The sequence below is a fragment of the Cupressus sempervirens genome, chromosome 4, assembly GCF_028749045.1.
Source record: "Cupressus sempervirens isolate cs-2001-9-10 chromosome 4, ASM2874904v1, whole genome shotgun sequence".
NCBI classification, from domain to species: Eukaryota; Viridiplantae; Streptophyta; class Pinopsida; order Cupressales; family Cupressaceae; genus Cupressus; species Cupressus sempervirens.
Genome location: NC_143121.1, coordinates 27,982,856 through 28,054,944, shown reverse-complemented (window position 1 = coordinate 28,054,944; position 72,089 = coordinate 27,982,856). Strand labels below are relative to the sequence as shown.

The following is a 72,089-nucleotide window of genomic DNA, read 5'->3' as shown; positions in this document are numbered from 1 at the left end:
ACCATTATTTGGGGATGTTGAGGTCCCTTGGTGGAAGCAAGTTTGGAATAAAGTTACTTGGTCCAAGTGCAATTTTTTTATGTGGCTAGTAGCTCACAACCACTATCTTACATGGGATAATATTTATAAATGTTGATTTCAAGGCCCCTCTTATTGTTCTCTATATGGTAATGGGGAGGATTTTGTCTCCCATCTATTCTTCCATTCCTCTTTTTCTACTCAATTATGGAACCTTTGGTGGAGTTCTTGAGGTTGCTCTTGTAGGCATGCTTCCTCTTTCCCTAAGTTCTAGGCTTGCTTAGACAGTGCTCCCTCTAAGTCTTCTCCTCTCCATGTTGCTTGGTTTGCTGGTCCATTGTTCATTCTCTAGCATATCTGGCTAGAGAGGAATTATCACATCTTCCAAGATGTTTAGTTTGGTGTTATGCATCTTTTGTGGAAGATCTCACATTCTCTTCAAGAAACTATTCAAGTGAAGTGTGCACTAGATGGGGGTATGGATCTAACTAATCTTGCTATATGCAATCACCTCAATTTTCATCTTCAAGATGGGATTAAAATTCAATGGTATCAAAGAGTGCACAAATAGCCTTGGCATCAAAAGAAAGGATGGGTGAATCGGGAGGGGCATTAAACTCCTCCTCCTCATGGAGTTGTTGAAATTCACACTGATGGTTCTTCTTAGGGGAATCCAAGCCCTGTTGGTATTGGGGGAGTGGCTCATTGTAGTTCTGGAAAAGTCAAATTCTTTTTCTCATATCATAAGGGTGACTACACTAACAATCTCATGGAGGCTCAAGCTATTTTATATGTTGTGGAATAGTGATGTTTGCAGGGATGGCGTAAGATTATTATTGAGTCTAACTCCCAAGTGGTAGTGAACTTGTTTTCCTTGCACGAGCTTGAGGATGTTAGTTGGCAACTGGCCAATATTGTTAATCAGACTCTTCACCTTTGTACCTCTCTTGAGTTCATTAGGTTTACTTACATTCCTTATGAATGGAACAAATTTGTTGATTGTCTAGCCAAACAGGCTTCTGGTCATCCCCTAGGATGGAATATTATGGATAGGGAGCAGCTTCCTTTTGAGCTAGCAAAAGAATTTGATTAACTTGTTACTCAGGATAGAGCTCCTTGTTGAGCTTTCCTTGTTGTAATCATTTCTATCTTAATAAATTTTTACCCCTCTTTTTCCAAAAAAAGGCCACCTCCAACATTTATATAGTGAAGAAATGAATTTAGTTTTATTACAAGCTTAGCTATCTCCAACATCAATTTTCACCATACTCTTTCAATAAAGCAAAACTATAAAAAAAAGTGATTGAAATGATAAAATATAATAAAATGAAATAGCATGAAATAATAGATTTAATCCAAGAGAGCAAGAAGAGTTTTACCATACAAATGATACAAGATCAATGGAGCAATACCAATGAGGAAGCAACACAAGAAACAAGGAGTTGATACGGGGAAAGCAAAGAAAACCCTTTGTGATTATTATGAATAAGGAAAATGCCTAAGAATGTGTGTGTGTGTGTGTGTGTGTGTGTGTGTGTGTGTGTGTGTGTGTGTGTGAGAGAGAGAGAGAGAGAGGAAATGGAAAAAAATAGCTCATTTACAATAACATCAAAAACTTGATGTGAATAATGGAGACTAGATGAAAATGAGAGAGAGAAGCACCTCTTAAGGAGGAATATCTATTTTTCTTATTAAAGGAAATACAAAAATGAGTTGTCCTCACAAGTGGACAATAGGACAAGAACAACATGTCCTTTACATGTGGACTAGATGACAAATAAATAATACATAAGGGATACCTTGGTTTATCCTAATAAATAAATAAATACAACCAAGGAAAGATTATTAATTCTAACACCCCCCTTTAATCTTTACTTGGGAAGATTACATCAAAGGATATCAAACCCAAGTTCTTACGATGAAATTCAAATTTCTCTCTAGAAAGAGGTTTTGTCAAAATATCAGCAACTTGATCTTCACCCTTGCAATAGATGAGGGACACTTTCTTTTCTTCAATGTGTTCTCTAATGAAGTGGTGGTGGAGAGAAATATTCTTTGACTTTGCATGGTAGATAGGATTCTTTGCCAAGGCTATTGCACTTTGATTGTCACAATACAAAGGTGTAGGTTCTTGTTGAGGTAGACCCAAATCTTCAAGAATTCTTCTAAGCCATAGAGCTTCTTTAGATGCATAAGTACAAATTGTATATTCAGCTTCGATAGAACATCAAGAAACAGAGGTGTCTTTCTTACTTTTCCAAGATGTAGCACCTAAACCAACAAAGAAACAATAACCACAAGTAGATTTTCCATCGTTGAGATCTCCACCTAAATCAGAATCGGTAAATCCTTGTAAAGTAAAAGTAGAACTGGCATCATAAAATAAACCTAGATTAAGAGTTCCTTTGATATATCTTAATATTCTTTTAGCTACTTTAAAGTGTGTTTGTTGAGGTTTGGACATAAATTTTGAAACTAAACCAACACTATATGCAATATCGAGTCTAGTAAGGGTGAGATAATTTATACTTCCTACAAGTTGTCTATAAGAGGTAGCATCAACAAAAGGAGTGTTGGATACAATTGGTTGATTGAGTTTTGTCTTTGATGTTACAAAACTGTCATATCAGTCATCAGACAGAGTCTACCGAGCTCAAAAGGTAAGCATAGTAGTTTACAGAGTCTACCGAGCATTGTTGTATATTACACTGTAAAGATAGCTTCTACCGAGCTAACTTGGTTAACAAAGGAAGTTCAGTACTTACCAAGCTCACTCGGTGATCGAAGGAAACTGTGACAGAGTGTTTAATGAGCTGGGAAGGTAAGCGAAGAAAAGTTAGTGTTTACCAAGCTGGGAAGGTAACTGAAGAAAAGTTAGTGTTTACCGAGCTGGGAAGGTAAGTGAAGGAAAGTCAGTGTTTACCGAGTTCACTCGGTGTCCAAAAGGAATTTGGAAAAGATAGTTTCTACCGAGCTCACTCGGTCATCTATACTTACCGAGTTCTCCCGGCGATTGAAGGGATGTCACAGAGTTCGCTCTATTAACCGAGCTCAGTCAGTTAACACAGGAATTAGTTTCTGAATAGTATTAACCAAGCAGTGTCAGCGAGTAAAGGGATTTGTTGGTTTGTAATTTTTTCTAGCCAACTATTGTATTTTTTTTATTATTGGTCAGTGATTAGAGCCGACTAAGATAATCGGTAAGGTATATATGAAAGATCAAGTTGTGAATTCGTAAGATGTAAGAGTTTGGATGCATAAGAGTGCGAATGTATGGATATGGAATGAGTGAATATTGAACATATGAGTGAATGTTGAAGAAGTGTGATGAAGGATCAGATGCATTGAAGGAGCTGCAAAGTTGTATGTGATTAGTAAGGATCCAGTCAAGCATAACAGAGATCTGTAATCAGCAAAGATAAGTTGCACATTATATCATGTCACTTCATTGTTGCTTTCTAACCATTGTAACAGTGAACTCAAAATCTCTTAACAGAGTGGGTTTAACAGCCCTATTGTAAATCCTCTAACAAGGTGACAGTTTAGTTGAATTATTCTAAAGACCTCTAGCAAGGCCACTCCTAACAGGGTGATTAAATCCTCTAACAGGGTCACACCTAACAGTGTGTTTTGTAACCTTTAATAGGGTTGGCTCCTAACAGGGCTCACTTCAGAAGAGTGAAAAACAGGGCTTAACTTAAAAAATATCTTTTCCTCCAAATGAAATCACAACTATAGGATGATGGTTTGAATGATTTTTCATATTTTTTAGTAGAGTCTCATCCTGATTTAATATAGTTTAGAGGATATTATATGTTTGGATGGGGTTGTCTATGGTTTCACAAAAATTTGGAGAAAACCAATCCTTCTTTCCAAGCCATGTGGAGTTGTTGCACAATTTCCTCTCTTTCTATTCAAGATTTCTTGTCATAAAATTTCTTTTATTAGTAGTTCATGTGATGACTAGTTTTTGTGTATGCACAGCCTCAGTGTTGCTATGTAAGCTAGTTACTTTTTGTGTAACCATATTATATATTGTGAAACATATTAAATTGTTGTAAATCCTTGTCAAATGAAATGAAACATTGGTAGTTATTGTGCAACAATAAATCCATGGAAAACATTGTGAATTGTTGCTTGTCCTAATCCTTCTTAATTATCCCATGTTCATAATGAGAAGCTAAAAAGATATCTCACTCATATTTTTGAGTAAAATCCAACATCTATTCTTCATATTCCATGTACCTAAGAGATAAATTCGATCATTTGAACCATGGAGGAAGACTAATTGAGTTTTCTAAAAACTATCTTAAAATCCTCATTTATTGGGGTTTGGAGAGAGATTTGCTAATATATTTTAATTAAATAGTTCAACAACTTTGATCTTCTAGTATTTTTTATCACATTGAATTATATTTAATATAGACTTGATCTTAGGTAAAGTGGTTGTGTGCGTGAGGAGATATTTGATTCCCTATATGACTATAGATTTCACCATTAGATATTTCTATAAATTTGACATAATGTGCACAACACAAACATTTACAAACTCACCTAAATGATTGACCAAATAATTAGTCTAATAAAAGTTATTAATGACTATTTAGAGTAGTTATTCATGACCAAAAAATAGTAAATTCATTGTTTTAGATATTATACTTGCATTATGTTGATTTCTATTCATGTCGAAAGGTTTACAAATGGAATGGAGGGATGGAATAAGATCGAATATCATCACTTAATGTGCAGATTAAAATTAACATGGAGTTGGTCAATAGAGTACATGTTTTCATTGTGATACTAAGGAAGGATAATCTTATTTGTTTGATTGTTTCTTTGGTACTTGTGATTAGAATAATAAATTGATGCTACCATTATAACCATGGATCCAATGGTGTTAAGATATGGACTATGAGATCTAATTAGCCTTTTTGAGATCAAGGTATGTATGGTTGATTGATTGACTTAATCCTATACTTATAACAGTGATTAGGGTTGTTAATGGATATTTTGTGTGAGCGATAGGGGGAGAGGTATACTAACATATGATCAGTAGTCAAGGAGCTTGGGAAGCTGTCAGGTAATTTTTCTTTTCTATTTTCCAAATAAAGGGAACTTGGTCATTTTTCAATGAACTATGGACAAGATTCCTACATTGGGCTAGTATGACTATTTGAGGACAACTAGAAAGATAATTGAAGGTAATGTTACTGTTAATCATGACATAGACGTTCCTAATCCTTATAAATAATTATGGAAATATGGTGATTGGATATCAAGGCTCATCAAGCCTAAATTTAAATAGTATGATTTTTTGGATTAAACTATTTTTTAAAAGTAGCATTCTGAATTGTTAGATGAATCAACTGATTGATTGAATGATTATAAGGCCTTGAAGAGGGTAGTGATGTGAAGGATTAAAATCCTATTGAAGAAGTTGATGAGAACTATATTGATTTTGTAAAGATGTCTCTAATGTTGAAGATGTTTTAGAATGTAAGGATTTGATTGGGTAAATACTTTAATTCTCATGTTTGATTTGAGGATTGAAGGAAAGTTATATGAATAGCCAGAAATAAGAGCTTGAAAGGAAATTTCAGGCACCTAATCTAGTCATGTGAGATTAAGGATAACAATGGAAATTGGACCTCAATGTCTACATTACCTCATATCAAGGAAGTGTGGATTATGAAGAGATGATATATATTCTCCATAAGTTAAATACCTTAGTTATCTACTCAAAAACCTTAGTAATGTCTTACCATGATTCAAGTTGTCCCTCAATATTTTTTTAGACTATTGAGAAATTGAATGATTTGTTTTCCAAAAGCTAAAAAATTCTAATTCAAAGAGATAAAAGATTGAATCACTAAATGCATCATCTGACACAAAATAAAAATGTCCTTTTTATCTTCTCCTTCTACCATTGGCAAATAATGAACCAAATTGATGCAGCAGTGGACAGTGGAAGTCTTCAAACAACAAGGAATGGTGGAAGTTCTTAAATCCCTCAACACCCAAGGTGAAGGGTCCTAGTGCCAAATACCTATCATAGGTATGGAAAAGGGTTTAAAGGAAGGTTATCACAACCCTACAAGACAAGGTAAAATAACCACTAGGCTTACCAAAGTTCTAAGCACCCAAACACCAAAATGCACTAATGGATTCCCTTAACAAAAAGAGGGATCAAACCCCAAAAAGTGGATACAAAGACCACGGGTGGACCAAAATCATTTTTTTGGCCTATTTAGGTCTTACTCACAATGAATTAATGATTCTTTCCATCAAAGACAACTTATAACATCAAGTTGCTTTGAAAACCAAGGATTTGGCTTGTAGCCCTTCCTAGAATGAAAATGGAACATAAGTTTGAATGTTCTCAAAAAACATGATGACTTGACTAGAGATTTTGATACCCTTTTGAGTTTTATGAAACATGTTATAGTGCCCAAGGATGGAAGTGAGAAAAGGTTGTTGTTGTTGCAACATTAGACTGGATTTATAGGCCTAATTAGGGCTCCATTTACACTACAAGTGCACTTTCTACAATGGAAAAACATAATCCAAGTATTGATACATGTGGTGATGTAAAATAACCAATAATCCAAGGTTTCAACCTCTAGTGAGTCCCCAATCAAAAACTAGGAAGGACTGTTCCAAATGTTGTATGGTGTACTCATGAAGATGCACACCTAGGGTATGCTAATAAATCCATCCCTTTGCATTTGGTAGCAAAAAAATTGAAAAATTTTAAATTAAATTATTATACCTTGTACTCCACCAAGGGGCATCAATTTCCCATGGTGGAATGTACCAAAACAACCCAGCACTAGGCAAATGCTAATTTCTAGGCTGAATTCTAGGCAACGAGAAAGAAAATTCAATATCTCCCAAACTATGAAGGATTAAAACATGATACCTACTCAAAAATGAAGAAGATTAAATTCTTCAACTTCCAAAATCATTGACACATGCCCTTATGTCTGTACAACTCCATATAGTGGCTTGGAACATAGTTTTTGCAGAGAAAAATGCTGACTTGTATTGATTTGAATGCCAAATAACATTGTATCTTCCTACCATTAGCATATGAGGCTTTGTAAGGCATTCCTAATAGTTACATGGCCAGTTCAAATTTAATATCCATTGGGAGAGTGGTTTTTAAGTGGTTAAGAACTTTTAGCAAAGTTGCTGACAAATTTCATAGCAATTTTTGCAAAATTTGCAAAAATGCAAAACTAATGACCAAACTTGGTCCAAACTTTAAGAAAGTGATCCAACATGGATCTAAGTATTAAAAAAATAGAAAAACCTATAATCCTATGATTTTAAGGCTTTATTGACCATTTTTTTACCTTAGTTACCCAGGGGCTCATAGTTATGCCTAATCCTAGAACCGGGCCTTACAACTGGATCAATGTGCCAAACTATACTAAGTAGACTATTTAGGATCATTAGGTGCTTTATTTTATGAGTATAGAGTAGGCTCTCTTGCAACACAAATGATGAATTATCCTCTATCAAAGACATCGACAACTACTTACACACACCTGAAGAATGGAAAATTTGTAATAAATTTATTCACATATTCTACACAATCTTCTAAAAGTGTGTTCATGTAGTCACAATTTTGACACAACCCCTATAATATTTTAGTAGTTCAACAAAAATATAATTATAGCACTGATGTGTAAATTATTAATCTACAATAATAGAGAAGTTTGTGAAATCTAATTGTATTTTTTAAATTAATGTTTCAGATAATAGATGAATGTCTACAAGATTTATAATGTATAAGATAAAAAGGGCCAAAGTTAATTCATATTCAAATTTCTTTCACCTTTACAACTATAAAAGTTTCATAGTTCATAATGCTTTTTTTTTTCTTTTTGAATTCAACTACATATGATATTATTTATAGTGAATATTTTTAATTACATAGTACAATCCATTAAACACGAATAAATTTTAAGAGTTAATTGTGTATATAGAGTATATTAGTGAAACATGAACATATTTTCCTTGTTAAATTTTCATTATAAATGACATTGTACAAGATACTACTACTATTTATCTCGTTAAAAACCCTTGTGGGAACTATGAATTGTAAACTTTCAGCCTCCACATTCACAGAAGCACTGTTGGTTTTCAGCCATATATCTTTGTAATTTTCCTTCAAATTAAAGGAGCAAGGTACATTATTATCTACAAACATCAATTTTTTCGCCTCCATGTTGGATTTTGCATGGAATAATTTTGTAAACCAACATATTGGTTCATTAGACTTTAGTTTCATTAGAAAGACTATGCACTTCTCTTTTACCTAAGTTTTGGACCTACATCTTGTGTATTCAAAGATGTTTCACATGCACTAGCTATCGTGGGTGTGTTCAAAGAGTTGCATATAAGATCTTTTGGCATTAACTGAGTGTTATATATTAGAATCAAAGAAACATATGTTAGTTCTAATATGCTTTCAGGAGAGAATAAACATCTATAATGGGCAATAAGAGGGTGACCTATGTGAAAATAGGGTTTATGTGTACTATCAATGAATGAAGGAGGAATGCGAGGTCTAGATATTGCCCAAATGCTTTAGATGATAGAATAAGGAAATAGGAAATGTATTCATTAAATCTTTGACCTAATATGTTATACTTCCATAGGTGGAATGCTAACAATTACCGTAGGAATCAAACGCTTGAGTTTGAATTAGTGTTCAAGAGATTTATTAAAAAATTGGTGTGTGTTAGCTAGCTTTACTAGATAATATGGAAACCTTATAGGAATTTTATAACATGATAAAATATGAATTATGGTGGCAGAACATCTAATTCTCTGCACATAATAACTTATAAAGTAAGCTAGAAGAAACTAAACATTGCCAATGAAAATAACAATAAAAAAGAAAGATTAAATAACCATGATTTTGGATGCTTAGCATTTGTCATCAACCCGAATTGAGGAAATTTTTCTTATGGCACTGGCTCTAAAAATTCATTTCTACCAATTATTTCCTTTTTTCATGGTTTTTGTTTCATGAAATGGAACTATTCAATATTACCACCTCAAGATTATGTTTCTAGCTATCTAGGGCTAAAAAATTAAAGATTATTCAGTAAAACAAGGTGATCGAGCAAATTAAAAGCCTGACATTGCACTTGCTAAGAGTTATCCTTGTACCTCTCTATGAATCATAATAAAATTGTCTAAGTCATTTCATGTGTTTTTACTTGCGGATCTATATCCATACAACATTCTTGGAATTTAATTTCATTTCGACAGAATCAAAAACTAATTTTATGGCTTGGGAGAGTCGATAAAACTCTCTAGGTATTATGTGAATACACAATTTAAAATGTGATCATATCTAACAACTAGTGCTTGCACCTTTAAGGGGTGCAAGGGTTAAGCCGATAGTTTTATATATATATATATATATATATATATATATATATATATATATATATATATATATATATATATATATATATATATATATATATATATATATATATATATATATATCAAATTATCATTTTGTAGTATATTTATGAATCTATATCTCTCTCTATTGTCTCTCTATTATTTGAAACTCATAAACATTCCTTGTCTATCTCCCTATCACATGCAGTACCAACAGTAAATTGTGAGCCTTGGGAGGTCTTAGGTTCGAATATACTTCAGATTAACACATAATAATAATTAATTTTAACAATAATAAAAAATGAATAATCAATAATCTAGACTTTGACAAATGAAACTTCCTACCATTTTAACTATTATAAAATTAGAAAATAAAATTTACATTTCTGCTAGAGCTACTTACGATGCCAATAGTTGCCAAGTCACACATTCACTGCAATGCAAAGAAAATTCCAAAATGATTGTCTCTTTTATTAAAATTACAAAATATAATCAATCTCCATAATAAATAACCTAAGATTAGAAGCCGAACAATTAGAATTTTTGTATCACCAATGTATCTTACCAAGAAGAATCCTAATTGCTGACACTAATGGCCCATGTGTATCCTAAGCTGGTATGCCAAAAGTTCCCTTACCAGCCCAAAAACCCAAAAAAATGCACATCAAGGATAGTCTCAATCACCTTGACATTATAAATCTTTGCAATTAGAACATTTGAGTCCCCCACTTCCTTCTTGATAATGAAATTTCATAAAATTCAAGTTCCCTGCATTAAAAGGTGTCTCAATAGTGTAAATACTTCAAGTAATGAAATCTCAGTTGTGGTTATGTACTATTCAGCTAATATCTTGGTTATAACCCATGTGTTTTAGTTTTCTATTAAAGTGTTTCCTGTTTTAACTATTTGAATTTGCTTAGGAATATTACCTATAGGAAGGTGTCAAAGAAGTGCAATCCAAGACTTTACCATACTTATTCACTTGGAATCTAGATTTCCTCAAAATGGAATCTTAATAGAATACAGTGAAAATGTCCAAAATAACATTTTTTACTTTCTATCGAAGAGGGACTTCAAGCCACATTGAGGGGTACACTTCACATTTCTCATTTTAAAATGTGAATTCCCAAAGCCAATCACCCAACATGAAGTTCATCTCTTAGAAAATGCTCATAAAGTTTGAATCTAGCTATAGTAGTAAATCCTAGGTCAGAGGGCTTGAATTTGGATGTGAATGGATGCAACACTAAACATATTCATAAAATACAATATTGTTTCTTCTACTTACAAATTTCAAGTTCCTAATTACCTAATGATATAGCCAAATGCAGTACAAATATCAAACAGAAGGATTTCACTAACTGTCAAATTGGAAGTCCTTCAAAGAGCAACTACAAACTAAAATCATTACGACGGTGTTACCAAAATTCTCATATGTTCTACGCTAAGCTTTCCCAATATAAGCATTAGATTATTATTTTAATGCAAATGTTAGTATACTTTATGTTACAAAAAAATAGTATGGCATAGATGATTTAAGATTTTGGTTGTTGGAAATTTAAGTCCATATTTACAAGTGGTTAAGAAATCCACAAAGACCATTTACTAAAAATTAATACACAAAAACCTCAATTAATAGATAAAATATTTTTTAAGCCAAAGGATTTATACATATCAGTATTATCAGGTCCATAGGGCCATAAAGGAGTCGATTATCTATTGAACCAGCATGCCATGATGCTTTGGTTCTAAATTTTTTTCTTACTTGGGCTATTTGCATAGTTGATTATTTTTCCCTCTATAATTAGCGGGAAAAGCAATAAAATTTTATATAGAAATAATTTACAAACATATTTTTTGGAAATATGAATCATGTCACTTTGGCTCAAGGAAATGGGAGAAAGATGAGTAATTTGATATATCTATAGGTTTTGATTGGCATATGATGTGTACTTATATTAAGAACTATTAGAGTATTTTTCGTTTATGCTTATTAATTAAATCATATTGATTTAACTATATAAGTTTCTATTACTCTGGTTACTTAAGCTTCATTTAGGTACATTATTAATTAATTATTAATTAATAATATGCAACCTAGTTTTTAAGTTTAGGGTTTCTATATCACCTTTATAAGGTTAAGCCTTGTACTTTTTTCATTATCTCTTATGCATTTTTCATTTGAGAGCAACTTTTCCTCTATCTCCATTTTTTAGCAAAACTCTTGCCTCTTCTCGTCTTTTTCTTCTGTGATAGGTTTTTGCATGCATGGATTCGAAGGCTTTATGGATTTCATTGGCTTATTTTCTCAAATCTTACATGGTATCAGAGCCAGATCTACTGCAGCTTGTTCATGATTTGGAGAAAAAGGAGAACGAGGGTTTGGTAGAATAGATCTAGAATTTTTTGAGTTAGGTTTTGAAAAAATAGGGGTCTTACTATTTTTTGGAGCAGGTTGAGGCCAAACGGACATCACATATGAATCTAGAAGGTGTTAAAACCCCTGTTTCCATAAAAAATTTGTTTGATTTGGACAATGTTGCTTCAGGAGGCAAATTTTTTAAGCCCAGCAGGGCCATACAGCCTCCTGCACACATATCAAGGCATTTAAAAAAAAAAAATTTAATTCTTTAGGGTTGCTCCACCCCGATGCCACCCTACAACTATCAGAGTGTCACCCATGCCAACCACAGCTCAACCGCAACTGGCGCACCACCCACAGCATAGCCTCTGCCCCACCGCCACCACTGTAGGCAGCACCACCGGCATTTACCGCTCGGGCATCACCTCCTCTAGTGGCGCTGCCGCTTGCAACAACCTCGACATGATGTCATTAATCTAACCATTGATGTCATCAATTTGGTAGCCTTTTTTTTTTCGACGACTGGCTGTTGACGGCCATACGATCGTCAATTTTTTTCCTATGCTTGTATTTTTCTAGAGAGCTCCTTTCTTGGACCTACAATTGGTTTTTTGGCCATAACTTTGGCATACGGAGGTCTTTTTCTAATTCAAAAGAAGCACCGGAAAGCTAGTTTAGAGATGGAGACAATGGTGCTAGTTTTGTTTGATTCTAAGTTCATTTGATCTTCTAATTTTGGTGTTGAAGTAGAGGCTTCTGTTTCTCTCTTCTCTGCATCTAAAATCCAAGTTCTTTTCTCAATTTTTTATGCTTTCTATAGTTTTTTTCTTTGGTATTTGAGGGATATTACTATTTTTTGTGGGGGGAATTTTTCTTTTATGTACTTTAATTTAGAATAAGACCCTTCTACTTTTGTCTTCTTCTCTCAATGGCAGACTCCTATGTCGCCTGCCTTACACCACACAACTATCATATTTGGAAAGGACAGATGACCAAATTGCTTATGGAAAAGGGATTATGGTCATGTCTCAATGTAGATCGGCTAGTTCTATAGAGGCCTCATGAGCTTCTTATGTAGCGCAGTAAAATGGATGAGCCAATGGGCCTCATTGCAATGAATATTTTAGAGGGGTTATTGTTTCACCTGAATGGTTTGAATACACCTAGGGCTATGTGGGACAAGTTTTCAACCTAATTTGGCACAATAAATCAGTTTAGGATTCTACAGATAGATGTAGAGTTTACCTCCTTTATTCCTTAATCATTCACCAGCATTGAGGATTTCTTGATGAAATTCAAGTCTCTTTGATCTATGTTACAGGTTGCGGGAAAAACAAAATCTAATAATGAGTGTATCTTTCTGATACTATCCAAGCTTCGAGGACCTTATCAGATTTTCACTTCTACCTTCTACTCCACCATGGATGCTCTAGGTGCACAACATGTTATTCCCTCTTTCGAGACCTTTTGTGACCGGTTGAATCGTGAGAAATCAAAGCTCACTCAAATGGATTCTCTTACAAGTTCAAAATCACAGGCATTGATTGCCAAGCCACCTCAGAGCACACAAAAGTTGAAGCAGTTATTAATTCCTCTTCTCAGCACTCTACTAGTCCACCATCTTCTTCTAAGAAGGAGAAATAGAAAACTGAGAGACCTACATGTTCCTATTGTCAGAAGGGAACACATGATGAGTCACTTTGTTATCAAAAGAAGTTTGATGGTTATGAGAAATTGATAGCAGATTTTCAAGCTCTTCTTCAAAAGATCAATGTTTCCTCTCCATCCTCTTCTAGCTCATAGGGGTCTACTTATCAGTCTTCTTCTATCAATCCTACAGCTGAACAGGATCTTGGAAAGGATCATGCATTACAGGCTTCTTTCACATTCCCTTCGCAAGTCCCTTAGATACTGGATTCAGGTGCTTCTCACCATATGGCATCTTCTCAAGAGATCTTCTCTTATTTTGAAGCTTCTCCTATTCCCCATATTATCATTGAGAATAAAACTGTTATGACAATCTACAGGAAAGGCACTAAATGCATTCAAGATGGCACATTCAATGATGTGTTGTATGTTCCATCTTTGTCTGCAAACCTTCTCTTAGTTTATCAGATTTCTCACTGTGGATTCAATCTAGATTCAATTTTCATCTGGGATAGTATGACAAGAGGTATTGTTGCTATAGGGATAGTTGATCTTTCCACCTATCTCTACTTCTTTTCACACTTTGATCCACCTTTTCCAGAGCATGACTCTCCTCCTTTGAGAGAGCATCATGTGGTACAGTCAAGTTTCTTGAACCTCTATGTGGTTCCAGAGACTATTGTTGTGACTACATTACCACCTCCTCTTGACCTCGTTTCTATTCAACAGAGTTTTTCTTCAGCACTGCCTGATCCTCTAGCTCCATTCATCGAACCACCAGGTGCAGTTGTTGAGGATTCTATAGAGGACATTCATCTCCTCTTTGATGAAAATGTTCGCACACCTATCATACCACTTACATTGGTGATTCCCTTTCAGGATCCTCGTGTTTTCTCCTTTGAGCATTAGCTCGGCCTTCCAATGACACCTCAACTTTCGAGGTTCCCTCTACAATGTCAACTGGTTTTCACTCCTCTGCATTGGAGTCACAGTAGTTTGTCCATTGATCTAGGGGTTCTTTCATTCTAGGGGGGTTCAAGACACACTTTGTACTTATGGATTTGAGAGAGTCTCTTGAAGTCATTACATCTCTTTTTGGAGAGGGGTTTTTCACACTGGGTTTTCTCCTTTACTCCAATTTATAGAGATTTCTTTGTACTGGGTACTTGATCAGGCCTTATTGCTAGGACCCATTTGTTTTTTTTTTTTGCTTTCATAACTTTGCTAGGTAAGCTTACTCCATGCTTTTAGCTTAAGGGGGGGTATTAGAGTATTTTTCGTTTATGCTTATTAATTAAATCATATTGATTTAATTATATAAGTTTCTATTACTCTAGTTACTTAAGCTTCATTGAGGTACATAATTAATTAATTATTAATTAATAATGTGCAACCTAGTTTTTTAGTTTAGGGTTTCTATCTCACCTTTATAAGGTTGAACCTTGTACTTTTTTCATTATCTCTTATGCATTTCTCATTTGAGAGCAACTTTTCCTCTATCTCCATTTTTTAGCAAAACCCTTGCCTCTTCTCATGTTTTTCTTCTGTGATAGGTTTTTGTGTGTAGGGATTCGAAGGCTTTGTGGATTTGATTGGCTTATTTGCTCAAATCCTACAAGAACTTCTTGCAATGCTTAAACCTGAATCATTTATTAATAAAATCCCATAGTACCAACTGTGCACTGCTCTGCAAGATTCACATAGAATGATGCAACACTTTCAAAAGTGACTTTGTTGAAGAATCAACTAACTTTGGACTTTCATATTCATGTCCAATGAAGAAACTGAACTCCTAATGTTGTTTCCTTTACCATCTCATTTTTTTCCTTTCTAGACATCCAACACCGCCAGAGTGTCATAACATTCTGGCGGCAAGTCCCACAATAATAATCCTATTGGCTTAAATACCAGACTAAATAAATATTGTCATGGATAAACTTGTTGCTCCATGGATTGTAATTTTAATTGAAATTCATTATTTTTAGTGGCTAGCCCATATCTATCCCTCTTTCCATAAAAAAATAATACATTAGCACACATAAGTTTCCTTTCCTATAATAGTGAGAAACAATAGCTTTCTATAATGCTCCATATGGTTGATATTTGATACTTACATGCAATAAACATCTCCACTTTGTGTGATTTATTCTTAATAGCTAAAATTAGTGCATAAATAAGCATGTACCTATAACATGGTCAATACTGAAGAAAGAGTAGTAGCTTTTGTTCATAATGTTTGCACTTTCCTTTCCAATTCTAATATATATATCTCATCTTTTACTCTTTGGAACTTACTACTGATTGGTGATCTACCCAAGTTTTGTTAAACAATAACAATAGATAAAATTTTCAAAAATTAAATGCATTTGGTTGGTTGCCCTTGGAGCCAAACACCCACCTACCTGCCTAATAGCATTCAACTTAGTAGCTGAGTTCAAATTCAAAATGAGAGGGAAAACATTTTTTCCAAGAGACAAAAGGAATGAATCTAATTCATTTGATCAAGGAGGAGTGGAACAGGTGTTCAAGAGATTAGAGTAGAGCATAGAGCAAATAAGGAAGTCAATCAATAGATCAAGTCAGAGTTCAAAAGACAAAATTGAAATAGACAAAAGGAAATTTCAATTTTGTCTTTACAGTTGCACATGTTGGATCCTCTTATTATTGTATAAGTTCATTTTTTATTTGTCCTATGAAGCAGTGATTTCTCTAGGCATTTTTGTATGTGGCCACTGGTGTTAAAAGTTTGAAGTTTAAAGTTTTATTGGTTTGAAGTTTTTTAGGGTTTTTCTGGTTGAAGCCAAATGCTCCCAAATTTTGTAATAGTTTTATCTTATTTGAATAGAAAGAAAGCAAGTAGGTAGACATACAAATCTTTGTTGTTCTCTTCTTCTATTCATCATTGCATTTTTTCATTTGAGAAGTTCATAGTTGAAAGCTTCATCCTTCGACTCTCTACATTTTAATGGTAGAAATATTCAGGTTGTAAGTTTGAAATACAGCCCACTCAATTTTCTCCTTAACCGAGTTCTCTCTGTTATTCCTTTTGAGTTCACTAAGTATCCTGTTGTCAAGCTCCACCCTACTATGGTGACCGAGCTCACTTGGAATCCACATTGCCAAGCTCACTCGACATACATTGTGCTGAGTTGCCCTTGTGCTAAGCTACTTGGCTCCTTCATATGCCGAGCTTACTCAACACCTACTACCTGCCACTCAGCATCCTTTTTGTGTCGAGAAAACTATCTCTTGGAATTCTCTTATGCCAAGAAAAATTATTAATGGTTGTGATTTATTTTTTCACATGGTATCAGGACTGTGAGGCCCCACATCCACAGTGAGTTAGGACATTTGTTTTTTCTAGGATATTTGACATGGAAAGAGATGCAGGAAAGATATGGTAGTAGCCACCATCCTTTAATAGAGAAAATTATGATACATGGGCAAAGAAGATGACAACCATAATGATTGTAAATGATTTGTAAGAGTTTGTGGTAAATCGATTCAATGAAATTATAATCCTAGCATTGTATGCTACCCTCACAAAACCATTGAAGACTCAGTTGAAAGAGTCAAGGAAAAAGGATGCAAAGCCATTAAGCAGCAACAATACTAAGAATTCATATCCCACTCTCACCTCCCTATTGCCAAGAAACACTAAGAGTTTAAGGGAGATATACCAAGATGAAAGGTATGGTAATGATTATGATGAAAGTGTAAATTTTTCATTATTTTCTCATAGTAATCTAATTTATTTTGAGGAAGTTGTGAATGAAGAGAAATGGTGTAATGCCATGGATGAGAAAATAGATGTTATTGAAAGAAATGAGATACAGGAGTCAACTACTTTTCCTCCCAAGAAGAAAGTAATGGCAGTGAAATGGGTTTACAAGACCAAGTGCAATGCTGAAGGAAAAACAAATAGGCATAAGGCACGATTAGTGGTCAACGGGTACAAGCAATAGTATGGCAGAGATGATGATGAGACATATGCCCTAGTTGCAAGAATTGAAACCATGTGTGTTTTCATAGCAGTTAGAGTCCAGCACAAATGGATGTGAAGTCTACTTTCTTAAATGGTGCATTAAAGGAAGAAGTTTATGTGGAGCTACCACCTAGTTATGAAATTGCAAGCGAAGAACACAAAGTGTAAAAATTGAAGAGATATCTATATGGGATAAAGCAAGCTCCAAGGGCATGTTATAGAAAGATTGACTCATATTTGATGAGTAATGGCTTTAGCAAAAGTGATGGTGAGCCCATACTATACATCAAGGAAGCAAATGGTAATGTGTCAATTTTTGTCTTGTATGTAGATGACTTAATGTTCACTAGAAATAATAATTTCCTAATTGGTGAGTTCAAAGAGGCCATGAAGAATGAATTTGAAATGATAGACCTAGGTCTCTTGAAGTACTTTCTAGGCATAGAAGTAAAACAAATGCATGATGGCATCTTCATCTCTCAAGAAAAATATGCAAGGCATATCTTCAAAAGATTCAAAATGTAGAATAGTAAGGTAGCCCCAGCACTAACAGTAGTAAGTCTGAAATTGAGCAAGGAAGATTGCAAAAAAAGTATGAATCCAACATTATACAAGAGTATGGTTGGAAATTTGATGTATTTGACTACAGCTCGGCCAGACATAATACATGTAGTAAGTTTAATTTTAAAATTTATGGAAACATCAAAGAATTCCCATTAGCAAGCAAGAGAGAGGATCCTAAGGTATGTGAATGTTACCAAGGAATTTGGGATCTTGTATACTATAAATAATGATTTCAAGTCGGTTGGTTATATGGATAGTGATTGGACTAGAATAGGAAGAGAACTTCTGGATACATGTTCAGCAGTGAATGCAACATCATGTCAAACTATTTGGTTAAGGGGAATATTGATAGATTTGAATGAAAGGAAAGAGGATGGAACCACAATATTTTGTGACTACATCTCCTTAATTTCACTATCTAAGAATCCAGCCTTCCATGGGAGAAGCAAGCATATAGATATCAAATATCACTTCATCAAAGAGTTGGTGGAGAATGGGGACATCAAAATGGAATTTTGCAAGTCTAAGTAGTAGCTAGTAGACATCTTTACTAAGCCTTTAGGAATAGGAACTTTTATGCACCTAAGAGAGAGTCTTGGTGTAGTTTATTTGGATTAGGAGTGATCCTTGTTTGTTTGGCTTAGTACAAAGGGGGAGTGTCAAAAATTTAATGCATCTGGTCAGTTACTTTTGGAGCCAAATACCCACCTACCCACTTGAAAACATTCAACTCAGTAGGTGATTTAAAATTTGAAATGAGAGGGAAAAAAAAATTCCACAAGACAAAAGGAATGAATCTTATTCATTTGATCAACGAGGATTGGAACAATTGTTCAAGAGAGCAGAGTAGAGCATAGAGTAGAGAAGAAAGTCAATCAGTAGATCAAGTTAAAGTTTAGAAGATAGAAGGAAATTGTAGATTCATGTTTGCAGTTGTGCATGTTGAATCCTCTTGTTATTCTATAAGTTCATTTTTTATCTATCATGTGAAGCAGTGATTGCTCCAAGCATTGTTGTATGTAGCCACTGGTGCTGTAAGTTTGAAGTTTAAAGTTTTATCAGTTTGAAGTATTTTTGGTTTTTTCTAGGTGAAGTCAAATGCTCCCAAATTTTGTAATAGTTTTATCTTATTTGAATAGAAAGCAAGCAAGCAAGAAGGCATAAAAATATTTGTTGTTCTCTTCTTCTATTTTTCATTGCATGGTATTTTTCATTTGAGAAGTTCATAGTTGAAAGCTTCATCCTTTGGGTCTCTACATTTTTATGGTGGAAATATCCAGGTTGTAAGTCTGAAATACAACCCACTCAATTTGCTCCTTAACTGAGTTCTCTCTGTTGTTCCTTCTAAGTTCACTTAGTATCCTATTGTTGAGCTCCACCCTACAATGGTGACTGAGCTTACTCAGCATTCACATTTTTGAGCTCGCTCAACATACACTGTGTTGAGTTTCCCTTGTGCCAAGCTACTTGGCTCCTTCATGTGTCAAGCTTACTCAACACCTACTACCTGTCACTTGGCATCCTTTATATGCCAAGAAAATTGTCTCTCGGTGTTCTCTTGTACCGAGAAAATTTATTAAAGGTTGTGATTTATTTTTTCACAAAAAATATTTTTTCAATGAGTAATAACCATTTTTAAAGACTAAACTCAATCTATGCATCTCAAGTTGAGTACAAAAATTATATGTATAAGAAACCACATACTCCATGCTTTAATATTGATGTGCAAAAGAACATAGTTCCTTGGAGATCAAATTCAAACCAGATAGATAAAAAATGTGTCAAAAACCATTTTCTTAAACAAGTGCAATAAAGAAATGACAATCAGATCAATGACTAGTTGATGAGAATAAGAAAAGGAGTGCAAGAATCTTTACTTCACTAAATCAAAGAACTACATTTAGAAAGAGTGTGTTATATCAAATCCTTAATGCTATTTTGATGTGTTTATGTGGATGTCAAATACTTTGAAAAACATAGGATATTTATATTATTACTAAACAATTTTCTTTTATGTCTTATGGTGGTAATATAGGGCTTGATGAGCCATTACATTCATGTTGGTAATGAAAATAAGAAAAGAAAGGATTATGGAAGCATCCAACACCTCTATTTAAAATATAAAATGTATAACTAGTTGACTAGGTTCACACCTATCTCTCACCCTCAACAAAGTCATCCAGATATTATAGATCTTGCAAAATGCTTCTGTAAAATGCACTTTTTTTATTAGGTTGCTTCCCTTGGACAAGGAATTTCACTAGAGGTAAAATTATTAAGCAAGTATATCTCTCTCATTTTCCCATAAACATCTATTCTCGATACTCAACAAGAAATGCCATTAGAGGAGGGCCAACTCCAGCCCGAATAGCCCTAGATTTGTTTCCTAAAGCTAAGTTGACAAATTGAAAAGTATAGTAGCAACATCCTTTTTTCCCCTTGGTGTTCCATCATGTAGTAGATCACCCAAAGGAGGGATGTCTCTGAAAGGTCCAATTATAGTCTTGTTCTTATCTATAATAGATAAGCTAAAAAGAGTCGCAATGATTTCTCTTGGTTCTGTGTTACCATTATTTAAGACTTCTATTACATAACTAATGGCTTCTTCTTGAACAATCAATCCTTTCTTACTACTATGAATAGATAAATTTAGAAGGGCAAACACTACACGCTCTTGAATTTGTGCATTAGTTGTTGATAACAATTTTACCAATTGCAAAATAGCTCCTATTTTCACAATTAAAATTCTATTATATGAATTCCTCTTTGCAAGTAATAGAATTTCTTCTACAACAACTCTTTGCACATTTATCTCTCTCCTATAGATTTTTAAAAAAATATATTGATACCTCTCTTATCTTCAAAACAAATATCAAAGTTGTTACTCTCCATAAACTCAAGCCACTGGAGCTAACTTTTCTTGGTACTTAAACACCATAGTTTCACACCATTACGGAATTATGCTTTGAGGTAAATAATTTAGTGTCAAAACTATGTGAGGAAAGATTTGTTGAGTTGTGAGGCATGTTTTATGGCCTTAATTGATCCATTTCTTAATGTATAATTGATCACATGTTTTTCCTATAAAAACAATTATAGTCATCAATTCTAATAAAATTTGACAACGAAAATGTTTTGGAATAGTAGGGGTAGTTTCTAAAGAAAGACGTTCGAGACCATACTTATCTCCTTCTTGGTTCACAATCTCCTGAATACTTTTCATCCTCTTTAGTACAGTTAGATAATATGTTCAGCAGTTTCACTCATATTGTTGCCTCTTTCTTTCATGAATTTTTTCACTTCCCTTGACTTTGTTACTAAATAAAAAGTTGTAGATACATAAAAATTATCTACTAGCCTTTCTAGAACAACAAAATCTACATTTCTACAATCCTTATGTGAGTGGAATCGTGATATCCATGAAAATCTTAATATCTTGTTGTATCAACTCTTCCCTTAGATCTATTTAATTGGAGGTGCATTAATTCGACCTGTACTTCAACTTCATCAAAAAAAAAAATAGTAAATTATAAGGCAAGATATCTAGAGTATGACTTAGTTCCTTAATTGATTCCCAAAACATTCCTTTGATTTTCTCGCTCTCCAACACCAAATAGAGTTTGCTACCATCATGATGGAGTTGAAGTAAAGATTTATCAGATTACATGGTCTTTTCTAAGCAAGAAATGTAGGGAAGAGAATCTCAACACAAAGATCCTCTTCCATGGTGCATGTCTTTTAATTCTTCAAAAAGAGGTAGTATCAATTTAATTATTCTTACTAAAGTTAAACAATCCTTCTAGGTTTTCCTGTAATGATCAATCTGAGGTATTTTGTAATGCCTACCCCTACTTGATTTTCATGTTGTATTGTCAAATTCTTTTAGGCCAGTTTTCAAATTCTGTTATATTATTATCGATACTTGGTTACCTGTTTTGATTATATGTCATTTCATACTCAGTTGATTTGGCTGATGAGTTGTTCACCTATTTCATGTGTTTATCTTTATCCTTTCAATGATGATATATGTATGTTTAGTTAGTGATTTCAGTTATCTTTTGATAGTTAGACAGATGGAATATTTATATGCAGTTCTATGGATGCTTACCCCATATTTGCATGTGTATGGTATGTGTGTGTGTGTTTGTGTGTGTGTTTTCTTTATGTGTAACATTTCTAATGTGGTTGAGGAAGGGAGTCATAGTCACCTGCTACTAAGGATCTACACGATGAACAACTTCCTGTCATTACCTATTTAGTTTAGAATATTTTGTTTGTACATGTGTGGATTTTATGTAGATTGTAGGTATCAAGTATCGACTTTCCTGAATTGCCAAGATGAGCATACCCTATTGTAATATTTCAATGGTACAAGTGGGGAGATAATGATTGAGTCCAAATACTAACCTAAGCCAATTATCCTAGAAAATAGTACAAGTATCTAAGTTAGTTTTACCTTTCTGAATTCATCAAGTGATAGTGAATTTCTGATTTTGACCCTGTTGTTTGATTTAGTTTTATGTTCTGAATGATAGGTTTTCTTATTTAGTCTTGTGGGCATGTGGTGATTTTTTGTTATAATTAAACCAAATTAAAAGATAATTTAATGGAAATTTAATAAAGAAAATTCAGTGTTTAATTATATTTAATTAATTGAAAAATTAATTAAATAAAAGAATTAAATTTAAAACATTATATTAAAGTTCTATTTTTGACATATTTATATTTATTTAATTTAAGAATAATTATTTAAGACTTTTATTTTTATAATAAACTTTAAATAACATTATTAGTTAAATTAATAAATATATTATTAAAACGTCTCGTGAATTAATTAAATAAAAGTATGAAACTTAAAGATAAAGTTATGGTTCTAATTTAGGCGTAGTTATATTTATTTACTTTAATTATTATTATTTAGGAGTTTTATTTTAAATAATAAACTACAAATAATATTATTAGTTGAATTAATAAATATATTATTCAAACATCTTGTAATTAACTAGAGAGAAAAAATTATTTAATTAAATTGCATAAAGTGTATGGAAGAAATTAAAATGTAATAATTAATTAAAGAGAGAAAGAAAATTAATCTAATAAAGATATATTAAATATCTAAAAGTGTTGTGAATGAAAAGGTCAAAGATAACAACTAATAAATAGTAATTGATCAATGAGTTCCCTCTCCTAATTACACAATTAGAGCTCCAAATTTAGGGGAGAACTCTTTATTAAAGATCGTGTGATTGCACAATCAGAGCCCCAAATTAAGGGAGAACTCTTTATCAAAGATCTAGAGCTCATTTTGCAATTACATGAGTTTTGGAGGAGCAATTTTCAAAGAGGAAGGTTTTCAAATAAAGGGAACTATTGCATGTTCTATGTGTTTGTCGTTTTAGCATCAAATCCAAGTAGGATCTTGTGGTTTATTTGAATAGTGATTTTTCGTTCTTCAAACTTCTGTCTTCTCTGTGTTTGTTGCATGTTTTGGTTTTCAAAATATTATTAGGTTGAAACCCTAGTATGTGAGTTGATTGTTCTCTGATTGAGAAATATTTGTTTATGATTTGAGTATTTAAAAACCCTCATATTGAAATTATTGCTCTTCATTTTTTGAAAATATCTGTGAATAAATTTTTGTTCTAAAACCCTTGTATGCGAACTATCATTCTTCAATTGACATAAATTTGTATTTGAGTTGGAAACTAGAAACCCTCATTTGATGAATTAGATAATTTGTAGTTTGAATCAATTAAGAAATTTGTATTTCTAGGATAGGGTTTGGGAAGTTTCTATTTTTAGTAAGTTTTCACTTTTGGAAAGTTTACATTTTTAGCAAGTTTCTATTTCAGGAAAGTTCTATTTTTAGTAAATTTCTATTTGTGGGAAGTTTATATTTTTAGTAGGTTTCCATTTTGGGAAAGTCTCTATTTCTAACAGGTTTCTATTTCAGGAAAGTTTTTATTTTTAGCATGTGTCTATTTTTGGAAAGTTTATATTTTTAATAGGTTCCATTTTTTAAAAGTTTCTATTTTTGAAAAGTTTCTATTTTAGTAGCTTTCTATTTTTGGAAAGTTTCTATTTTAGTAGGTTTCCATTTTTGACAAGGTTCTATTTTTAGCAAGCTTCTATGTTTGGAATTTTGTATTTTTAGCAAGTTTCTATTTTGGAAAGTTTCTATTTTTAGTAGGTTTCTATTTTTGGAAGTTTCTATTTTTAGCAGGTTACTATTTTTGAAAAGTTTATATTTTTAGTAGCTTTCCATTTTTGGAAAGTTTCTATTTTTATAGGTTACTATTGGTCTCAGATTGGTGTTGATAATTGAGTGTAAACACACTTAATCAATTTCCAAGATGATGCTGAGTATAATACAGATGCCAAGCTATAGTATGTGCCAAGCCAGAAATTCAACAGGTGTCGAGTAAACTTTAGGTGCCGAACAAGTATCAAGTGATGAGTGATAAGTGATGTCGAGTCACTATAGGTGTCGAGCAAAGTATAGATGCCGAGTGAGATAGAGTAACTATAGATGTCGAGTGAGATAGAATTCTTATATGTGTCAAGCATTAACAATCAGTAAGTGTCGAGTCAATAAGTGTCGAGTAACACAAAATCAGCATATGAGTTTGTGCCTTCATAAACTTGATGTAATTTTTGAGCTGACTAAAGATGAATCTCCAAGGATCTTAAAGATAAGATTGAATCTTTTACATTCCCTATGTAATCAACATGTAGCCAATAAGAAAAATGGAAAAAGTATGCAACCAATAGGAAAAGTTAAACAATTGAGCAGGAAAAGAAGGATGAATATTGATCGTACATTCATACCTAATCCTAAGGCTTCGAAACCTTTAAAAGGAGGATGAAATTCCATAATTTGTGTGTGTGTAAGAGAGAGATATGGGAGAATGCTAGAGAAGTTCAAAAGGGTATAAGGACTTAGATTCTAGGAAGAGCAACATTGTATAATTCAGTTTGTTAGAACAGAGCATCAACACTTCGAGCACAGACATATCAGATCAAATTGAGCAGAACAAGGATCTGGAATTAGCAATCAAAGATTGTAAGTCATTAGATTCTAATAATATCTAGCCATTGTATTAGGAATGAAAATCCTATGATGATAGGTTCGAATAATAGCCATGTTGTAAGCCTTTCAACAAGGTGTTAAATCTTTTAGCAGGGTAACATTCAAAGTGAGTATTTGTAAATCCTTTAACCAAGTCATTTTTAACAGGGTGTAAAGCCTTTAATAGGGTAGGCCTCTCATAGGGAAGACCATTGGAAGTGGTCAGACTTTGTAGCCTTAAACAGTTACATATTGCTAAAGTGATAATTTGTGGGTGTCCTCCCCACCCCAATTTTACCTTCTCATTTTGGAGGGTTTCTATGTGATCAAAATCTTGTGTTATATATTTTCATGCATGTCTTTACTTTTATGTTAATTAGATGTGGTAGATGCATGTGAACAATCTCAGCTAAAAGTTTTAAAATGTTAAAGTTAGTTACTTCTTATTCACCCCGCCCCCCCCCCCCCCCAAGAAATAAATCTTCCCATTTGTAAATTCTAACAATTGGTATTAGAGCCAAGTTCTCAAAAGAAGGAGCTTTATAGCTTGGAGAAAATATTTATAAATGGAAGTCTACAAACTTGGGAAGGTCATAGAAATCTAGGTGATTGATATACAACTTGCTCTACATACTTTAGAAGAAGCTAGGGAAGAACTGAGGAAATATTTAAAAAGAAAAAAAGAGATTGCCATAGCTAAGAATTATACACAATACAAGGAGATTGACACCTCAAAATTTCTTGCAAATGGAGATTCCAAAGAGTTTGATGTAGCAATAGTAGACCTAATGGAGAAGAATAGAGCTCAAGTTGAAGAGATCAAAACTCTCAAGACTGAACAGGAATCACAAGTCATGATGCTTTGTGAAGTGACTAAATAGAACAAAAGAGCCATTGAAATAAGGCTATGATAGAAGATGACAAGAGAAACCTTGCTAATAGATTGGAAGAAAAGTCAATTGAACTTGCAAGAATTTCAAACATGCAGCTAGACACCCTAAGTCAGATGATGAATGCACATCATGAATTAAATGTCAAGGATATCGATATCTCCACACTGAAGATGAAAAACGAACAACTACAAAATGACCTAAAAAGAGAGAAGGAAATTGTAGAGAGATTTAATAAACCTAATGAGGCCATCAAGTACTTTGAATAGCTACTAAAATCACTAAAAGCTAACAATGATACGTCAGGACAAGGATACACCAGCACTGAAAAAGGATAGTCATCCAAGACTGTAGAAGAAAGAAGTAACAAAGGTAAGAACACTAAACCTAATTGCCATTTTTGTGGTAAAAAAGGACATACCTCTAATGTGTGCAGGAGAAAGAATGCCCCTTAGCATGACAAACCTAAGAATGTGCGTCACTATCACAAGTGCAACAAGCAAGGACATCAAGCACATGACTACAGGACTAGGACTATCAAAACACCAAGATTTGAAGGTCACTGCTACAATTGCAAGAAGTATGGACATAGAGCTTTTGAGTGCAGATCAAAACCTATGTGGACACCTAATCAGGCAACAAGGAGAAATAATCATGGACATCACTACAATTGGGACTACAACACCAGGTATAGCTACCATTACTGTCAAGAATATGGACACATCCTTGAAAATTACATAAGAACACATTTCAGTGGAAACTATAGTAGATGGATCAGCCAAACTGCATGCTTCAATTGTTTGAAGACTGGTCATATCAGTAGGAACTTCCTAACAAGGTAAGGCACCCAATTCAAAGTTCAACAAAGGAAAAGAGAAGGTAGATGTTCAACACATCAAAAGAGAAATGAATAAGACATGGAAGAATAAAGATGGGAGTAGCACATCAAATGAAACTTCACCTAAAAGGTCAAGTGGTCACATTTCATCCAACTAAGCAAAGGAAGGTATGTGGGACTAATATACAAAGCTTTATCATACATCAGTTCCAAGACAAGTAAGTAATGAAAAGAAGAGATCAGCATGAACAGAGATACAAAGTTAAAATTTTAAGATTTCATAAGTGTTGTCGAGTTACCTTCAGATGTCAAGTAAAATTCCAATATATGCCAAGTTGATTGCCAAAGAAAGTAGAAGCTAAATGATTAGTCATAGCTGAATTGGTAATGGAAGCCAAGTGAAGAGAAATTTTAGTTGAAGCTGAGTAAGAGAAACTCTAGTATATGACAAGTGGTGGAAAGAAAATGGAAGCTAAGTAATGCAAAAATGCTTAAGAAGCTGAGTGGACAGTTGTAAACACACTAAGCATTTAATGCTGCAAAATAAGGGTATATAATTGCATTTTGAACCATTTTTCTTCATCACAAAAAAAAGAGCAAAAATGAAGAAGAGTGTAGAATGATTTCAAAGTAGAGAATCCAGCATTTGAGCTGATTCTAATAGAGATTTAGGTTAGTTTCATCAATTTCAAAGTATTTACACTCTGTCAAGTTATGCAGTTTTAAATTTCTTCATGTTTAAACCCTAGATAGAAGAAAATGGCCTCCAGTTCTAGGAAACCTTAGGAGAAAGAGTCATTTGAGGTCCAACTTGTCTCAAATGAAGTTAAACAACCTAGTTTCTAGCCAATCCCTAAAGTTGCACACAAAAATGACCCAGCCAAAGCCCTATCTGTCATTTCTCTAAGGTAGTTATGGTCCAAGATGTTAGGAGGTGTTATAATTGTAAGATTAGTGTTATAGGAAAGATGGAGATAAGAGAACCATATGAGAGATTGTGTGAAAATAGAGTTTTGAAGGAAGAGTACCAAATCATTAAGAGGAAGGGTTTAACTCATGCCCTAGAATTCCCCATTGTCTTTAAAACCGGATGGATTAGAATTTTTCTTAGCAGGATTCATGATGGAAGTTTATGGTTAGAGGATGGCCCAATAAAGATATCAAAGAGGATTATTCATAGGGTAATCGGGTATCCAACCCTAGATCAGCCCAAGACCCTCAGAAGTGATTCTAAGGAAGCAATTGAGAAGAACATAGGAGCCAAATGGAACAAGAGAGGAATGACTAGAGATACTATCCAAGACCCTCTTGTTGACTTTGGTCTTAGAATTATTTCTCACAAGTTTTATCAATCCAACAGACTTAACATTGTACCTTGAATTGCAGTGGATGTTGGCTACAAATTAGTCAAAAAGGATCATAATTATGATCTTACAGAATTGCAATTGCAACAAATCAATGAAAACCTAGGAGCAATAAGGAGAACCAAGGGAGCACAGTACAAATTTGGTGTAAAATTGATTTGTATATTCTTCTATGTACAAAAATGAATTTTCATCCTTTGGTAAAGTTAGCTCGAAAACCAATAGGTCTATAACAGCTCAAGTAAATGAATATATTGAACAAGTGGGAGCTAATTTTGAAACTCTTATAACTAGCTATTTTGAGGATTTCAAGAAGTCCATAAAACAAAGGCTAAGGATACTAGTTTCATTGGTAGAACAAAATGTAAAAGATGTATGTTTTCTTGTAGATATTGATTATACTTACATACAAACAGCCATACCAAGGGTTAGATGGGTAAGACCTCTTGGATATGAGATAAACATAGATTAGGCATCTACAGCTATAATTGCATTATTAGCAAAAGAAGTGGACAAAAGTGCACCACATTTTGGGACTTATAATGTGGTAAGATCAAAAGTGGATATTGAGTTAAAGACTACATCCACATTGAAGAAAAAAGACAAACTTGTGAAGAAGTTAAAGTCTAAATTTGGTGAGGGTATTGCTGAAGAAGATGATGATGAAGAAGTTGATGATGGTGAAGAAGAACAAGGACAAGAGCCATTAGCACTGACCCAAGGCATTGGTAAGGATGTAGAAGAAGAAGAAGGTGTTGAGAAAGAAGCACCAAAGGTAGAACCTAAGAAAAGAAAGGCACAAAAATAGCCTACTGCATAGCCCAAAGGGAAGAAGAAAGCAGCTAAGATAAGCCCAACCAAGCCTACTACAAGGGCAGACACAAGGGCTACAACAAAGGTAGCCAAGGAACAAGAGAAGCAGAAAGCTACACAACAAGAAGGGCCTATAGAAAAGAAAAGAAGAAAATATGTTGCACCCCTAGAGTCAGATGAAGAGGAGACGGAATCTAACAATTAACAATTCAAAGTGGTAAGACATTCCACCAAATCTAACTTGGAAAATATTTGTGATAATATTAGGGATAATGTAGATTTGTCAAGATTAAAGATATTTATTTTAATAAGTTCAGTGGAGAAGAGCATAACATAGTGGAAGATTCTATCTACACTATGATGCCAAGTTCAAGACTACTCCACTTGAATTGGATAATTCTATGCCTAAGGAGGTAAGCTCCATTGTTGAAAATAAATGGCATTATTGCCTAAAAATGGAGAAGAAAATAAGGGAGTTAACACTAGCTCGGGTAATGCTAGACCTTACAAAAGGTCAAATAAGCAAGGCTACTAAGAATCATGGGAGCAAATTTGTACCCAAATACAGAGCCTTTAGTATTCTATAGAATAAAATTGAGGATGTTGTAAAGAAGTCCACACAAATGTGGAAATTGATTTATGGGATAACTACAGTCAAAGAAGGACAAGAAGATCCCTTTGAGGGAAGGAATGATGATGAGGAAGGAGAGGAAAATGAGGAGGAAGAATGATGACGATACGCTCTGATACCACTAATGTAGATACGCTCTGATACCACTAATGTAGATACGGCTCTGATACCATTGAAAAAGGGCCACACCACCCTTACCAACTCACAACCAAGAATGCAACAATATGAAGACAAAGAGAGATAAAATTCTTCCCAAAAAAAATTTATTATACTTGACAATCCAATAGCAATTACAATAACATTTCTACAAGATCTCTCAATATCCAATCCAAACCCAAGTTAGTCCAGATCCACACTCTGGTAGAAACCTCCAAGATCTCAACTTGTACTCGCAAGCCACCAAGCAACCTCCTTGTTTCTAAACCACAGCCACTAGCTCTTCTCCAACCTTATCCAAGATCCAAGTGTAAACTGCCTCACATTCGGCACTCTATCTACACACTCACAAGTCCACCACAATCCTGCTGTAAACTGCCTCACATTCGGTGCTCTGTTCACAGACTCAAGAAAACTCACTCTTCACTTTCTCTTATCTCAAGCTTCTCCTTGAGCTTCCACTTCTCAAGCTTCTACTTCTCAAGCTTCCACTTCTCAAGCTTTCACCTTCTTCTTGAGCTTCTACTCCTCAAGCTACTCCTTGAGCTTCTATTTCTTGAACTTGATTACAAATGATAATAAGCCTTGCTTAAATAGGCACTTCTAACCCAAGACATTACAAACACAACCAATGTGGGATAAAAGGTAAATACAACTACCTTTAAATAAATATTAAATTCCCACCCAAATACAACTAAGCACCCAACAAATATTAAATACATGATTTAAGGAGTTTTCCACAAACTTCTAAAATGCCACCTACACACCTCAATTAATGGAATGACAACTATTTTTATTATTTTCTATTTATGCCACCCATGCACCTTGAAAATAAAAATTCCTCTTTTCTCCATTTTTTCTATTTTCAATTTTTTTTTTTTCTTTCTATTATCCCAATAATTTTTCCATGCAAGATGCTCCTGCATCAGACTCCCCCGGTAGATAGAAAAGTGTATCCCACACTTTGACACAAAAAAAGAAAGATCTACCACCATCTTCATCTTTACCAAAGGTTTCCACCTCAACGGGGACAACAAAACCACCATGCAAATCCTCCACACTAGCATCTCAACCATCCAATGCTCATTCCCAGGAACAAACTGAACATAATGCTTCAACAGAAAACTCTCATCCACATCAGCAACTAGTGAATTCACACTCATAGCAACAAACCCCACATCAACCAAAACAAACTCCATATCAGCACCAACATGTAGATCTCCATCAATACATGCCAAACTCTCAACACCAACAACCTCATTGCTCACAAAATGCTCTGCAATACATAACTCACTGCCAACACCAATCGAATCATCCACGACCAAGTGCTCTGCAACATACAAGTCATCACCAACATCAACTAGATCATCCACGACCAAATGCTCTATAGTCTCCATGTCAGACTCAACCAACTGATCATGAAAACCAATCTCCATCCCAACATCAACAACATTAGGAATATCTTCAGCAACAACCTCTAGTTGCTCTACAAGTTCTGCATCAGACTCCACAATCTAATCAACAAAACCATCCTCTTCCACCTTGACCTTCTTAGCTTGATTAGCCAATCTAGTATCCAACAGAGAAATCATCTTAGAAAAATTCCTCTCCACTATATCATGAATTTTCGCAATCATCTTAGGGTCCAATCCTCTTGGAGCCATCTTCCAAGATCTTTGTAAACCCTCTGCAACAAATCCTTCCTACACTTCTTGTGACAACCTTGAATTGTTTGCAAGTCAAATCACAACCTGCCACCTCGCACAAACAATCAAGAACCACATCACAAGTCTAGGACAATAGATTTGCAATCCACCAGCTCTCCACAATCATGCCTCAACAAGTTTGGTCTTCCCAAGGTCCTGGTACAAACTGCCTCAGCTTCGGCGATCTGTTTACACGCTTAGGAACTCCCACTCTAATAAACTTCACCCAACCAAGGTCCTAGTACAAAATGCCTCACACTTCGACGATCTGCTTGTACACTCAGGAACTCCTGCTCTGATACCACTGATGACGGTACACTCTGATACCACTAATGTAGATACGCTCTGATACCACTAATGTAGATACGGCTCTGATACCACTGAAAAAGGGCCACACCACCCTTACCAACTCACAACCAAGAATGCAACAATATGAAGACAAAGAGAGATAAAATGCTTCCCAAAAAAATTTTATTATACTTGACAATCCAATAGCAATTACAATAACATTTCTACAAGATCTCTCAATATCCAATCCAAACCCAAGTTAGTCTAGATCCACACTCTGGTAGAAACCTCCAAGATCTCAACTTGTGCTCGCAAGCCACCAAGCAACCTCCTTGTTTCTAAACCACAGCCACTAGCTCTTCTCCAACCTTATCCAAGATCCAAGTGTAAACTGCCTCACATTCGGCGCTTTGTCTACACACTCACAAGTCCACCACAATCCTGCTGTAAACTGCCTCACATTCGGCACTCTGTTCATAGACTCAGGAAAACTCACTCTTCACTTTCTCCTCTCTCAAGCTTCTCCTTAAGCTTCCACTTCTCAAGCTTCTACTTCTCAAGCTTCCACTTCTCAAGCTTTCACCTTCTTCTTGAGCTTCTACTCCTCAAGCTACTCCTTGAGCTTCTATTTCTTGAACTTGATTACAAATGATAATAAGCCTTGCTTAAATAGGCACTTCTAACCCAAGACATTACAAACACAACCAATGTGGGATAAAAGGTAAATACAACTACCTTTAAATAAATATTAAATTCCCACCCAAATACAACTAAGCACCCAACAAATATTAAATACATGATTTAAAGAACTTTTCACAAACTTCTAAAATGCCACCTACACACCTCGATTAATGGAATGACAACTATTTTTATTATTTTCTATTTATGCCACCCATGCACCTTGAAAATAGAAATTCCTCTTTTCTCAATTTTTCCTATTTTCAAATTTTTTTTTTTTTTTTTCTTTCTATTTTCCCAATAATTTTTCCATGCAAGATGCTCCTGAATCAAAGAAGGAGAGAAAGAGAAAGAAGAGGTTACAGTGGAGGAGAAAACAAAAAAAGGTGATGAGGCAACAGATGAGGAGCAGCAACAAGAATAGAGTGTCTAACACACACAATTTCCACCACCAAGTCCTCCACATGCACCACCTACATCTAAAATGAAAGTAATTTTGAAGGATGTTCCTAACACTTTAGGTCAGAACATTAATCCACTAACTGCAAAGGATCTCAAAAAGATCCTTCACCAAACAACATTGCAATCATAGTTGTGCACAAATCCAGTTTTGGTGAGTGTAGAGGAATTGCAAAAAGTTATAGCTGAAATAACTAAGGCGAAGGTGAATACACAAGAACCACCTTCACAACCTCCTACAACTACAAGTGATCAACCAAAAGAGAAAGCAGCACAAGACACAATTGCTAAGGTTGATTCCACAACGACAATAACTTCAACTGCTAAGGAGTCAGCAATGGAGCAGATAGGACAAAAGGATCCTATAGCACAAAGCCAAGGTGCACCTCGTCTAATCACCATAATTGATCAAGGTAGAAGTAAAAAAGAAAAGAAAGAGGAGAAAACCCCAAGGAAAGAGAGCAAGACGTAATACAGACATTGGTTAATTTTCCTACTACAAGGACTCCTATCAAGCAGCTAGCATTGATGCAGTACGACTACAAATTTCAGCACCAGGCTCAATCTCCACCAAGGTAGCAAGGGTACTTCACTATGGAGACCTTGCACTTGATGAAGAGATAGTCATACCAAGTTATGACTACAAGACAATGAATCTAGCATAGATCAATGAAGTGAAAGAGGCACTGAAAATGAAAAAGAAGAGAAATGAGTATAGACAGAGGCAAGAATTAATAGAAATCAAAGAAATCTTTCTTGATGCATTCAGCTTGCCATTACCTGATGAAACAAAGCCCATTATGGAGTAACTATCCAACATAATGGACCAAGTACAAAATGAAGACCTTGATACCAATGTTAAATTATTGGAATGGTCTGAGAAGAAATTTCAAATGAAATTCAATGAGAAAATATCTAGTGAGATAGCACTATCACAAGTGGACCTAGCTAAGAAGGTGGAGAAGGTGAAAACAATACTTGAGAACATATTCTCATTAGAATCCAAACTATGTGACTCTTCATATTTCACACAAGAGACTAGCCAAAGAATATTTAGCTTGGAGAGGAACCTTAAGATATCAAGCACACAACTACCTAAGGATCCATCTCAAAGTGAGAAGAATTTTGCCACAATGCTTCACACTCAGAAGGAGTTAGTTGTATTAATAGTAGAAGAGGCTAGTATTAAGGACAAATTAATATAGATTTAGTCTATAATAACCCCACATCTAGAAGTATTGCATAAAGAGATGGCCTATGCAGAATTTTTTTTGAAGAAATATCCAAATCTTTCTATATTAGATGGTCTAGTACGTCTTGTAGCAGAGATAATCATCTAGCTCAAAGCATTGGAAATTTCCTTAGACAATCGGGATGCTTCTCTAAAGATGATAATGGAGACAAATAAAACATTTTTTGGCTAAATATTCCATTCATTCTTAGGACCCTTTAACATAAGTATCAAAAAGAGGGAGATAGTACATTATGTAGATAAAGGGGGATATAATAAGTTGGGGGAGATAATAAATGAGACCCAAAGGAGAATGAATACCAAAGGGAAGAGATTTAATAATTTGGGGGAGATCATAAACAAGACCCAAAGGAGAATGAATACTAAAGGGAAGAAATTCAAATTTTGAATTTTGAGGAGAGATAAGGAGATATAGCCAAAAAGATACAAAAACTACAAGGAGATGTGTAGAAAGGGGGAGCAAAAATAAAGGGGGAGTACAAACAAAAATAAAGCAAATAGAAATAGAGGCAAAGGAATGATAAGGTAGATAATGGAAACAGCATGAGACAAATCCAGCATAAGGAATTTTGGATACAGAAATGGCACACCAGCTCAGGGGGAGTTACAAGTTTTTTAAGGTATATATAGTCTTCTACAAAATTTTGAACAAGTTTTTGAAGTTTTGTACATATGCCGAACAAGATCTGTATTATACTCATAGCAATCAGATTCATAATGCTTAGTTAAGTGTTTTTGCCACTCATGTCAAAGGGGGAGATTGTTGGTCTTAGACTGATTTTGACAATTGAGTGTCAACACACTTAATCAATTTCCAAGATGATGCCATGTATAATATAGATGCCGAGCTATAGTATGTGCCAAGCTAGAAATTCAACAAGTTTTGAGTAAACTTCAGGTGCCAAGCAAGTATCAAGTGTTGAGTGATAAGTGATGTCAAGTCACTATAGGTGACGAGCAAAGTATAGATGCCAAACAAGACTGAGTTACTATAGATGTTGAGTGAGATAGAATTCCTATATGTGTCGAGCATTAGCAATCAGTAAGTGTCGAGTAACATAAAATTAGCATATGAGTTTATGCCTTCATAAACTCAGATATAAACCATTTTTGAGCTAACTAAAGATGAATCTCGAAGGATCTTAAAGATAAGATCGAATCTTTTACATTCACTATGTAATCAGCATGCAACTAATAAGAAAAATGGAGAAGGCATGCAACCAATAGAAAAAGTGAAAGAATTGAGCAAGAAAAGAAGGATGAATATTGATCGTAGATTCATACCTAACCCTAAGGCTTTGAAACCTTTAAAAGGAGGATGAAACTCCATAATTTGTGTGTGTGTGTGTGTAAGAGAGATATATGGGAGAATGCTAGAGAAGTTCAGAAGCGTGTAAGGACTTAGAGAAGGAAGAGCAACATTACAAAATTCAATTTGTTAGAACATAGCATCAACACTTCAAGCAAAGACATATTAGATTAAGGAAGGATCAGATCAAATTGAGCAGAACAAGGATCTGGAATCAGCAATCAAAGATTGTAAGTCATCAAGTCATTAGATTCTAATACTTTCTAGCCATTTGTATTAGGAATGAAAATCCTATGATGATAGGCTGGTTTAACAGCGATGTTGTAAGCATTTCGACAAGGTGCTCAATCCTTTAACAAGGTAACATTCCAAGTGAGTGTTTGTAAATCCTTTAACCAAGTCGCTTTTAATAGGGTCTAAAGCCTTTAACAGGGCAGGCCTTTCACAGTGCAGACCATTGGAAGTGTTCAGACTTTGTAGCCTTAAATAGTTACATATTGTTGCAATGATAATTTGTGGGTGTCATCCCCACCCCAGTTTTACCTTTTCATTTTGGAGGGTTTTTGGGTGATCAAAATCTTATGCTATCTATATTCATGCATCTCTTTATTTTATGTTAATTAGATGTGGTAGATGCATGTGAACGATCTCAACTAAAAGTTTTAAAATTTTAAAGTTAGTTAATTCTGATTCAAACCCACCCCACCCCCCACACTCTTAGAAGTAAATCTTCCCATTTGTAAATTCCAACAATTTCTATTTTCAACAATTTTCCTTTTTTGGGAAATTTTTTCAAAAGTTTAATAAATTTAAAATTATTGTGGTAATTATTGATTATTATTATTAATTTTAATAAGTATTGTTAAAATTTAAAATTTAATTATTTGAAAATTTGATTTATTACTTTATTATTTGAATATAATTCTAAAGTAAATTAAAAATCAAAGAAATTAATTGGGAGAATTAATGTTTTCTTTTATAAACCTGGATGTGTTTATATGGTTCAAATATATGAAAATGATTTGTAATACTAGGGAAATTTTATTATTAGAAAACTTTAGTAATTATATTTCTTTGAGAAAATGAAAATTGAAACTCTATTTGAGATTGCAAGCATTATGAATTGATATATTGATAACAAAACTGAAAACTTGAAACCCTATAAGTGAAAATGGAACTGGTGTGTTTTCAAAACCTAATATATTGTGAAAGTAATTTTTGTATGCACTATTTTTATGATGTGTGATTTTACTGTTGGGTGTCGAGTTGACTTAGCTTTGACCAAATCAGGATGTATACCAGAGGCTTGAGAGTTTTGTTTTGTGATGTCATGATGATGTTTTGATTATGATCTTTCATACTCAACCATAGTAATGTGTCTTGTATTCTTTATGAGGTGTTTTGATATATTGATTGTTATTTCTTTCCAGTGTTCTTGTGTGAAATTGAGGTGAATGTTGTACCTATATGATTTAACCTTTGACTCTTCAATTATTTGTTTTTGAATTACTTTCCAATCACTTGTATAGGATTGAGGTGATTGTATAATTTATTTTTGGTGATGTCATGTTATAACGTGGATTGGTTTATGTGTACTTGATTTTGGGATCAATCCTATTAGGATGATCATTGGCAGAATCTGTGATTATGACTAGTATTTTTGATACTTGTCAGTTGCTTGTTTAAGAACTGATGGATGGTATGTGGTCTTTTGTGATTTTTTTAATTTACTGAGCATGGGGTAGATTATTTGTATGTCATGTTGGGAGGTGGCTTTCAATGAAGGCTGAGGCCCTAAAGAGGCTGACGAGTAACCCATTGTAAGTTATTTAATAAGTGATAACATTTCATTAAATGGATTTTAAATGAACTAATAAGAGTCATTTTTTTCCTTTTCCATGCCTCGAGTGCTAGTACATGCTAGGATGGGAGTAGAGAGGACACTTGGTTGTGACCATGCTTCATTAGTGTGCCTTGTCAATATGAAAGGATGATAGTGCCGCATAGAGTCACTAGGGGGCTAAAGGATTAATAGACTAGTTGGGTAACCCTAGAGTTGGTTCATACAATGACACTTGCCCATATGCATGATAGATTTCCTATGTGTCTATGTTGCCTCTAGGATTAGTTGATACTTGTGTCTTGGTACCATTTGAGATAGTTTTCTTTGAAGTGATTCCTTGAACATAGATGTTGGTTTTGATTTGTGAGTTTGTTATCTGTTTGGGACTTGAGTTTATCTCCTCAGCATGGTTGGAGTTGACCTTTTTGGGTTCTACGAGGTTGGGTGGTAGTTTTTATTATACCATTGAGATCCGACCGTCAGTGCCATTGCTAGATGTGTTTGTGCAGATGTTCCTTTCTATCTAATCTTATATTTCCATGTTGGATGGTTATACTCTAAGTGTATTGTATTTGATCTCATGTATCTTACAGATGATGTAACCCATTTTATGATGTATATTATTTCAGATCTTCATACCTTATGACCTGTATAGTGGATGATGGTGCATTATGATTATTGTCAAGTGGCATTCAAGATGACTATATTTTTTAAATGGAATTTATATTCATAGTTATTCTTTAATATGGATATGTTAAATATTGTTTTTAGTATTAATTAAAATTAAATGTTATACATCGTCATGGGACCCTTAAGAGTTGTAACATGTTTATATGTTGTTGTATATGAGTGTATGTTAATTGCTTTTTCTATTCTATAACTTAAGTTATTATCTTTATCTTTAAAAAAAAAAAAAAAAAATTGTCAAACTAAGTAAAAATTTATGTTAACTTCTTTTGGGTCACATGGTAGGGTGTTACAAATTTTATTTACCAAGTTAATCAAGGAATGGCATTGAGGAGGAGGAAGTGGTAACATTGGTGGTGACCCATAATGGTTATCTTTTCCTTGGAGCATGTTCTCATTAAATTTTTTATTTATAAATGTTGATGTTGCATCTGTGGACAAAGAAGAAGAACAAGTTGAATTTTCCATTTCAGGTTCATCAACTGTCTTCCAAAAAGGTACTCTTTTTATTTGATTTGTTTATATTTCAAACTATTCCAACTCCTCCTTACAAACCATTGTCTCTTTCATATGATAATATTGTTGAAGTGCATGAATTATATAGAACTTAGCCAACCATATCACTCGGTACCAAGATCAAATCAAATGTATTAAGCATATTTGTGTAATGATATATACAATCAAGTTAATGACTTAATAGATCACCTAGACATTCAACATTATGAGTGTGGTTATAATGTTGTCGAATTTGAATTGACTTGACAATACTAAGAAAAATTTTTGGTATATAGTACATATGACATTAAATTTGATTTGATTGTTAGGAAAAAATAGACTTCCTCAAGCTAGAAATAGAGCTAATCTGGGTCGATTTCTTATGGTTTCACTTTGAGTTTTGGATAGGATAAAAATAGGTAACATCTTAACAAGATCCTGATTATTGCAAGGTGAAAATAAAAAATAATTTTTGCTTCTTCAGTTTGAAAAGAAATTCAATATGAGGAAATACTTCAACATACAATTTTAAATTATTTTCAAAAGAAGTTGAAAACGATCAACTTTATTCAATTTTGTATACCTATTTTATAAAGGGTTCCTATTTGATTAATGAGAAAATTACAAACTGATAACAATCTTTCATTTTTACTTCCTATTCTATAGATAAATGGCTTCTTTCCATTATTTTGTTAGAATAGATAAACCCTACAATTTTGTAAGTTTTCTTTTGAAATATATTTATGCAACAAAATAGGGGTTTTAAGAGAACATATTTTTCTCTGGTTCTATACTGAGCTAAACAAAAACTCTAACAAAATTACTCTACAATATTTTATATTTCTAAATTCTTTAAGTTGGACTATTAGTTCTATTTGTTTCACTTCAGAATTTCTAGTTTTTTACATATTGTTGTGTCAAAGCCACACTATTTGGGAGTAAATCATTCACCCTAATATATGGTATCTAAATTGATAGGTAAAACTGAAAAATTGTGAACACTAGTTCTAATATGCTCAAGCAGTTAGTTTGATGCAGGAGTATCCTGGGTGTAAGAGCAATCTTGCATCACCCAAAAATATTTTATTTTTAGTCTTTTCTATTTTAATAAGGACTAGTAGATAAGGTGGTTACTATTTATGGGAACTTGCTATTTTTAGTAAGTTTGTCATATGAACTCGGAATGTTTTATTTTCTACTAGGAAGGTTCATTTTAGAGTTATAAGCCTAGCATGAAAATCTCATTGCTCCAGCTTAAGTATCAGAGAAGTTATTGCTGATTTTCGATGGAAACATTTGCAGAAAAATCTCTAGGCTCACTGTTGGAGGCCTTAGAGTGCCCAGATGATGTCCACAAAATTGACGGAAGGCCTGTAGATCAAGAGCTGGGGTTTCCGAAAAGAAATGGTTATAATAGCCAATCAGAGCAACGATTTGAGAGTTATGACTTTCTGAAGCTGGGCTATCCAAAATATCTAAAATAATTGTCAAAGATTTATTTGGCCGACTCTATATGTATTGTTAGGATCTGTCAGCTCTAGGTATTAAGTTTCATTATCTAGAACCTTCTCGGGCACCATAAAATTGCCTATTTAAGAAAGGCCCAAACATTGTCTAGGATAGCTCTGGGTGTAGCTCGCATCTTGTCTTGTAGATGATTTTAATGGAGGCACCCATGTGGGTTAGCATATTATACTTGTGAATTTTGTAATACTGCATTTGTAGCACAAATAAGAAGTCCATATTTTGTTCTAACATTTGCTAATTTTTTTCTTTGTTTTTGTTATGATTTTATGGTATTAACGAGAGCACCCTTCATCAAGAAGAAAATTCAAGGGTTAAAGGAAGTGGGAAAATCTGTTCAAGAATATACCAAAGAGTTCTATTGAGTTCTCATTAGAACTGGCCATGCAAAAGCTGATATGGAGAAAATAGCTTGTTATCTTAATGGGTTAAGGACAAGCATTTAGAACAAGTTGAGTCTGGTTTGAATGAATAGTATTAAGGAAGCATACTAATTTTCCCTAAAAGTTGAGGAAAAACTGAGCAAGAAGTTTGACAACAAGAATAGTGGAAGAGGTCGTGGTGGAAGATCTGGCAGACGATCTTATGGTAGCCGAAAAGATGATCAAAAGAACAAGGATGAGGTAGGAAGTAGTATTCATAACTAGCGAGGAAACAATTCCAATCATTTATATGATCATAACAATAGAGATTAGAGAGCAAGAGGTAGAGGACAAAGATCTAGAAGAGGAGGCTTTTGTGGGAAATTTTTTCATTGTGGAGAAGAAGGGTATAGAGCATTTGAATCTACCTAGTGCCAAGGAAGGACATATCAAATAATAGAAGATCAAGCCAAAGTTTCACATGTTGATGAAGATGTCAGATAGTCACATTCTAAAGATGTTGAAAGAAGAGAATTCCTAGTTAACAAAAGAGTCTTGCTAAGTGGTGAGAATGAACCTAATCAAAGAAGGGGCTTGTTTCACACAAGGTGCAGATGTGAAGATAATGTTGTGATGCGATCATTGATGGTAGTAGTATTGACAATCTATTGTTAGAAATGATGGTCACCAAATTGAAGTTGAAGAGGTAGAAACACCCACATCCATATCATATTGCTTAGGTGCAAGATGACCACAAGGTCATGGTCAATAAGCAGTGCTCAGTGAAGTCCAGGATTGGAATCTACTAGGATGAGATACCTTGCAATATCATACCTATGGACATATGTCATATGTTGTTGGGTAGGCCATGGCAGTTTTATAGGCATGTTGTACATGATGGGCGAGCAAATACCAACACTCTGACCAAGGATGGAGTGAAACCTAAGTTGAAGTCATTGAAGGAGAAAGAAGAAAAGGTATGTAGAGCTACTAGAATATGTTTTGTTAATGGAAAAGAGTTTCTGAAAGGTATGAAGCATGAGCATATGTGTTTTGCTATAATTCCAAAAGATAGTAAAGAAGAAGTAGAGGAGGTACCTATGGAAGTTGCAAATATTTTGGGAGAGTTTTCTAATATTGTATTAGATAATATACCTGATGGATTGTCCCCAATGAGGAAGATCGGTCACCAAATGGATTTGGTTCCAAGAGCCAGTTTTCCAAACAAGGCATGGCATAGAATGACACCAATAGAAAGTGAAGAGTTGAATAGACAAGTTCATGAGTTATTGCAAAAGGGGTTGATTTGAGAGAGTCTAAGTCCATGTGTTGTACTAGAAATATTAGCACCAAAGAAGAATGGAGGATGGAGGTTGTGCATCGATTCTCATGATATCAAAAAGATCACAATCAAGTATAGATTTCCATTGCCAAGGATGGATGATATTATGGACTATTTGAGTGGAGCTACGTATTTCATAAAGAAAGATTTAAAGAGTGGGTACTATCAAATTCACATTAGAGAAGGTGATGAGTGGAAGACTTCTTTCAAGACCAAAGAAGGGTTGTACAAGTGGTTATTCATGCCTTTTGGGCTAACCAATTCACCAAGCACTTTCATGCAGCTCATGAATGAGGTACTAAAGGAGTTTCTGGGTAAGTTTGTCATTGTTTACCTAGATGATATACTGATCTTTAGTAAGACATTGGAGGAGCATTTGATTCATATTTTCAAGGTGTTTGATAAGTTGAGGGAAGAAAAGTTGTTGGTAAACCTGAAGAAGTGTAGTTTTGTAAATGAGTTGGTGTAACTGGGATTTGTAGTCTCATCTGAAGATTTGAAAATGGATCCAAAGAAAGTGAAGGCTATCCTTGAATAACATACTCCAAGGAGTGCAATTGAGGTAAGATCTTTTCATGGACTGGCTAGTTTTTATAGAAAGTTCATAAGAGGTTTTAACAATATTTGTGGACCCTTGAATCAAATAATGAGAGGGGATAGGAAAGAGTTTAAGTGGACTGTAGGGGTAGATAAGAGTTATAATCTATTGAAATAGAAAGTTATTGAGCAACCTTTTTTAGCACCTCCATATTTTAACAAGGTGTTTCAAGTATACTATGATGCTAGTGGTACTGCAATAATAGTTGTAATGAGCCAAGAAGGTAGACCCACTGCTTATTTTAGTGAGAAGTTGAATGGTGCAAAAAGAAAATATTTTATTTATGATCATGAATTTTATGCTATAGTTCAAGAATTGAAGAAGTGGATACACTATCTTCTTCCTACGGAGTTTGTTTTGTATACTAATCATCAAGCTTTGCAATATTTGAATAGTCAAGGAAAATTGAACCAAAGGCATTTGAAGTGGGTTGAGTATTTGTAGAGTTATACATTTTTTTGAAACAGAGTAGTGAGAAGTCTAAAAAAATTGCAAATGCTCTTAGTGGAAGACAACTTTTGTTGACACAAATGCAGATAGAGGTGGTTGGGTTCAAGGAACTAAGTACTTTGTATCCAGATGATTCTAATTTTGGTGAAGCGCGAAAGGCTTGTACAAAAGTTGTTACACTTGACAAGACAAAGTGGTTGTATTTCATGATCTAGGATATATGTTGTTCAAAGGAAGCTAGTTGTGCATTCCTAGAAGTTCAATGAGAGAGAATCTCATCAAAGAAAAGCATAGTGAAGGATTGGTTGGACATTTTGGCAGAGACAAAACCATAGCTTTGGTTGCTGATAATTATTACTAGCCACAGTTGTAGCAAGATGTGAAGAAGCTTGTACAAAGTTGTAGAGTATATTAGATGGCGAAAGGATAAAGCAGAATACAAGGTTATATCAGCCATCACCTATACTAGAGAAGTGGTGGGAGGATGTTAGCATGGATTTTTTTTTTGAATTATTGAGGACACAGCGTAGGTATGATTCTATTTTTATGGTGGTTAACAAGTTTTCAAAGATGACACATTTTATTCCTTGCAGGAAGACTAGTGATGTTGTTCATGTGGCAAAAAAAATTTTCAAAGAAGTGATGAGACTACATGGTTTGCCAAAGAGTATAGTTTCAGATCGAGATACTGTTACTAAAATTCTACACATGCTGAATTTTACTTCAAGTAACATTTCAAAAGGAAATATCCATTTTCTATTCATTTAAATTTCATCATTTTTGCAATCATATAAAGAACATGAGCAAAAGGAGATACAATGTTCATTGTATAAGTCATCAACTGATATGTACAATTTTATTTTTGTAAAATATGAAATGAATGGAAAAATGCTGAAAATGAAAAATCTCACACAAGCTATGAGTCTGAATACTACTTTTATACATATTGAGAATAAGAAAAACATAGCACAAGGAGGTAGAGTCAGAGGTAACCAGTCATTTCCTTTTAGTCTTTGACAAGTTAAATGTTCTTTGTTGCTACTCTTGATCCAACTCTCAATCTAACAAGCTCTGGCTCTTCATTCTCCTACATGGGAAAAATGGGGTTAGATCTTAAAAAGATCTAAGCAATGACTGATTATTTGCGACTATGTGCCCACACATGCAATATCTTGCCTATTTTGAATACATGTAAAAATAGCAAGTGTATTCTAAGTGCTCAAGTGACAAAAAAAAAGGCATAAACTATAATTTTAAAGGGACATATTAAACCTGATATGGAACCTTTCATTATAATCAAGAACAAGCTTGCAATCACAAGAGAGTAGTTTCATGAGTGTCACAAGCCCATGCTTAAACCTCATGAAATAATTATCATTATCACTATTGTAACTCATAATGCATTCAAAAAGAAACAAGAAGAGAAACTGCTTTTGATATTGTTGCCACGAAGAGAATTAGTTTTCTGTTAGAGAGTGAGTTGCTAGAAAATAGAGCATTGAGAAAAAACAACATACAAAAATTTGAAAGCTAAAACCTGTTTATGGATGTTGTAAAGTAAGAAGAGCAGGAGAAGACAATAACAATACTAGTTACAAGATCTTGCATAATGAACAGTTCCAGCAAACATTTAAAAGTTGATCACTATGCATAAGAACTAAAAGAATAAAATGTGCATGTGCCTTTGACTAGCTGAAATAGAATGCAACTAAGGCCAATATTCCATTTTATGGTAGCTATATGGAGTCTAATCCCATCAAGATTGCTCAAACAGGAGTTAATAAGTTTTGTGAGAGCATAACTAACTGGCAAAAATGACCAGCTAGATGGAGAATCATTGCTTGTTGTCTGCTTTGGAGAGATGCTGATTGATTTTGTCCCCACAGTTGGAGGACTATCACTGGCTAAAGCACCTGCCTTCAAAAAGGCTCCAGGGGGTGCACTTATAAATTTTTTCATTGCTATAGCTAGACTTGGTGGCTCATCTGCATTTATTGGGAAGGTTGGAGAAGATAAATTTGGATATATGCTTGTTGATATCTTGGAGAAAAACAATGTCAATAGCAAGCGCATGCACTTCGATTCTGGAGCTTAGACAGCTTTGGCATTTGTCACTTTAAGGGTTGATGGTGAATGCGAGTTCATGTTTTATTGAAATTTTAGTGTAGATATGCTACTTCTTGAATCAGAACTTAAAGTGGATCTCATCAAACAGGAAAAAAATTCTCCATTATGGATCTATAAGTCTAATTGCAGAGCCATGTAGATTAGCACATCTAGGTGCAATGAAAATAACAAAGGATGCTAGCATTGTGCTTTCATATGATCCTAATTTGAGACTTCCATTATCACATTTAGCACAAGCAGCTCGTGAGGGCATTTTGAGTATATGGGATAGTGCAAATATTATTAAGGTAAGTGAAGAGGAGATTGTATTTTTAATGGAAGGTGGAGATTCTGTTGATGAAGCTGTTCTACGTAAATTTTTCCACCCAAATCTCAAGCTACTGCTTGTACCATAAGGTCCTTATGGTTCTTGATATTACACAAAGGAGTTTAGTGGGTGAGTAGAAGGTTTGAAAGTTGAGAACTGTGATCTGATTAGAGAAAGTTGCACTTTTTTATTAAAGAAAATGGACATATATTTGTTAATAAAAAACCAAAATCAGAGTGAACACTATTTAAAACCAATAAACCCTTGATAACAACATCGAGCAAAGATAACAATGGCACCCGTGGATTATGATATGACAGTTTTGAGTTAGCCGAACTGCAAAAGGAAAAACCTCATTTTGGTTTTCACAAAAATACAACTTCTAGAATTCAGTTAGAAATGATTTTAAAAACCTCAAATTCATAATGGCAGCAAAAGGGAAAACAACGCCAGCATATTCACAGTGACAGAAAAAGAGTGAAAAGAATGTCGATTGTTGTTATAAAATATCATGAAGAATCGATGGAAAACACTCTTGGCAGCCACCAATAAATCAAAAGAAATTTAGAACAGTAAATGACAAATATTTCAAAATACCTTAAAGAATGCATTCATGGTGGCTTCAAAACCAGCAAACCTCTGTTCATGGTGGCACGCAAAAGGACTAAAACCCTCAAATTTTCTAGATTCTTCCATCAAATGCAAAATGCGATAATGAAAAAGTGTTTAGGGTTACTAAGGCTTAGTATCTCCTTTGTAATTTTTCATATGTTTTGAAGTTCACTAGCTCATAGATGGGTTTTTTTAATTTTTTCAAACTTTGTATTTATTTTAAGTGAAAGGTGGGGTTTTTTATGCAATGCCTTAGGATATGGGTTTTTAACTTGTTTATTTTATTTTGCATATAAATTCTAATATTGTAAAAGAAAAATGTTTTAATGATATAATTATAAGTCATTAAATATTTTTCTATCATTAATGCAAAAAGAGAATCAAATGAGTCATTTTATTCTCATGTTGTGGTCTTTAAGAGAGTTAGTTGAAAACATTAGGAGCCTTTTTAGGTAGAAGTCTGGAGTCAAATTTGACTTTACCAAGTCATTTTGAGGGCCTCTATTGACTATTGAAGACTTTTTGGGGCAGTTTTATGTGAGTCATAGGGTTCCTAATGACTGAGTGCAGTCTTATGAGTAATGAGACTTCATTTTTGGAAGTTTCTAAGCCCTCATTTCTGGGCTATCTTTCTGCATTCGACCCAAGAGTTGGGCGTGGTATTTAGTGAAGTTTGTAACTCATTTTGGGCAGTTCTGATTATGCATAGAGGTTTTTGTGACTTTTTTGAGTCCTTGACTCTTAGTTGTAAAAGTTTGTAATTCACTGTGGAAATTCAATATAGGTGACAGTATTTGTGTTCATGTTATTTTGACATCAATATGAACCTCCTTTCTTCCTTTAGTTTTGTGTGTAATGTCAGAATGATATGATAGAATAATATGTAAATTGTCATTATTCCTTGCTATTATGTCTCATTCCAGCACCTAGTTATAGGAAAGTAAGTTTATCTGCAAGTTGTAATTCATGTTTTTAAAGGTGAAATTAGTTTATTCTTCAAACCTTATTACAAATTATTTATGCAAATCTTTACAGAAACAAGTGTTTTGCATGTACTCCAAGTAGCTATCTGATCCTTTTCTGTTAAGTATGTTTGAGTTTTTATCATCATTTTGGTGTATCACCATCTCCTAGTTTAGGTTGTAGGTTTAGGTTCATTTTCAACATTTTCTTCCCTTTTCCCTGAATTTAAGTTAGGATCTTGGAAATATCACTGAATATCCAATAGGAGCCAGCCTAGAATTCAGAGGTCTCATTTCATTTATAGGTCCCACGAAGTGAAGTGATTCCCATGTTAAGTCAGAATTACTAAACTTCCAAAATTCAGTATTGGGTGCAAATTTTGATACTTAATAGATACCAAAAATTTTAGGTATTGTTGGCGTACATTGTGGAAGAAGTTGAAGACAAATTTGAAGTTTAGTTCATCACATCATCCAAAAACTAATGGACAGATAGAAGTTGTGAATCATAGTTTGAAAAACTTGCTGAGATGCTTGGTTGGAGATAAACAAAAAAGGATGGGATATGATATCACCACAAGCAGAATTTGCATATAATAATTATGTCAATAGGAGTACTAGTAAATCACCATTCCAAATTGTATATGGGAGTAGTCCTAGAAATGCTTCTAAATTATGACATTTGGATAAAGGTGAGATAAGTAGTGTTGAAGCAGAAGATCTTGTTGAACATTTGAAGAACATCCATGAGGAGGTGAGAAAGCACATCATAAAAATGAATTTGTAGTATAACGTTAAGGTAGGTGTGAAAAGGAGGTATACAAAATTTTAGATTGGAGATGAAGTCATGGTTCATTAAAGAAAAAAGCATTTCTAATGGGTACATATAATAAGCTGAAGATGAAGAAGTTTGGACTGTGCAAAATAATGAAAATGCATGACTCTAGAAATGCATTTGAAATGGAGTTGCCTACTAAATTGAATATTTCACTAGTATTTAACATTTCATATTTGAAAAAGTATTATGAAGGAGGTGATGAAGATAAAGTTGAAGAAGCGTAGTGGAGTATTCCAGCAACTAGTTCGGCTACAAAGGAGATTGATGAGATATTGGACAGTCGTGTTGCCAAAAGTACTAAGAACAAAACTTATGAGGAATATCTGGTCAAATGAAAAGGGAGACCAATTGAGGATTCATCATGGCTAGAAAATGAGGAGGTTAATTGTCTTAGTTTTCCTCTGAACACCTGAGACATGACGGAATCACTTCTCAAATTACCCCGAGTGTCTAATGTAGGAGCATCCTGGGAGTAACATCAATCTTACATCACCCAAAAATATATTTTTTAGTCTTTTCTATTTTAATAAGGAATAGTAGACAGGGTGGTTACTATTTATGGGAACTTGCTATTTTTAGTCAGTTTTTCATATGAGCTAGGAATGTTCTAATTTTTTACAGGAAGGTTCATTTTAGAGTTATAAGCCTACCATGAAAAATCTCATTGCTCCAGCTTAAGTATTGGAGAAGTTATTGCGCATTTTCTATGAAAAAATTTGCAAAAAAATCTTCATGCTCACAATTAGAGGCCTTAGAGTGCTTGGATGAGGTCCAAAAACTCAATAGAAAGGTGCTTGCATTGTTTCAGGCCTATAGATGATGAGCTGGCATTTCTAAAAAGTGGTTATAATAGCCAATCGGAGCAACGATTTGAGAGTTATGGCCTTCCGAAGTTGGACTACCTGAAATATCTAAAATAATTGTTAAAGATGTATTTCGCCAACTCTAGATGTATTGTTAGGGTCTGTCGACCCTAGGTATTAAGTTTCATTGTCTAGAACCTTCCCGAGCAGCATAAAATTTCCTATTTAAGAAAGGCCAAAATATTGTCTAGGACAACTCTGGGTGTAGTTCACAGCTTGTCTTGCAGATGATTATAATGAAGGTGCCCATGTAGGTTAGCATATTGTACTTGTGAATTCTATAATACCACATTTGCGGTGCAAATAAAAAGTCCATATTTTGTTCTCACATTTGCTAATTTTTTTCTTTGTTTCTATTATAAGTTTATGGTGTCAAGGGGAGCACCCTTCATCACATTTGTGAGTATTTATTTCAGAAATGGCATATCTCCAAGGTTAGTATCGTTATTTCATGAAAACTTACTAAGTGAGGGAAGGTTAATTCTTGAAAAAAGGACCCTAATTTTCCTCACTTTAAGAAAGTAATAAGCTTACATTAACCTAAAAGCACTTGAGAACAACTTGTTATATTACATCAGTACATAAACCTCTTTTTCCAATTATACACATACCTTCTAAGTATAAACATGATGTATTTCCAATTTACAAGGGCTTTCTACATCAAAGACGATGAATCAGTACCTATATGATTCCATGCATTTAATTTTTTTCATTATAATAGGTCATAAAAAACTTACACAAAAAAAATGATACGTAATACAAGACAGCACAACTTTCCCTCAATTATTGTATGAGACATCCAAAACTTCATTACAAAATAGTATTAATGTGGAGAGCTTTTAGTAGCCTATTGTTGCCATTTTTCAACAAGCACCTGGCCAAAGAGCACTCTACATCCCTTTGTTCTTCAATAATCCTTTGTAGCTTAAGAGGAAAAGTATTCTCAACTATAAGTTTCTTAAGTCGAGGATGATGCTCATAGATAGCCTTTATCAACTTGAGTAGATTGAGTCAAGCAATTGTATCTTGATGATCAAGCCTTCCCACAAGTAATGGACTTAGTCCATTAACAAATAGTGTTGTATTTATGCTAGTATATTTTGTGATTATCTTACGGAATCGCTCAAGTATATGCACAAAAGATTGTTTACCGTAACACTCAAAGAAAGTGACCAACTTTTGTACAACTTCCTTCTTGAAAAAAGCTTGCTCAATTTCCTGATGATCATTTTCATGAGCTAGACAAACTATAAGTGAGTCTAGCACACTCACTGCCCAAACCTCATCATCTAGTAAGCTCAAATAAAACATCCAACCTATTTTACACTCATAGTTTCTCCCTAGTATAGCGAGAAGCATGAGCCATATCACAAAGTAAATAAAAAGAAGTTTGCTTTAAGTGAGAGTCTGTAACAATAAAGTGCATTAAATGTGGAATGATGCCATTTTCTACTACTTGTTCTTTTCTTCTCTTGTTTATCTTAAAAAGATTGTAAAATGCATTAAGTGCTTCACCATGTATTTGAGAAATAATATATCCATCATGATGCTCAAGGTGAGGGATAAGATGGTTCATTGCATCTGCTCATTGTGTAGGTAGTATAAAAAAGTTAGATTTGTTGATAACTAATTGATGCATTTCAAAATATTTAAAAGAATAAGAGATTCAAACTTATTAAGCATCTGGAAAGACAAATTAGGAAGCCTGGGTTACACATATTAATCTTGATTGTTGTATCTTCTTGAGAAAACTCTAGTAATAGGTCTGCTACTATCACCAAGTATTCTCTTGCAACTTCGGTTTTAAGTATTAGTACCATCTGGGAAAGTATGTCTGATGATGTTGCACTCTCAAGCCTTGCATTTACAACTCCAAACCCAGAAAGAATGCTCAATGATGTTTGTGAAGTGAATACCTAGATGTAGAAGCAATTCCCACCCCAACAATTGTTCCATTCCCACACATTGGTGGCCCAATTTTTTAATTTTTTGTTGAAAATTTAGAACCCAACTAAGAAGTTCCATTATCTCTACCATTCTCTACAATTGCAAACATTAGATAATCTAGTTCACCATTTGTCTTTCTTTCTATTAATGTATGTTCTAAAAGAGGCAACATGCTTTCATGTCTTTCACATTCTCCCAAGAGATAATGAAGATGTTCAAGTTGGCGTAATATATGCTTAGAGGGTAGTTCCTTTTCCAATAGGCTTACTAATGGCTGCATTGGCTCATGCTAAGATGATGAAACTTGTGTAGTTCTAGCTAGCCCATTTGAAGACTAAGGAACTAATCTATGATAAATCTATGTGCTAACGATATTCCCTAGTGCTTCCTTACTATATAATTATCAGAGCGAGAAAGCTTGTTGCTGCAGTGGTAGAGAAGAGAAACGCTATAGGAGGCAACATTGTTGAAAATGTAATAGGGAATTTAATGTTATGTTTTAAATGCTTTTAGTTTTTGAAGTTTGTAATAACGTCCTACATGTGGTGGCATACCTAGAGTAGCAGTTCGATAAGCTCTCCAGATATAGCCACCTAGGACCAGGTGTGTGGATCTTAAATTAGAATAGTTTTTTTTTAGTTCGTAGGTGGAGTGTTTAATGATTTTTAGAATCCAATAATAGGTAGTAGGCAGTTTTTGGAATATTCCTGACTTAGAAAATGACTGTCTAATATTGGTCGAAAAAACATTTCAGATTCTTATCCTTTTTTTGGATAGAAGACATTCTTCTTTTCTAAAATAAGAAGAAAATGTTTCACATCCTTTAATAGGAAAAAGAAAGTCAGTTTTAAGGGTGAGCCAGTCGGCTATGTAAGAGAAAAATCGAATTTGGAGAGATATGGAATGTTTTTTTCATTTTGTCTTTGTGCAAGTTTTCGATAGTCTGAGTTTTGAACGGATTTTTCTTATCTTCTCACTGGAAACAAGTTGATAGTTTGCAGAAGATTAAAAAGTTTTAGTTTTGGGTCGAATTCGGTATGTTTGCAGAAAATTAGTCTCAGTGCATGGGTAATATCTCCCAAATGAACCGTTGGATTTCTCTCAAATTTTTATATGTTGTTTGAAACCTAGTTACGCCAAATCTCAACGGTTGGATTGAGTAAGCCTTTTTTGGTTCGAAAGTTATTCATGTTTGAGTGCAGGTCTATCCGGAGGCAGCAAGAAGATATTTTGGGAGATTTTATTTTCAAAGTTTTGTTTTGAATCTAGTGGATGGTTATAGGAGTCTTATGAGTTGAGTCTAAGGTATCTCTAGTTGTGTTTTCATAATAATAATAATGATAAGAACAGTTTGGTTCAAATCACAATGGGTGGTTATAATATATCGTGTGTGTTCCTGAAGGTTGTAGATGCCCCTTGAAGCAACTCAGTTGAGTGACTGATTCCTCTTGAGTTTTCCAAGGTGTGGCTCTGCATCATTTTTGGTATCAGAGCTCAGCAAAAGGTTTGGGAAAAGGTAGTTGTGTATATGTTTGTGTGATTGTGAAAGATTGAGAGATATAGTCTGAGAAGAAGTCCAAGAGACTAGATAAGAAGAAAATAACCTAGCTAAGGAATGATGGGACAAGAAGAAGCAGCTTTATTGTATCTTTTTAGAAGGTATCGGCAGAGAAAGGATTCTAAACAAAAGGAGATAGAGGAAAAGAAGAAAAGAGAGAAAGAAAAAAGGAGAAAACAAAGAGAAGAGCTAAGCAAGATAGAAGAGGAGATAAACAATTTGAGAAGGAGACTTGAGGAGAATTACGCTAAGTTGAAAGAGAATAAAGCTAAGTTGAAAGAAGTGCAGCAAGAACACAAAGTGCAGCAAGTAACTATTGGTGAGAGCAGTAATGAGACAAGTCCTATGGGATTTGAGTGTGAAAAATTTGTGGTTGGAACAATAACATGTCCTTTGAAAATAGAGAAGAGCACAATGTTGGAAGGTACTCCTATGGAAAAGATTTTGGAGGCAACTGATGAAGCCTTAAATATGCATAATGAAGAAAAATGTCAAGAGGAATGGCATGAAGATGAAGCTAAGGAATGTGTAAAAGCAAGTTCTAAAGAAGAATCTGATTTATGGGAAAAATTTGCAGCCATTGTGGGAGAATGGAAAAGGCATGGCGGTAGTATGGAAACTCAGCTTGAAGAAGAAAGGAAAGAGTGCAATACTGTTATTGTTCTTGAGCAAAGTTCTAATAAGAAAGAGATATTTGAAAGTGAGATTACTACAGAAGATCAAGATGATGATAAATGTTTAATAAAGGAAGAAGAGATAAATACGATTCTTAAGATTCAAGATGTGAAACTGGTTGATAGTCAAGAAGCAGATAAGTTTATGGTTACTATTGATGAAGATAGATATGATGCACATTACATGGTGTATAAGGAAGCTCATATTCAAAAAGAGAACTCAAATAATCTTAATGCTGATGATATGTTTTCTTCTAATAATGTTTATGCGGGGATGCAGATTTCATGTATAGTGAATCATGTTGGAGAATTTTCTATGACATTTACAGCATTAAAGAATCAAAGCTACAAGGTGGAGAAGTTGGATATTATTTTTGTTTTTCTTGTAGATATGCTCATCCTAGTTCAAAGAAATTGGAAAGTTCGAAAGAAGAATGAGATTCATTTCTACAACACATCATCTCAAGAGGACTTGAGATTCATTCTACAGGGGAGTATGCTGCAGTGGCAGAGAAGAGAAATGCTATAGGAGGCAACATTGTTGAAAATGTAATAGGGAATTTAATGTTATGTTTTAAATGCTTTTAGTTTTTGAAGTTTGTAATAACGTCCTACATGTGGTGGCATACCTAGAGTAGCAGTTCGATAAGCTCTCCAGATATAGCCACCTAGGACCAGGTGTGTGGATCTTAAATTAGAATAATTTTTTTTTAGTTTGTAGGTGGAGTGTTTAATGATTTTTAGAATCCAATAATAGGTAGTAGGTAGTTTTTTGAATATTCTTGACTTAGAAAATGACTGTCTAATATTGGTAGAAAAAATGTTTCAGATTCTTATCCTTTTTTTGGATAGAAGACGTTCTTCTTTTCTAAAATAAGAAGAAAATGTTTCACATCCTTTAATAGGAAAAAGAAAGTCAGTTTTAAGGGTGAGCCAGTCGGCTATGTAAGAGAAAAATCGAATTTGGAGAGATATGGAATGTTTTTTTCATTTTGTCTTTGTGCAAGTTTTCGATGGTCTGAGTTTTGAATGAATTTTTCTTATCTTCTCACTGGAAACAAGTTGATAGTTTGCAGAAGATTAAAAAGTTTTAGTTTTGGGTCGAATTCAGTATGTTTGTAGAAAATTAGTCTCAATGCATGGGTAATATCTCCCAAATTAACTGTTGGATTTCTCTCAAATTTTTATATGTTGTTTGAAACCTAGTTATGCCAAATCTCAACGGTTGGATTGAGTAAACCTTTTTTGGTTCGAAAGTTATTCATGTTTGAGTGCAGGTATATCCGGAGGCAGCAAGAAGATATTTTGGGAGATTTTATTTTCAAAGTTTTGTTTTGAATCTAGTGGATGGTTATAGGAGTCTTATGAGTTGAGTCTAAGGTATCTCTGGTTGTGTTTTCATAATAATAATAATGATAAGAATAGTTTGGTTCAAATCACAATGGGTGGTTATAATATATCTTGGGTGATGTACGTGGCATACCTAGAGTAGCAGTTCGATGAGCTCTCCAGATATAGCCACCTAGGACCAGGTATGGGTTTTTTAAATTACAATAGTTTTAATTCATAGATAATGATTGTCAGATTCCAATAATAGGTAGTAGGCAGTTTCGGATTCTTATCCTTTTCTTGGATAGAAGACAAAAAAAATGTGGATATTTAAAATGTGGCCTACTGCATGATTGTCAGATTCCAATAATAGGTAGTAGGCAGTTTCAGATTCTTATCCTTTTCTTGGATAGAAGACGAAAAAATGTTTCTCATCCTTTTATTAGAAAAGGAGAGTCAGATTTAAATAAGTCGGTTGGCTATGTAAGAGAGGCATTCAAATTTGGGTAATAGAGAAAGTTTCAGTTTTTGCCTTAGAAAGGATATAGATAATCGACTATGGAGTTTGGCAGCAATTCGATCTTGGTCTCTCTTGTCAAAGTGCAAATATATTTTCTTTGAGGACATTCCGGGTTAAAGATTTTGGTGTGCGGGTGAAGATAAACTATGGAGATTTATATATTCTGATTAATCCAATCTTGAGTTTGGTTCAAGTTCGATCCTGGCTGATTGATGTCGTGCCCCTTGAAGTACTCAATTGAGTGAGTATTCCTCCTGAGCTTTCCAAGGTGTGGCTCTGTATCATTTTTGGTATCAGAGCTTGAGAGTTGCAGGTTGTGAAGTTATATGTTGAACGCCCCTGATCAAGATTCTTCAGTAGGGTCAAGCAAGATGGTGACCAATGCAGAGTTAGCGAAGAAGGTCGAGGAGCAAGAAGAACTTCTCCAGAACGAGAATAGAGAGTTGAAGGGGATAGTGGAAGAACTAGCCAATAAGTTGGAATATATGCAGAGTGTAGTTGAGAAGAAAGAAATGAAAGAAGGAATGGAAGAAGAAGAAGATGTACCCGACAGTGAAGAAGATAGAATAGCTGAGAACGAGAGGCCATTTTTTAAAGCTTTAAAGGCTTTGGGAGGAAAACCCGTTGATTTACCTATGTTTACAGGAAAGATGGACACTGAATTAGTGTTGGAATGGATTGAAGCCTTAGAGAATCATTTTGAATGTGAGAAAGTTTCAGAATCGCAGCAAGTTAAATTGGCCAAATCTAGAATGAAGGGAGCAGCCCTTACATGGTGGAATTTCGTGCAAGAAGAAAGGGTAAAGGAAGATAAGAGGAAGATCTGTTCGTGGAAGAAGATGGTGTCAATGATAAGAGAGACGTATCTCCCTGAAGACTATGAGGTACAGTTGCATCAGAAGAGGCAGAATCTCAGACAAAGGGATATGGATGTCTGTACTTATACAGAAGAGTTTCAAAAGTTAAGTCTAAGGTCAAAATTTGCAGAACCTGAGAGTATCAAGGTAGCAAGATACCTAAATGGTTTGAGGATGAACATACAAGAAGAGTTGCAGTTGCTAAGTCCTAACACGGTAGCTAAATGCTATCAGCTGGCTTTGAAGGTGGAAGAGAAAATCAAAAGGAGACAAGAAAATAATAACAAAGGCAGAGGAAGACAACCATTCAGAGGAAGAGGTACATTTCCAGGAAGGAATTCAAATTTTCAGCCACAACTGGAGATGCATAATGAAGTTAATAAGTTTGATAATTTCAGAGGAAGTTTTAGAGGTAGAAGGCCAAATTTCAGAGGAAGATCACCAGGAAGGACGAATGGACCAATAAGATGTTACAACTGTAATCAGGAAGGTCATATGGCACACAAATGTCCAGCAAAAGCAAGCTCTAGTACTCATGGCGAAAGAAGAATACATCTGGCACAAGAAGCAGATTTACAAGAAGATTCAGACAATCATGGTTATCCGAAAAAAGGGGAAGCACTTATGATGAGAAGAACACTGTTGAAAAGGCCTATCAGAGAAGAACCACCACAAAGGAAGTCCATTTTCAGAACTACCTATAAATCTGGAGGAAAAGTTTGCAAGGTACTAGTAGACTCTGGTTCTACAAAAAAAATTGTGTCTCTTGAAATGGTGGAAAAGTTGAAGCTACCAAGAATACAACACCCGTATCCTTACAGAATATCTTGGTTAAATAAAGGGCAGCATACTATAGTAGAAGAGCAAGCTTGGGTGGAATTTCAAATTGGAGCCTATAAGGACAGATTATTGTTTGATATTGTTAACATGGATGCATGCCATTTACTTTTCGGCAGACCCTGGCAATATGATCTCAAGGCACATCATGATGGAGTGAAGAATACATATACCATTACAAAGAATGGAAAGGTCATTGAACTGATACCTTTAGTTGAGCCAAGTCAAGAAGAAGCAAAAGCTGCAGAAGCCAAAGTTATGGTGATGGGTAAGAAAGAATTCTTGAAAGAAGTGAAAGGAAAGAAGAGCCCACTCTTTGCATCGATTGCTGTACTCAAGGACAAATTGCAGAATGATGCTGAAAATCAGACTAAGGAAGAAAATTCAGAGTTGGAGTCTTCAAACTTGAAGGTGGAAGTGATAGAAAAGAAGAAGGAAAAGGTACCTGACGAAGTGGAACCAATTCTAGACAAATACAAAGAAATTATAGCTGATGGAATACCAAAAAGTCTCCCACCAGTGCGGGAAATCAGTCATTGCATTGATCTCATACCAAGATCAACATTACCCAACAAAATGGCATATAAACTAACACCACAACAAAATGAAGAAATGGCAAGACAAATTGAAGAATTGCTTGAGGCTACCAGGATCAACATTATCGAACAAAGCGGCATATAAACTAACACCACAACAAAATGAAGAAATGGCAAGACAAATTGAAGAATTTCTCGAGGCTGGTTTGATTGGTAAAAGTCTCAGCCCATGCGCCGTACCTGTAGTCCTAGCACCAAAGAAAGAAGGAACATGGAGATTATGCATAGATTCAAGAGCACTGAAATAGATCACTATAAGGTACAGATTTCCAATGCCTAGAATAGAAGATTTACTGGATTGTTTAGGGAAAGCAAGATATTTTTCAAAGATTGATTTGAAAAGCGGGTATCATCAAATAAGAATTAGGCCAGGAGATGAATGGAAAACAGCATTTAAGACAAATGAGGGATTGTATGAATGGAAGGTAATGCCATTTGGATTGTCTAACGCTCCTAGTATGTTTATGAGGCTTATGAATGAAGTTTTGAAGGATTTTACAGGGAAGTTTGTGATCGTATATCTAGATGACATTTTGGTTTTCAGCGAAATAAAAGAGGAGCATCTGAAACACATAGATTTGGTGTTGAGAAGGTTACAAGAGGAAAAGTTAATGATCAATATGGAGAAATGTAGTTTTATGCGAGAGGAACTGACATACCTTGGCTTTGTGATCTCAAAGGGAACACTCAAGATGGATCAAGATAAGGTAAGTGTAATTCTTTCTTGGACAACTCCCAGAACTATTGCAGCAGTTAGAAGTTTTCATGGTTTAGCCACTTTCTACAGAAAGTTTATCAAAAATTTCAGCTTGATTTGTGCACCTATTTTGAACACCATAAAAGGAGGCCAAAAGTGTAAATTTGTTTGGACAGAAGAAGCCAATAAAGCCTTTGAACTTCTTAAGCAAAAAGTGGCCCGACAACTGGTCCTGGCATTTCCTGATTTCAATAAAGTCTTTCAGATAGAATGTGATGCAAGCAACATAGCCATAGGAGGTGTTCTTAGTCAAGAGGACAGACCAGTAGCCTTTTTCAGCGAGAAGCTCAATGAAGCCAAACAGAGATATTCATCATACGATTTGGAAATGTATGCACTTGTTCAATTCCTGAAGAAATGGAGGCACTATTTGCTACCCAAGGAATTCATTGTATACACAGATAACCAGGCACTTAGTTTTATAAACTGTCAAGAGAAATTGAATCATAGGCACATGAAATGGGTGGAGACATTGCAAGCATTCACATTTTCTATCAAGCACAAGAAGGGAGTAACGAATAAGGTTGCTGATGCATTAAGCCGAAGAACTTTGACTACATCACAAATTTAGTTGGAAACTACAGGCATTTCAAATCTGAAAGGTATGTATGTTGATGATGTTGATTTCAAAGACATTTATCAGGCATGTATTAATCTGGATGAAAGGTACAATAGGGAATATTCTAATTTTCTGGTTCAAGAAGGATTATTGTTCAAGGGAGGACAAATTTGCATCCCAAAGTGTTCAATGAGAGATAACATCATACAGGAGAAACATAGTGGGGCATTATCTAGTCATTTTGGACTGGATAAGACTTTAAAGTTGGTTCGTAGACACTATTTTTGGCCAAAGTTACAAAAGGATGTGCGGAAGTTTGTGGAAGAATGCACCATTTGTCAGAAAGGTAAATGTAAAAGTACCAATGCAGGATTGTATCAGCGCTTACCTATTCCTTCATGACCATGGGAAAGTATTAGTATGGATTTTGTTTTGGGATTACCAAGAACTCAGAAGGGGTATGATAGCATTTTTGTTGTTGTGGATAGATTCAGTAAAATGTCACATTTCTTACCATGTAAATCCACCAAAGATGCATCATACATTGCAGATTTATTTTTCAAGGAGATAGTGTGAATTCATGGACTACCACTAAATATTGTTTCAGACAGAGATGGCAAATTTGTGGGTCATTTTTGGAGGACTCTTTGGAAGAAACTAGGCACAAATTTATCATTTTCATCTGCATATCATCCATAGACCGATGGTCAAACAGAAGTTGTCAACAGATCTTTGAAAAATCTATTAAGATGCCTTACAAAACAACATGGAGAAAAGTGGGATTCCATACTTGCTCAAGCTGAATTCTCATACAATGATACAGTGAATAGAAGTACAGGGAAATCTCCATTTCAGATTGTGTATGGTACACATCCAAGAGGAATTCTTGAGCTGAGGGAACTTCCTAATACTTTTCCAAGTAGTTCACATGCTAAAGAATTTGCTGAAGCTATTAAAGAGGTCCAACATCAAGTCAAGTTGCAGCTACAGAATTCAAATCAAAAGTACAAAGAAGTTGCTGATCAAAAAAGAAGAGAAGTACAATTTGAAGTTGGTGATTTAGTATGGGCGTATCTGAAGAAATAGAGGTTACCTCAAAGGAAGAATACAAAGTTACTACCTAAGAAAGTTGGCCCTTGTCAAATTTTAGAAAAATATGGACATAATGCTTACAAAATTCAGTTACCTACAAACATTGGTATTTCAACCATATTCAATGTTTGTGATCTCACACAATACAGAGGTTCTGAAACACAAGCCGTACATGAAGATTCAGTAACAGAAGATCTGCAACAACTACCTAAACCAGCCCCACCTTAGTTGGAGAAAATCCTAGATACAAAAATAAAGAAAACTCGCAGATGACAATACACTCAGTATCTAGTCAAATGGAAGAACACACTAGTGACAGAGACTATTTGGATGGATGAGCAAAAAATTAGCAAACATGGTTCATCAGTACACGATCTCATCTCAAGAGGACTTGAGATTCTTTCTACAGGGGAGTATGCTGCAGTAGCAGAGCGGGAAATAAAATAAGAAATGTTTTATGTTTTCAATATTTAAATTTAATGTTTTCAATAAACATCCTACATGTGGTGGCATACCTAGAGTAGCAGTTCGATGAGCTCTCCAGATATAGCCACCTAGGACCAGGTATAGGGTTTTTTAATTAGAATAGTTTTAATTCGTAGATAATGATTGTCAGATTCCAATAATAGGTAGTAGGCAGTTTCGGATTCTTACCCTTTTCTTGGATAGAAGACAAAAAAAAGTGGATATTTAAAATGTGGCCTACTGCATGATTGTCAGATTCCAATAATAGGTAGTAGGCAGTTTCGGATTCTTATCCTTTTCTTGGATAGAAGACGAAAAAATGTTTCTCATCCTTTTATTAGAAAATGAGAGTCAGTTTTAAATAAGCCGGTTGGCTATGTAAGAGAGGCATTCGAATTTGGGTAATAGAGAAAGTTTCAGTTTTTGCCTTAGAAAGGATATAGATAATCGACTATGGAGTTTGGCAGCAATTCGATCTTGGTCTCTCTTGTCAAAGTGCAAATATATTTTCTTTGAGGACATTCCGGGTTAAAGATCTTGGTGTGTGGGTGAAGATAAACTATGGAGATTTATATATTCTGATTAATCCAATCTTGAGTTTGGTTCAAGTTCGATCCCAGCTGATTGATGTCGTGCCCCTTGAAGTACTCAGTTGAGTGAGTATTCCTCCTGAGCTTTTATGTTGCAGTGGCAGAGAAGAGAAATGCTATAGGAGGCAACATTGTTGAAAATGTAATAGGGAATTTAATGTTATGTTTTAAATGCTTTTAGTTTTTGAAGTTTGTAATAACGTCCTACATGTGGTGGCATACCTAGAGTAGCAGTTCGATAAGCTCTCCAGATATAGCCACCTAAGACCAAGTGTGTGGATCTTAAATTAGAATAGTTTTTTTTTAGTTCGTAGGTGGAGTGTTTAATGATTTTTAGAATCCAATAATAGGTAGTAGGCAGTTTTTGGAATATTCCTGACTTAGAAAATGACTGTCTAATATTGGTAGAAAAAACATTTCAGATTCTTATCCTTTTTTTGGATAGAAGACGTTCTTCTTTTCTAAAATAAGAAGAAAATGTTTCACATCCTTTAATAGGAAAAAGAAAGTCAGTTTTAAGGGTGAGCTAGTCGGCTATGTAAGAGAAAAATCGAATTTGGAGAGATATGGAATGTTTTTTTCATTTGTCTTTGTGCAAGTTTTCGATGGTCTGAGTTTTGAACGGATTTTTCTTATCTTCTCACTGGAAACAAGTTGATAGTTTGTAGAAGATTAAAAAGTATTAGTTTTGGGTCGAATTCAGTATGTTTTTAGAAAATTAGTCTCAGTGCATGGGTAATATCTCCCAAATGAACCATTGGATTTCTCTCAAATTTTTATATGTTGTTTGAAACCTAGTTACGCCAAATCTCAACGGTTGGATTGAGTAAGCCTTTTTTGGTTCGAAAGTTATTCATGTTTGAGTGCAGGTCTATCTGGAGGCAGCAAGAAGATATTTTAGGAGATTTTATTTTCAAAGTTTTGTTTTGAATCTAGTGGATGGTTATAGGAGTCTTATGAGTTGAGTCTAAGGTATCTCTGGTTGTGTTTTCATAATAATAATAATGATAAGAACAGTTTGGTTCAAATCACAATGGGTGGTTATAATATATTGTGTGTGATCCTAAAGGGTGTAGATGCCCCTTGAAGCAACTCAGTTGAGTGACTGATTCCTCCTGAGTTTTCCAAGGTGTGGCTCTGCATCACTTGTGACGTCCTAAATCAAATTTGTCGTGATTCTTAAACAAAACCAACAGTGGCTATTTTCCCAGAAAAGGCAAAACATTTTCTATAGGCTCTAATGAATTAGTAATTACTAGAAGTTCTAATACTCTTGATGCTAAATGTGACATTTTGGTTTGACCTGGGCTATTCCTTGAATCAAAATTACTTAATTATGACCTTTGAGATTGTGATATTGAAATTTGCAAAGGCTCTAAAGTTATTGTTGGCATATGGTGGGGGTCAAGAGGGATACACCTCACCTTTATACAATCTACCTAACTAGAGAATAGTTGGGCTACATCACAATATCCCAAAAAATGATAGAAAGGATAAAGTGGACCCGACTGTGACTATTGTGTAACACCGCCAATTAAAGAAGTTACACCCACACCAGCCATATAGACTAGAGTCAAGTTGTTTTGCTTCATTCAAGTTGTGAAGGGTATTAACAAGCCCAATTAGTATGATATTCTTAGCAGTATTCGACAAAAATCATTTTTGGGAGTAGAATTTTGAAGCTTGAATATTTTACACATGTCATCAATTGTCAAATGTATCATTTCCCTATACATAATTTGGTTCCACAAACCTAACTAACATAGGACATACAAGGAACATTTGCAAGGTCAGTGGACCTTTTTGGCACAATTGTTGTACAAAATATGTTTTCGGCATACAAATTTGTCTTGAGTTGTCAAGTTGAACAAAATTCATGATACAACAAATAAGGCATACATTATCTTGGAAAGTTACATTGTCTTTAATGATTTGATTATGAATTTGTAGCACAAAAGTTATAACATGATTGATCGACACCTCAAGCCTTTCCATCAAAGGCATTAACCCATGTAGACTAAAAAATATTATTTTATGATTAGGACACTCTTAAACATTGCAATGAATTTCTGGCATGCTTATACAACGATATCCTCTAATTATTCTGACTTCAACAAGCTAATTAATCTGCTTGCTTATATAGTTTGTATAGGGAAAATATCCCCGTACTTTATTTTTCCCACAAGTCCAAGTCCACGTATTCCAATGTCACCCTCTTTAACAACTCCATCATCACAAATAATAAAGCATTTCTATTTTTCGTTCCTCCTGTGCCATCTATCTACTTCTAAACCAAACTAACCAGGGTTAAAATCACCTAACTACACGAAGTATTACAAAGTTCCAAACCGTTACTTAACGTTGATCACACCACGTGTACAAGCTTCCACCGTCAAATTTGCCTCGGGCTTCTCTGAACTTTTTGAATATACAGAAAAACCGGTGGATCCCACCCACGTCAGCACGGAAGTAACCGAAAAAATGCCTTAAAATCAAATTAAGTAAAAAAACATTTTCTCACTCCCCGTTAAAAATTAAAGTAATCAGATTTACTACTTACGTGTCACCATTTTGGACAATTATAAGCCGGTCTATTCGCCTGTAAACACGTAACCAATGGGATATGACAAACTCGCAAAAAGTCGGACAGTCGTCTGCCACGTGGGTCCCACTTTTGTTTGTGATAGTGAGTGACATGTGCCTCGTCTAATGTGTTAGATGACGGTGACTTATTGTCCATTATGTGTCATTCAAGTGTATAGAATCGGATCAGACTATTTGGTACTTGGCCTTTGAAAAATTATCCACGTTTAGGTAGTCGCTTTCCTAGGTATTTAGTTTATTAGTTCCTGGAAACTAATGGAATCAATAAGTTTCATATTAGTCATAAAATCTAAAAATTTCATTCATATACTAATGTTTGCAAAAGGTATATTGATTTTTATGTTTTTTTGACATTGAAAAATACATTTTCTCAAAAATTCTATTGGCTAATGATGAAAAAGGCAATGAAATTTTTCAATTTCTTTCAACAAAAATTCAAATAATTCTCCCACCAACTGCATTGATTGCAATTTTATCCTTTTCACACTTGTCACAGTTGTCCCTTTTCTGATACCTTATTAATGAGTGCATTAATTTCGGTTTTATCTTCTACAACTGTTATTAAATTAGTCTTCTGTCCTTTAATCATTCTGTCTGTCTTTATTTGTCGAGGTTTTTTATTGAGGCGGTTTAATCTTAGGTTGTGCATTCTTCCTTTTATGAGTGATACAGCGTGGTTTTTTATTCTACAGCAAAGATATTACAGGTGTTGTAGGAAGAGGAGATAAATCAGTACTTCAGTTGTGGTCTGTTTTAAAAGGTTAGTAAAATTGTTTCCTGAACTAATTTCCTCTACGTTCTGAATCACAAATTTTTTCTTCATATAGAGCTTTGGTTTTTTGGGGCTTTAGGGCATTTGAGATGTCGTAAATTTAGAGAGTTGGTAAAAAATTTAGTCAAATCATTTCTAAGTTTTTGCTATGTGCCATAAAAGATATTAGTAACAGTATTCAGGGTCCCATGAAGGGTCACTCTGGTGTGCCTTTCTCAGTCCATGGCATCATTGTGCGAATGTGGAACCACGAAAATCTTGGGTTTTTCGAAATCGATTTCATTTTCCCCATTGCAAACATTCCAACCCTATTTCCACGGCCTTCCATCAATGTCCAAGAACTCTATTTTGTCGAAGACATTCTTAGTCATGGTTGTTTTGGTCCACGAGAACACCCCCTTTTTGCCCGTAATACCGCCCACAATTTTATTAATTAGTTCACGAGAACACCCCCTCGTCGTGGTTGTTTTGGTCCAGGAGAACACCCCCTTTCTGCCTGAAATACCGCCCACAATTTTTCTCTTAATCGCCGCTTTAGGGTTCGGGCTCCAGTGGGCGGTATTGGAGTGAGGATTTTACCTTTTTAGTAGAACTTTCATTCATTTGAATCTTGCTAAAATTAGTCTTCAAAATATAACAATGTAATATTAAAAAATGATGATTTATATTTTAATCTAAATTAGATTACTAATCATAATCAAAAGGAGATGTATGATACATGTACCTAGTATTTAATTCAATCGAACAAATGATGTTTCAATCATGTAGCTTGCAAACACTTTATGCATAGAAACAATAGGAGCTGATTGGAATTATTTTCCATTATTGCTAGGGGTTATTTGCGAATCAATTTCAATACAACATCTACAGGTAATACTTCATTATATGTTCATATGTGGATAAAATGGCAGATTGCAAACATGTTAGAAGTTATGGCCATACAAACGAACCAATAGAAAACATTTCAAAAATTATAAATGTAGAAAACTATGAAACCCGAACAGAAGTTCCAGAGTTTGACATTGACACTGTTCTAGAAAAAGAAGGATTATGCAGAGTAAATTCATTCAAATACATAGTTGGAGATTTTTTATTCGACTCCTTCCAATACTTGCTTGGTAACAAGTATACATCAATTCAACTACGAAAAGGAACCATTGAATACTTTATGGCTTGTTTACAAAGAGGTGAAAATGACACTATTGACTCATACAACCTTGAATTGAATGCACAAACATTATATGAACTACATAAAGTTACAGATGTTGCATCATATTTGCATAGAATGCAATTGTCTGCGAATCCAGCTATAGGCAATACTGAAATTGGACTATGGGGCGATGTCTTCTGCATTCACTGGTTATCAAAATGGCTAAATATACAAGTATGTGTCTGGTCACTAACCAAATGCAAGAAGTATTTGCACTTCAACAGCATGTCGCATACGAAACCATATTCATTACTTTTCAATGATACTAATCCACTCCATGGACACTTTGAGCCTCTTCTGCATTGCAAATTCAATTATAGCAATGACCAAGCAGAAGAACAGTTCAAGAATATATCAAGAGATAAGAAAACCACAAAACTTTGCCAAATACAATTACCAATGATTCAAAAGAACAATACTACTGAAAGAATATCACTTCGTACTACAAAAAAATTGATTACAGACAATAATCAAATTGATGAAAACAAATTTCCCAATGCATTCAAAAATAAAACAAAAATTGCCCCAAACTACAAAAAAAGGAAACATTCGCCTCAACGAAGGAAAAAAACATTATCACCAATACAACTATTCAAAAAAAAAATTCAAGACACACCAAAATACTCATGTAGTATATGTCAATTTTTGTGTTTCAAAAAAGACATTAGAGCATTTCAAAGTGAACAAAAACTTACGTACCATAAACTAGTCCAACCACCTATCAATACGCTAACAAATTACATTTGTCACAAATGCAATCTTGCATTAAAACAATCAACTCTTCCTACATATGCTACACCACATCATATTAGAATGAGTGATACAATGCAATATGCTAAAATGTTAACACCATTGGAAGAGCATCTTGTTTCACTACGAATTGCTTTTGCACAAATATGGGAGCTTGGATACAAAAGATCTCAGTTTGGCCTAACTGGTTCCATCATTAATGTTCCTGTTGACACAAACATTGTTCAAACAGCTTTTCCTGTATCTACAACTAATACAACAACAGTTGCAGTTTCCTTGAAAAGATGTTTACAATATAAAAATGCCTTCCAAAAAGGTATGGTCCGTCCAACAATTATCATGCAAGCTCTTCAAGAATTAACAAAAACAAGATTATATAAAATGCAAAACGTAAAACTCAATGACAACTGGAAATAAGCTATCGAAACAGATACTGAAACTATTAACCAAAATGAGCCGTCCACAATTGGCTTTGAGTCAGATAGTGACAGTGAACAAGGACCATGTCAAACTTTGGTGCATGGCTTCACTGAATCTATCAACATACATAAAATGCAAGACAAGTTGATTGAAGTTGCACCTGCCCAAGACCAATATCCTATTGGAATATTCCAAGACAAATATGCTGAAGAAATGAATTTTCCAACTTTGTTCTTTGGTAACCCACGTGATAATGATATCATTAAAAATTTTAATTACCAAAAAATAGTGCTATGGGAATTGACACATTCACAAAGGCAATTTGTGTACCATACAACTAACCTCTTCTTTAAAATAATTAAAATACTCATAAAACAAGTGATGTCCACAATGTGGATAAGAATTCGGAAGGGCCAACTAAAAGGAAGAAAGTTACTAGCAAAAGAAGTCGAGCATAAACCAAATCTAGAAAAAATATTAAAGTCAGATATAGGTTATGTTGACTTAAAAAAAATACGCATATCTCCTGATTACACACAACACCTTAAAAAGAATGTCTTTGCAATGATACGACAACCAGGACCACCTACTTTCTTCCTCACATTCACCAGTGCCGAACAAAACTGGTCTGAACTGCAAATAACATTACAAGAACTACATGCAAACCATTATTCAACAAATAGACAAGACTTCATTACAGAAAATGACATAAATTTCTACGAACTAATCAAAAGAGACCCAATAACATGTGCGCAATACTATAGGCATAGGATAAATGCATTAAAAAAATTGATCTTTACAGATCAGTCTTTTTTTGGAAATGTATTAGACTATTTTCAGTAACTGAATTCCAAAATCGTGGAAATGAACATGACCACTTCCTCATATGGGTTCAAAATGCACCGGTATATGGAAAGCATAGCAACAAAAGCATTACAGAATTTATCGATAAACACATTACATGTGACACAAAAGACTTAGACCCAAATATAGCGGTATTGCATATACACCACCATACAAAACGATGCAAAAAATCCACAAATGCACGTTGCAGATATGGTTTTCCATTTCCACCAATTAGGAATACAACAATACTTGAACCCTTAGAAGATGCAAATGAATATTTACATACAATTTCTAAAAACATATACAACAAAATTGAAAAAACAACTTACAACAACACATTTACATTCATAAATTTTTTAGAGGAAATAGGTGTCAATGAAGACGACTACATAATGGCCTTGAGATCTAGAATCACTAAACCGACCCTTTATCTTCAAAGGGAACCTTCGCAAATATGGAACAATAGCTTTTCCAAAAAAATACCAGAGCTTTGGAGAGCAAATACAGATGCCCAATACATCCTCAATGCATATGTTGCAGCAATGTATTGCAGTTCTTATATGGCAAAAGTGGATAAGTCAATGACAACTGCATTCAAGAAAATTCGTAAAGACCATCAACAAGAGAATATAGATGCGATAAAAATGATATCAAGATTAGGAAATGCTTTACTAAACCTTCACCAAATGTCATCTCAACAAGTAGCACATCTTGCTCTTTCATTGCCATTGAATTATAGTTCTAGAAAATGCATCTTCATTGATACAAGACCTAAAAATGATCGAACATTTATATTGAAATCAGTGAAAGCATTAAACGAAGAGGATGATGAATCAGAAAATGTAATGTGCAAATCAATAATGGACTATTATTTACAATGCCCACTAGCTATTTCAAACATTTGCCTTGCAGAATTTGTTTCCAAATATAAAAAGGATGGCACTAGGCTTCATCATAAAACCAAGCCAAAAGTAATTTGATCCATAAACTTCAACAAGCATGTTGACATAGAAAGCTATTGTAGGGAGCAATTAATATTGTACAAGCCATTCATACTAAATGAAAATACGTTAAAAGAAAACTGTAACACTTGGGAAAATGCATATTTGCAAAATGAAACAATTATCCAAATAAATCGTGCACAATTTTGCTACACCACTAATTCTGGATGGGGTGACATTGACAAAGCTATTGCTGAAGTCAAAGACAATGATGTCAACATCGATGACATTAGATTTACAGAACGAAAACCTACAGAAGAAGAAAAATATGACATAGAACATGATATTCAAACCACACTTCATAAAAGTACCAATAACCTAGTCCCAAGGACATTTGAAATTGCAAGACATCCACAGATCATGGACAATAATGAATATTACAGACTAAGAAGAACTTTAAACAGAGAGCAACAAGTGATCATTAAAGACATTATCATGAAAAAGTTAAAGGAACCTAATAATCCAATACACTTGTTTCTAACAAGAGGAGCAGGAACAGGAAAGACATTTACTGCAACAACTGTTTATCAAGCTCTCATCCGATTATATAACAATACAATTCATAGTGATCCTGACAAACCAAAAGGCTTGATGACTGCATATACAGGAAAAGCAGCATACAACATTGGTGGAACAACACTGCATTCAGCCTTCCACATACCTTTCAATAAATCAAAATTTTACCCCCTCAGCACAGAGACATTAGATACAATGTCAAAGATCTATAGCCAATTGCATCTACTTCTCATAGATGAGATCTCTTTAGTAGGGTCCACATTTTTGCGATACCTTGATAAAAGATTACGTGATATTATGCAATTGCCTACTAAATACTTTGGTAACATTGATACGATTTTTTCTGGTGATCTCTACCAAGCTGTCCCAGTATTAGACTCGGATGTATTTAGCAATGAACCATCTCCAACAGAACTAATGCCTTACAATTTTTGGAAAGATAAAGTAAAGTGTTATTCCCTAAACACAACAATGCGGCAAAATGATAACCAATTCATTTCTATTCTTAATAGGATACGCTTGGGATCACATACAAATGATGATATACAGTATCTCAATCATGCTTGCCTATGCCCAGCACCACTTGACCCAACATTCCCATACCTTTTTTTCAAAAGACAAGATGTTAACACACATAATAGGAATATGCTATCCCTACTTTCTGGTAACAACATCATCTTAGCTGCAATTGACCTTGTAGACCAAAACTACACTACACCATGAACCTACAACCATTCAGCAATATTGCCAAGTCAAATAATCTTAAAACCAAACATCCTTGTTGAAATTATTGGAGGAAACTATAACACAGAAGATGGCCTTCTCAATGGATCGGATGGAATATTCAAAACATACACAAGTGAATAGGACATTGACATAATTTGGATCCAATTTAATGATCCGAAAATAGGCTATCAGCAACGAAATAAACTAGCGCAATACTATACATCAGAAATTCAAAGAGATTGGGTTCCCATACATAGAATAACAAGGCCAATTCCAAAAATACTTAATAGTGGACAAGTAAAGATTAGAAAAAAATTTCCAATACAAGTAGCATGTGCTTGAACAATACATCGATCTCAAGGGCTAACATTGCAAGGTCTCGCTTTTGACCCAACTGGCATTACACAGCATGGCTTAACATATACAACACTTTCAAGAACAAAAACAATTCAATCACTATTTTTACTCAAACCTCTAGAATCAAAGCACTTAAAGGTCAAACAAAATATTCATTCTGAAATGTCCCGCCTTCAAACACATGCAAAATGGCAACTTGAAAATCAGGCAACTTGCTCAATGCCAAATTCACATCTACTTCTATGCACACTAAACACTCATAGTTTACAAGCCCATACAAATGATATTGTCAATGACTATGATATCATGGACTAATATTTTATGTCTTCAAGAGGTCCACTTGCCTTCATCCCATACAAATTTGCTCCACAAATACAATAGCCATACAGTATATCATATACATGGCATAACAACTTTTACAACAAACAATCTGTTAGTGTTAGATACAAGAGAACATAAAACCCAAAATACTGAAGCCAAAACACTACACTTATGTCATGATGCCATTGAATTTGTTGTTTCAAATGTTTACATACGACCCAATACTGCTATAGATGAGATCCTATCGACAATGAGTAGCATCTTCAGTTACCCAATTCAACAAAGGCATGTATTTATTGTAGGGGATTTCAATGTAGACATGTATAAGGAGAATAAAACCACAAGAAAACTCATACAACATATGAACCAATACAACACAAAATTTGTTCTCAACAAAATGCAGATTGCACATAGACCACTAATTGACCACATATGGACTAATTCAATTAGAGGTATATGTTCCACCTATAAAACAGAAGCATATTGGACAGATCACCTTTCAACTTTCATAAACATTCATTCTATAACATGATATTACAAAAACTAACAGTTACATTCTTCCAATGACTAACATTAACGTTATGTCCTTTTCTTTATAATAGACCAATCATAATGGAGCCACCAAACCCAGCAACTGAATCAGATACAAATAAGCAAAAAAATCGAAAAAGGTATCAACATGCATTGTTGTTTACATCTTCTATAGTCCTCTTTGCATCTTCCACATTTTTGTTGGGTGATGCGACGCACTCCCCTGCCCACAGGTGGTTAATTATGTGGTGTTCCATGTTCACTAACAGTCACGGCTTTTGGTGCAACGGCAAATGGGCCCTACAATTGGTATCAGAGCCTGGTTTTGGCTTGGTCATGGGTTCAAATCTTCCCGGTGCCTTCCCGACCCGCGTAAGCACCTGGTATGCGCGTCGAGGGGGAGATTGTTGGGTGATGCGACGCGCTCCCTTGCCCACAGGTGGTTAATTATGTGGTGTTCCATGTTCACTAACAGTCATGGCTTTTGGTGCAACGGCAAATGGGCCCTACAATTTTCCCAAATCATGCAACTTAACATCATGTTTCTTGTTTTCTAATAGGCCAAAACTAACTTCTGAAAGATCAGTAACAATTGAAGATTTAAATGCTAGAAAAGTTGGGCACACTTTTCAAGGCACTATACTTGTGACCTACAAAGTTATCCTTGACAAAGGCATAAGAATGTCTGAATTCTTACGAGCTGATTTGACAGATTATAAGGGCGAAATGACAATCACACTAACTGTTGGTAGCCATCTACTACACAAGTTTGAGCATAAGATAATACCAGGGACTGCAATAGCAATAAAAGAATTTGAGATTGCACCAAAATCAGATTTTGACCATGGTGATTTTGATTACATCTTACTTTTAAAGGATTCTAGTGAAATTGACAGTATTCCACCACTTCAAAATGAATACAATTTCATCCCAGGCACAACCATAAAACAACTTACATCTAGTACAAAAGAATATGCTTATGGAACAATAGGTGCCCTTGCTGTAGCAGCAAACACAAAAGGAACACAGCATATCATTGATATCAAAGATGGCCATACAGATATGGATAAAGCACCAGTAAGCTTCTTCATTCTGTTTCCATTCTTTTCAAGACATTTTTTTTTACAATTTTGATTCATTTTTACAAAATACTCATTATTATAATTTCAACACAGCTCTACATGCATCCATCTTTCTCTCAACTCTTCTATCAAATGGAAGAACAGTTACAAAAAGGTGAAATTCCAATCTTCCTTTTTAAAAACATTGCAAAAAAGCAAGATCAGAAGCACGCTCTTCGTACAACTCCATCAACATATATTTGCAGCCTAAACGACAAAAGAACATTGAAAGCACTCCATGCACTCTTGCACACCACATTTGAGGTAACCATTTTGACTACCTTGTACTTATCATTTCCTACAATAAGATCCAAAGTTTTGCTAATATTCTTGAACCTTTTTACACGTTGTTGGGCTGTTGACACCTGCAAATGCATATTCAAATCCATTTCATGCATTTTTTCCTAAATGCGACTACAGATTTGATAGCTACACCGCACTAAATGAAAACAAAGCATATTGTGCCAAATGTAAAGAGGAAGTCAACTACATATATTGCTTGCATGTTAAAGAAATCATTACTAACAACAACAATCAAACTATCCACTGCTTTGCAAAGAAGAATATTGATGAGCAAATCTGGCCTTCCTTACAAAACATGACATATGAAACATATGTTGCTGACAAACCAGCCACTATATTTATGTTCCGAGACTTTCAGCTAAGAG

At 34.5% G+C, this 72,089-nt stretch overlaps 2 long non-coding RNA genes and 4 pseudogenes across 2 annotated transcripts; 1 reads left to right on the top strand and 5 right to left on the bottom strand.

The window, feature by feature from the left end:
* Nucleotides 1-1,683: 1,683 nt before the first annotated feature.
* Nucleotides 1,684-10,214, bottom strand: LOC149559788 (uncharacterized). The gene is made up of 3 exons (XR_016363308.1): nt 10,129-10,214; nt 9,848-9,877; nt 1,684-2,289 (listed from the first exon to the last, which is right to left on the bottom strand). It is a non-coding gene; the product is annotated as an uncharacterized LOC149559788 (long non-coding RNA).
* A 10,100-nt stretch (nt 10,215-20,314) lies between these two features.
* Nucleotides 20,315-38,495, bottom strand: LOC149559787 (U-box domain-containing protein 13-like; annotated as a pseudogene).
* Nucleotides 38,496-43,489: 4,994 nt separating this feature from the next.
* On the bottom strand, nt 43,490-45,943 carry LOC149559785 (uncharacterized). The gene is made up of 2 exons (XR_016363307.1): nt 45,788-45,943; nt 43,490-43,843 (listed from the first exon to the last, which is right to left on the bottom strand). It is a non-coding gene; the product is annotated as an uncharacterized LOC149559785 (long non-coding RNA).
* LOC149559786 (putative fructokinase-6, chloroplastic pseudogene) lies at nt 44,459-45,323 on the top strand (annotated as a pseudogene).
* Nucleotides 45,944-49,275: 3,332 nt separating the features above from the next.
* Nucleotides 49,276-50,431, bottom strand: LOC149559784 (MAP3K epsilon protein kinase 1 pseudogene; annotated as a pseudogene).
* An 11,279-nt stretch (nt 50,432-61,710) lies between these two features.
* LOC149559783 (MAP3K epsilon protein kinase 1-like) lies at nt 61,711-62,943 on the bottom strand (annotated as a pseudogene).
* Between the last annotated feature and the right edge of the window lie 9,146 nt (nt 62,944-72,089).